This window comes from Rutidosis leptorrhynchoides, chromosome 10 (assembly GCF_046630445.1).
Source record: "Rutidosis leptorrhynchoides isolate AG116_Rl617_1_P2 chromosome 10, CSIRO_AGI_Rlap_v1, whole genome shotgun sequence".
Lineage (NCBI taxonomy): Eukaryota > Viridiplantae > Streptophyta > Magnoliopsida > Asterales > Asteraceae > Rutidosis > Rutidosis leptorrhynchoides.
The window spans coordinates 162,400,956-162,473,044 of NC_092342.1; the positions used below are offsets into that span (position 1 = coordinate 162,400,956).

General features: G+C 32.7%; 2 protein-coding genes across 2 annotated transcripts; one reads left to right on the top strand and one right to left on the bottom strand.

The window, feature by feature from the left end:
- The first annotated feature begins 37,278 nt into the window (after window positions 1–37,278).
- Window positions 37,279–38,290, top strand: LOC139870703 (uncharacterized). Its single transcript, XM_071858486.1, has 2 exons — window positions 37,279–37,856; window positions 38,035–38,290. The coding sequence occupies exons 1-2, from the start codon at window positions 37,279–37,281 to the stop codon at window positions 38,288–38,290; spliced, it is 834 nt and encodes a 277-aa protein (XP_071714587.1).
- Window positions 38,291–40,817: 2,527 nt separating this feature from the next.
- On the bottom strand, window positions 40,818–41,787 carry LOC139870705 (uncharacterized). Its single transcript, XM_071858488.1, has 3 exons — window positions 41,720–41,787; window positions 41,181–41,380; window positions 40,818–41,101 (listed from the first exon to the last, which is right to left on the bottom strand). Exons 1-3 carry the CDS (start codon window positions 41,785–41,787, stop codon window positions 40,818–40,820), a joined length of 552 nt encoding a protein of 183 aa, XP_071714589.1.
- Window positions 41,788–72,089: the final 30,302 nt, after the last annotated feature.

Consider the following 72,089-nt stretch of genomic DNA (forward strand, 5'->3'; position numbering starts at 1 on the left):
AGCAGCACATAAAGTTGTTCATCGTAATGTGACCGAAACTCAGAATATCAAATAATCGTAGATCTCAACCTAGAGAACATATGTTGGTCAATAAAGGTCTATCAAGCTAGGTCAGGTCATAGTGTATCATAATCCTAATGCTCGAGATCGACATACAAAAGTTTATCAAAAGTCATTTCAAAAAGTCATTTTTGACAATAGTTCAACAAAACGAGATGTACCTTGTATAAGGATTCATTTACTCGGTTGGTAATATTCAAAAATTCATTTTATCAATCTCGTAAACAAGTTGTTTAAATCTTAATTGCAGATTTAAAAGCAATTTCAATTAACGTCAGTCATAATTCAGTTGATCATATCTTTTAATCCGTTCATCGAAACTATTCGGTGTCTAAATGAAAAGTTACTGATTTTTTGCCAGCTTTCCAAAAACATGTATATCATATACCTTTTACCAGTAATATTTGTATTTAATTCGGGATTCATTATAAACTGTTTAACGACAAAATTTAGCATACAAACATGTATAAATATATATACTCGAGCACTAGACATGTATACACTATTAATATATATATAAGATAAAATATGAGTGCTTACGTATCAGTATTGAGATTCAATATTGTAGGAAAGTACATAGAGGTAACGGAGATGATAAACACTATATTTGATTCACAAATATACACCCGAACATTACCCATAACCTCCTTGGAAATAACCTATAATTTCCTTAGCTCTATCCCGCTCGAAAACATATTTTGAAAGTGACACGCTCATGACCTCGTCGTAGTATTTTATGTATAAATAATAATACTCATACTACTAATAATAATATTAGGATTAATAATAATAATAATAATAATAATAATAATAATAATAATAATAATAATAATAATTATTATTATTATTATTATTATTATTATTATTATTATTATTATTATTATAATATAAATATATATAGAGATCAGAGAGATAGTTTGATGAAAATATGAAATGAATTCGGCACCAGACTTCGCATTTTATAGTACTTGGCCTGCAATCTCAGCTCATGCGATCGCATAAGAAGAGTATGGGGAACTCATGCGATCGCATGAGGTCCCTGTCCAGCTCAAAATGTGGTTTGTCACTTTGTTTGTCGACATATTAATTTAATATATATATAATATATTTAATTTATATAATTAATTATATATTATATTAAATTCACATGCATAGTTGACTTGTGATTTTTGTTTCGATAAGTCGTACGTTGTCACTCGACTTATGTCCTAGTTCCGGTTTTTCGAACGCCCTTTCGTACGCTGAGAAAACTAGTACTTTTCGTTTCGTGACTCGTACCTTTGTTAAAATATAGTCTTAAATTATCAATAAACTATATCACTCAAAGTGTATCTTAAACTTTTGAGTGTTTTGGTCATTTACTTCTATAAATCATCGTCTCGTAGTATATACATATACATTTTCATTTTGAAATAGTGGTTACTGAAAAACACTGTAGCTTTTCGGGAACTGTAGCAATTCGAAAATACTGTAGCAAATTAGTGTTTTACTGGTTCATCTTAAACATTTTAGTTAACTTAAAATCTAAATATCAATCGAATCAATAATCGAATGTTACTATCGTTTACTAAATAACTTGAAATCATGTATATATATATGCACATTAAGTTATATATATATATATATATATATATATATATATATATATATATATATATATATATATATATATATATATATATATATATATATATATATTGTTCGTGAATCTTCGAGAACAGTCAAAGAATAATTGATTACATGAATATAGTTCCAAAACTTTGAGTCTCAGCATTACAGACTTTGCTTATCGTGTCGAAAACATTAAATTATTTAAAGATAAAGTTTAAATTTGGTCAGAAATTTCCGGGTCATCACAGTACCTACCCGTTAAAGAAATTTCATCCCAAAATTTAAGCGAGGTCGTCATGGCTAACAATAGAAATGTTTTCATGACGAATATGAGTTAATAATTAGAGTTTTATCACCGTTGAATAATATGGATAAAACAATCCAATTACTCGAAGAGTATGAGGGAAGTTATCGTAATAGAATTAAATGAGAAAATAGAGATTCGCTTTAACTCTTGACGTAGTAACGATTGATTTCCGGAATTTAAGGAATAGAAAATCTTCTTAAATTAAATAAGATTTGATTCTTCGAAATTTGCGGAAATTAGGATTTTCTTTGATTAAATGTGTAATCTGCCTCGATTGCTATGTCTGATATTTCGCTATAAATTGACCTCTTCCGTTTCATTTATTTTCACCACTCCTATAATCTTCTTCCTTATTTCATACTTCCAAAAGATTGTGAAAATGCTTCATCCAGTTCTGATTCTTGATATACTCCTAACTTTCATATCTGTCATTCTTCTTTTTCATCTACCACCAGAGGAAGTTATTTTCTTCTATCACTACCTTGGGATTATAGTGTTTTTCATTCTCCCGTGTCTTTATATTGCTATACGCATTGATATACACGGTTTGTAAATTTCGGGTTTGTTATCGGACTTAAATTCTCCTTTATATTTCAGAGCTCCATGTTTTCGATTTCTCTTCTCGACTTTAAGTCAAGCAAATAATGGTCCAGAATTCGTAGGTATGGATTTTGAAATGAACATGGTTAATGTTCTAAGAAAAGAATTGTAATGACACGATCTTGATTTGTCAAATTACCAGAATATCCGGAAAAGACCGAATCATCAAGAAATATATTTTCTTGATATATTTAGAGATTATATAGAATGAAAGAGTTATGTAACATGGTTCATGATGAGGGTGGAATTTGTGAACCTTTATCACGTTCCATTAGAAACTCAGCATGACTTACTGTAATATAATCACGTTGATCAAGTGTCATTATATTATACTAATTCATGCGTCAGTTCCCAACACTACTTCAAAACATTCATATTTTAAACTTGAAGGTTTCATAATTTAGAAACTAAAATAGTTTCTTTTATTATGTAATACAGATAGCGCGAGGAGATAAATAATTTCGAATAATAATAGTTACAAAAATATTTTCAGAAATATCGAGGATATTTATAATGAAAGATATGATAATATCTTAGAATTTCTAATATCAGAGGATGATGTGGAAAATCTGTCTGTGAAGGTTTAGAATAAGAAGTAAGGTTCTTACTAATGGTTTTAGCAGACACTGAATCATTTGGATTCTTTGAAGGTAGATTTCGTCCTTGTGATTTGTCTACAGCTTCCTTCATACTTTGCTCAACCCATTTTTCAGTACCAATTTTTCTCTTTTTCTCAGCTTTACCACCATACTATTCTTTATCATCAAACTTTTGACTGTTAAGGTCGTTTACAGTTTTTGCTGCTTCATCAGCATTGTTCCAAATTTCAGAGAACTAGTTCATAGTTTGGGATGTTTTTCGGAAACTTCACATTCGAAGTATGTATGTCTAGAAGATAGATGTTATCTATATATAACTGTTGTCGTAGAAAATGCTGCGAGATTCAAAATACTGATTGCTAATTCCCGGTAGTTGTTATGGCAATTACCGTTACAAGATGTGGATGAGTACATCATAGGGTTTCAATGAGCATAAGGATTTTTCGGAAGGTCAAGGATAAATGAAGTTGTTGGTAAATTTACTGCTAATGTGGTGGAACATAAAAGGTTCCCTAGTAACAAAAACGTATATGTCAAAGTTATAATAAGGTTAATCTGAAAAGTCGAAGTTGACTGGTTGGAAGTGTGATAAAACTGGATACTTTAAAAAAGGATTGCAATATTATTTTCAGTAATAACAATGCTAAAGGATCTTTCACATTTTTGAAGTCAAAGTATAGCTTTGAAAGATGTAGAGATCTAAGAATGATGTCACCCGTTAAATCTTGACTTGGATTCTGATCCGTCAATATCAGAATATGTAATTGAATTTGTATGAAAACGATTGTATATCGCTGTGAACATAGTTAATAAATTTTTTTTTTGAATCAAAGTTGAAGAATGTACAGTATAACATATTAATTGCGAACTTAAATATTTCCCGGATATTACCTACCCGTTAAAGATTTCACAATTAATATTTTGTACAAAAGAATTTTTATTACCTTCTTTATGAAAATATATGTATGTATATTTTCTTCAGATGTAATACAGATTTAATGAGTTAATATCATATTAAGCTCATTTGATTTTCGCCTTGACTTAGAAATGTTTAATCTTTAAATATTAAAGATTACATAATCTTTGCGGAGTATTTCGCTAATGAAATCAATACTTCATTATTTATTCTTATTGATATTCCTTGGTGAAGAATGTTGATGCTCGGGGAAATTTTGTGAACTTTACAAGGCACAGATGATGTTTTCTAGAAAGTTTCGAGTACATCAAAAATGAAAATGTAAAATCAATTATGTAATTGAATAATACACTTGATTTTTTTTTATGAAATGGAATTTATTGAGTTGAACTACAAATTGTAGTTAACGAAGGTTAAGTTGTTAACGAATGATGTACATCATAGCATATTAGTAATATGAATTAACCGAGTAGTATTTACCCTTTTTCAATTCATACATAATAGCTTAGTACGAAAAAATTTATTTTGATTTCAAAATTCATATATATTAAATATACATAAAATTTCTTCAGGGAAAATGAGTAAATACTTCATCGGTTATTGTTGCTGGTATTTCTTGGTAACTATGATGCGTATGACGTTGATGTTCAAGGTACATATTGTGATGTTGAGGCTTGCGGTGTGGATGTTGTTGGTGGTAGTAATGGTACTGTTGGTGTTGTTGTCGGTGGTACTGTTGATGCCGGTGATTCTACTGGTGCTTGTAACCTTTGCACCATATTCTCCAAAGCCACTACCCGAGCGCGAAGCTCGTTGACTTCTTCTACTACACCGGGATGATTAGCGGTTCGGACGAGCGGATGAATAAGATCCAGAATTTGAGAGTATATGATCATGACGAGATACTCTGGAAATGAGAGAGAAAATGGTGTCTCGAACAGGTTCGTCGGTAAGTGCTTCAGGTTCTTCGCCAAGAGGGCAATGTGGTGGATGGAAGGGATCGCCTTCTTCTTGTCTCCAATAATTAAGTAGGCTACGAACCCATCCCTAATTCATCCAGAATAGGTGATGGCTGATTGGTTGATCCATTCATGTTGCACTGTCTTCGGAATTCAGGTGAATATTCATATCGGAATAGCTGTCGGAGTTTAAGGAATTTGAACTAGATACGGGATCCATCTTGTATAATTATGGAGTTGATTTTTGATATGAATTAGATTATAGAATTTAGTTTGGTATTCTTCAATACATAATTTACATATGTATATATAATACCAAATTCCATAAATCACGGAGAAATTTTCGGAAGATGTCAGGAAAAGTTTACAGTAACAGATACGCTAAGATATAAATTTTTGTCTATACACTATTTATGCAATAAATGCAGGAAAATGTGTCTAGACTTAAGAATGATAAGCATGTAATTTTCGACAAGAAATGATAAGCAAAACTTTTAACATGCAGACACGGTCGAAATCCAGACTTACTAATGCATCTTAACAACTATCAGTTAGACACACTCATGCAAGACCTGGTTCACTAGGACCAACGCTCTGATACCAACTGTGACGATTGCTCCAAATCCATATGGACGAACACGTCATTCATCGATTTCATTGCGAGGTATTTGACCTCTATATGATAAGTTTTGTAAACATTGCATTCTTTTGAAAAGGCACACCATAAATGAATATTTAAATCAAAGGTTTTCGACATCTGATGATTTCTACATATAGACAATCACCGTAAATAATAGTTTACAATAGTACTTCCGTTGACAATGCAGTCAAAATAAGATACATGGTGATGATTTGGTGAATGCAACGTTTCCTTGAAAAATATGCCATGAAAGACTCCATGCACATAGCTTGTCTAACATATAAGCAAACAGCGGAAGACTTCTAGGGAACCTGAGAATAAACATGCTAACAAGTGTCAACACAAAGGTTGGTGAGTTCATAGTTTTAATGTTTCGTATAATCTGTATATAAAGGTGGATCACAAGATTTCAGTTGTTTCATCCAGAAACGTTTATCACAATATTCTACAAGATTGAGCACCCTGGTAACTAAACTTTAACGTCTATATAATAAGTACCCTTTGTATAATCATCTTAATAATACACGCAAACCAACGTGTACGCTTCTCAAATAGCATATGTCCGTTAAAAGGCTAGTGCTCTAGCTCGGACTGGGATATCAAGCCCTATGGATCCATATACTACTACTCGCGCCCACCAGTTCTTATAACCGGCAGTTACTAGTTACCAAAGCTAAGGGATTTTCGGTTCAAACTCAGTATAGAATTTAGTATGTACTTGTGTCCATTGTTTAAAATAAAGTGCATGTATTCTCAGCCCAAAAATATATATTGCAAAAGCATTTAAAAAGGAAGCAAATGAAACTCACCTTAGCAGCACATAAAGTTGTTCATCGTAATGTGACCGAAACTCAGAATATCAAATAATCGTAGATCTCAACCTAGAGAACATATGTTGGTCAATAAATGTCTATCAAGCTAGGTCAGGTCAAAGTGTATCATAATCCTAATGCTCGAGATCGACATACAAAAGTTTATCAAAAGTCATTTCAAAAAGTCATTTTTGACAATAGTTCAACAAAACGAGACGTACCTTGTATAAGGATTCATTTACTCGGTTGGTAATATTCAAAAATCCATTTTATCAATCTCGTAAACAAGTTGTTTAAATCTTAATTGCAGATTCAAAAGCAATTTCAATTAACGTCAGTCATAATTCAGTTGATCATATCTTTTAATCCTTTCATCGAAACTATTCGGTGTCTAAATGAAAAGTTACTAATTTTTCGCCAGCTTACCAAAAACATGTATATCATATACCTTTTACCAGTAATATTTATATTTAATTCGGGATTTATTATAAACTGTTTAACGACAAAATTTAGCATACAAACATGTATAAATATATATACTCGAGCACTAGACATGTATACACTATTAATATATATAAAAGATAAAATATGAGTGCTTACGTATCAGTATTGAGATTCAATATTGTAGGAAAGTACGTAGACGTAACGAATATGATAAACACTAGATTTGATTCACAAATATACCCCCAAACATTACCCATAACCTCCTTGGCAATAACCCATAATTTCCTTAGCTCTATCCCGCTCGAAAACATATTTTGAAAGTGACACGCTCATGACCTCGTCGTAGTATTTTATGTATAAATAATAATACTCATACTACTAATAATAATATTAGGATTAATAATAATAATAATAATAATAATAATAATAATAATAATAATAATAATAATAATTATTATTATTATTATTATTATTTTTATTATTATTATTATTATTATTATTATTATTATTATTATTATTATTATTATAATATAAATATATATAGAGATCAGAGAGATAGTTTGATGAAAATATGAAATGAATTCGGCACCAGACTTCGCATTTTATAGTACTTGGCCTGCGATCTCAGCTCATGCGATCGCATGAGAAGAGTATGGGGAACTCATGCGATCGCATGAGGTCCCTGTCCAGCTCAAAATGTGGTTTGTCACTTTGTTTGTCGACATATTAATTTAATATATATATATATATATATATATATATATATATATATATATATAATATTTAATTTATATAATTAATTATATATTATATTAAATTCACATGCATAGTTGACTTGTAATTTTTGTTTCGATAAGTCGTACGTTGTCACTCAACTTATGTCCCAGTTCCAGTTTTTCGAACGCCCTTTCGTACGCTGAGAAAACTAGTACTTTTCGTTTCGTGACTCGTACCTTTGTTAAAATATAGTCTTAAATTATCAATAAACTATATCACTCAAAGTGTATCTTAAACTTTCGAGTGTTTTGGTCATTTACTTCTATAAATCATCGTCTCGTAGTATATACATATACATTTTCATTTTGAAATAGTGGTACTGTAGCAAAGTTACTGTAGCAAAGTTTTTTTACTGTAGCAAATAGTGATTTTCGAAAACACTGTAGCTTTTCGGGTACTGTAGCAATTCGAAAATACTGTAGCAAATTAGTGTTTTATTGGTTCATCTTAAACGTTTTAGTTAAGTTATCTAAATATTAATCGAATCAATAATCGAATATTACTATCGTTTACTAAATAACTTGAAATCATGTATATATATATATATATATATATATATATATATATATATATATATATATATATATATATATATATATATATATATATTGTTCGTGAATCTTCGAGAACAGTCAAAGAATAATTCATTACATGAATATAGTTCCAAAACTTTGAGACTCAGCATTACAGACTTTGCTTATCGTGTCGAAAACATTAAATCATTTAAAGATAAAGTTTAAATTTGGTCAAAAATTTTCGGGTCATCACAACTTTGTTTATGAGTACTAAACACATCCTTTAAAGTCTTTCAATGTGATTTTAGTTTCATACACTCAAATCAAACAAATATGGTGACTGGTAGTCAATGCACATAGAAAGCAACAGGGGACGTTCAATATTAGAATAAAAGTGAAGGAATACGGCAAACAATACACTCTTCAAACACATAACTAAGCAGCATATATAACCCTATACAATTCCTGCTCCTATGCAACTATCATCAGGCCTAACGATAATGTAAATGTTAGAAAAGCACAACCTGAAGAGTTGAAAGCTGCAGATATAGTATATATTGGCCCAATTCGTTGTTCAATAGGTGGAACACAGGTTACATTTTGCTGATTAGTACATGGAAAACCTAAACAAACAAAAAGTGTAGAACCAATTTGAGGTGAAACAGTTAATTAATACAACCATTCAAGACATACCCAATGATAAAATATAAATACATACAACATACCATTAGCATCAGAGAGGACAGTATTCAACTGAGTAACCGAGGAGGATGAACTAACATTCGATTGGCGCATAAAGGTTCTCCTGTGAACCTGTCTCCGAGTAGTAACAGACGTTGGAGAATCATAACCTAAACAAACAACAACAACAAACCAACATCAGCTAAAACAATCAATAAATACAAACATGCTGCAGAGATATCTATTCATCAAATATAGATACATATAGTACACCTTCAGTATTACCAAGAACACAATGCAATTCAGTAGAGGAGGAGGGTGTGTTAACATTCGCACGACACATAGAGGTTCTCCTAGCAGCTTGTTTCTTAGTAGTAGAACATGGCTGAGGTTCACCACTACGATTATCCACACAATCATCCAAAACAACCTCACCATTATCAGCACCACAGCTAGGCAGAGAACCATCAACCACAGTACCACTCTCATTACCTATTTTCCTTTTTCTTCTTCCCATTATCACAGTAGCCAAAAAAAATTATGAAGACAAAAAAAATACAGCGCTATACACATGCAGCACCCAATTTTAAAAGTGCAGCACACACTATCAAAGGACCAACACAGCCAAGCACAACAAAGTTATAAATCGAAAAAATCATAAACAATAGAAAAACTAACATGGAAGAAGCCTGAATTGAAAATAAAGAGAGCAGCAATCACTACAACAATAACCAAGGGATAAAGCAATCGATTAGCCGCAAAACATCAACAGATTCACAATCGATAATACCTAAACAAATTAGAAACGAAGAAGAACTATTCAAACCTGAGATGAACCGATGATGAAGGTAGAAAATATCCAACCGATGGTATTTGGTGAATCAGAAGAATAAAAAACAAATGGGAAGGTAAGTAACCAAGTCCATAATCAAGAATAGGAGAAGAAAGACAGGCAAGACATGCTGAGGTGTTGCTGGTCATCCCTATGTGCTCAACTTTTCAACTTCCGGCGACAGAGGTATACGATTCCCATTCCGTTGCACTAAAAACACATGTGGGTTACCCCAAAAACCCGCCAATATTTTATCTCCCAAAATATCCGGTACTGTGAAGACTACACTATTTGACTAATTGACTAATTGACTTCTTGACTTTTGTTGACTCAAATGTGGATTGGTTATGAATAGTATGAACAATTTTTTTAGCCAATAGAAGTGGAGAGTTTGGTTGTGGTAATAGATGATAGGGTAATACGCATATCGAGATTTGATATAAACCTTTATTTCAAATGAAAAGTAATATTATCTTCATTCCACTTCAAATGTCCACATTACTATTTGAGACGTGTAATTTGAAGTTTTCAAATTTTATTTCAACCAATCGAAAAAGATAATATAGAGAAGATAATTTATTAGTAGTAAATTAAGTTAGTGAAAATTTCTAAATTGTGTAAAAAACATAAGTGAACACGTAATACTTATAATGGGACGTAGAAAGTGATAAACAAAAATAATATACTATAAGAACGAAAAAGAAATAAAATTAAGAAATAAATTCTTTAAGGCATAGAAAATTAAAAAAGGGAAGAAAGATAGCATTAGTGGAAAGTATCAAATCATACGTCCATAACGTTGATGCAAGTGATGTAGTTTTAACTAGTGTTTGGCGGGCGCGCGTTGACGCGCTGTTTTGTAGACATTTTTAGGCAATGTGATAAAGTCGTTGTTGGCGAAAGTGTAGACAAAATTGTAGGGAAAATGAAGGGGAAAAAAGTGTTTGTCGTTTTGTTTTTTTGAAGAAAATTAGTTAAAAAAAACGGGTCAACGCCCTTATGCAGTCCTTTAGTAAAATTTGTAGGGAAGAATGAGAGGGACAATTTAAAAAAACAAAAGAATTTTTATTTTTTTACTGTAGATGAATAGTTCAGTACTCCTTGTGGGTACAACTTTCATCTGCGAAACGTACAAGGCATTAAAGCTCAAAAAGTGTCACTATCGGTTAATAGTTAGTGAATAGTAGGCAAGTTTGTGGATTAGTATATTCAGTACTCCTTGTGGGTACAACTTTCATCTGCGAAACCTACAAGGCATTAAAGCTCAAAAAGTGTCACTATCGGTTAATAGTTAGTGAATAGTAGGCAAGTTTGTGGATTAGTATGTAGAGTAATTAAAACCTCAAATGATAAGATTGAGAACGATCAACATTTTCGTGACAATTAGTTTATGTAATTTTAAGTGTTCAAATTGTATTTTAACTAATAAAAAACGTAGTAGAGAGAAGATATTTTATGGGGATGATTCTCACATACACTTTTTTTGATCCTCACACACCAATTTAAAGAAATGGAGTATTATTAGAAGAGTAAAAGGTTAAAATAGGTGTGTGAGGATCAAAAAAGGGTGTATTAGAATCATCTCCATATTTTATTGTTAATAAGTTAAATTAATAAAAATTATTAAACAGTGTGAAAAACATAAGTGGACAATTATATTATAAATTTATAATGGGACTGAGAAAGTGATAAACAAAAATAATATACTATAAGAAGGAAAATGAAATAAAATTAAGAAATAAGTCATGCAAGGCATAGAAAATTAAAAATGGAAAGAAAGATAACATTAATGGAAAGTACCAAATCATAAGTCCATAACGTTGATGCAAACGTCAAATGACAGCATTGAGAACGACTAAAAACTTGGTGACCATTGTATACGCGAGATAATTGAGAGAATATCAACCAAACTAATCAATGAAATTATGTTTTACTTTACAATTCAAGAATTAAAATAAATATTGTACACTTCATATCTATCACGCCATGAATTGTACACATATATAAATAAATACAACCTAAAGTATCACGCCTTGAATTGTTCACATAATCACATTGATCATGTGGTTTCAGTTCTCCAAATACTCGACATGGAGTCATGGAGTAGCAACCGCTTTGAACTTGCGCCAAGTTGGAGACTTTTGATGGGAATCCACGATGCCACAAACGTCTAGGAGGTTTGATCGACATATTCGAAAACGGGAGATTCCGGTTTCATATATAAATTGAACGATATTTAATATATGTACTGTTGTATAACAATAACATATATACCACAGAAATCTACAGTTCCATTGACATTTTCATAAAACAATGTGATCGATCCGGTATTTAAATTTGCCTTCAGCACAAGTGAGAAAATTTTAGATACCACTTTTGCTTTAACCGTTTAATCAAAGCTAATTTTCTAAAGTAATACTTCTTCCGTCTTATTCTAATAGTCCAGTTTTGACTTTTAAGGTCTTTTTTGCTTAACTTTAACCTAAAATAATTTTATTTGTGTTATATTATTTGATGAAAGTTATACCAATGAAAATATATTTGAACACTAATTCATTCATATAAATTTCATCGAATAATATATAACACAAACAAAAATATTTTGAGTCAAAGTATACTATAAAAGACTTTGAAAAAAGAAAATGGATTATTAGAATGAAATAGAGGGAGTAGTTTAATTAGAAATAATATCATATATTACGGCAATATTTATATTTCAAATTAAATATATTAATAGTTTAAATGGACTATTAGAATGAAACAGAGGGAGTAGTTTAGTGGTGTATGAATAATTTTAAGTGGTGTACGAATCAGTCCCTTTTCGAATGCTTTATCTATAAAATCACATGGGAGAACTAAAGCGGATCATACAAAGGGATAAACTGGAGCCCACCACTATCTTTTTGGCATATTTATCCGATGGTTCTTTGTAGCTTAATTAATTCAAAATATTCTTAATTTCTTAATAATGATAATTTAATAATGATAATGATAGATAGATGAAGTTGTTTTAAGTATTCTTTTTAAGTATTATCATTTTTTATTTAATTTAATGATATCAGTATTTATCTATGAGTATTGTAAGTTATAAATAAAGAATTAACATATACGAGTATATGACAACTTTTTTTTTTAAACAAAAGTATTTGAAATCATTGACGAGGGAATGACCTACTCACCTGATCATCTTCTACGCACACAAGTTTTCGAGCGGAAACTCGAACCAAAGGGACCTGACCCTTAAACTATCTTGAGGGGCAGACGGAACAGGCCGAAACCCTGTAATACGAGACCGTAAAACTTCCTCGGTGACACTTCAAAAATAGGGTAAATACCCTAAAAGGTTTTAAAGGAGAGGAATCGAACTTAAAACCTCTCATCCCATCACGCTCTCCAAGAGACATAATTTACCAATAGCCAGTTAGCCACCCCCTTTTCAATCGACAAATGGTGTATTATTTACTAACAAGTTTATAATATATATACTTCTTTAAATAAAATAAAGTAACGAGCCTCATGTTTTTAATAACAAGTCTAAGTAATAGTGTCAAATTGAAATCGTTATATGCATTCTAACACTCAAGGTAAGGATAGTTATTTCTAGAATCTAGATTGAAAGGTGGACCATGCAAGTTGGTACGAATTGCAAAATAAAACATTATAGCAGAACCAATAAAACATGAGGCTCATTTTGTTTGATATATTTAAAGCGTGAAAGGTATGCTTTTCTCAATATCGTCCATGATCATTATGCATAAGAAAAGGTTTCCTAATTATTATTATTATTATTATTATTATTATTATTATTATTATTATTATATTATACATACTCCGTATATTTTAAGGTATGGAGATTGGTGTCGTCCCCATAAAAATAATTGCCGTTTTATTTTATTGCTTTCACACCAAAAAATTACACCTTACCCCCCTCAAGAATTAAGCACATGCCATTTCTCAAGGGTAGAATCTGTAAATTTTGAGGGTTTTAAAAGCAAATTAAATTTCTTATTTAATTAAATAAACAAAACCCACCATAAACTTCAACGGCCCTTATCTTCCTACTCGACGCGAGTTAATTTTCACCGATACCACCATTAAACTTGAAATAATTTTTGGAACAAAACGAGACTAACTACGTTCAAAACGGACAATTTTTCAAAAACGGTACACGCATCTACATCTAAAACGGGTCTTAACACATGGACTGTTTCTCCTTCTGTATATACACAACGCTACGTTAAATATGAATATGTAGACTGCAAGATCCCGCCGCATGACGCGGGCAGAACTGGCCTAGTTTCAATTAAAGGTAACAATTCACATCTATTACTATAGCCGTCATGTCTACCTTAATATTTTGATTTCTCTTCAGATAACAGAAGACAGTGACAAAACTTATTTATACGCCACCAAACTCTTTTAGATGATTGTACACTACAACATTATACACCCTCCGTTTCAATTATATTGTCTACTATTTTTTTCTGGTGTCCTATATTAATTGTCTACTTTTATAAATGAATAAGAATAATGTGATAAAATTTATTTATGCTCCGACTTTATACATGTAAAATAAAAAGATACGTATAAAGTAAGGGTTAAGATTGAAAAGTTAACGAAAAAAATATTTGTAACATGTGCTTTTTCATAAATTACGTATTTTTTGTTTATAGTCAATAGACAATAAATTTGAAATGAAGGGAGTAATGAATGTGTGATGGTGTACATATACTTTTAAGGTATGGAGATTGGTGTCGTCCCCATAAAAATAATTGGCGTTTCATTTGGTGCTTTCACATCACAAAATTACACCTAAACATCCTTAAGAATTCAGCACATGCCATTTCTTAGGGGTAGAATCTGTAAATTTTGAGGGTTTTAAATGCAAATTTAATTTCTTATTTAATTAAATAAACAAAACCCACCATAAACTTCAACGGCCCTTATCTTCCTACTCGACGCGAGTTAATTTTCACCGCTACCGCCATTAAACTTGAAATAATTTTTGGAACAAAACGAGACTAACTACGTACAAAACGGACAATTTTTCAAAAACGGTACACACATCTACATCTAAAACGTGTCTTAACACATGGACTGTTTCTCCTTCTGTACATACACAACGCTACGTTAAATATGAATATGTGTAGCGACCCGATCAAATCATGTTTGACGGCGCCGTCTACGTATGTGATGACCCGGGAATTTCCGACCAAATTTAAACTTAATCTTTATATGTTTCTGACACGATAAGCAAAGTCTGTAATGTTGAGTCTCGAAAACTTTGGAACAGGTTACATGAATGCATTTGCCCTTTTACCATTCCCGACGATTCACGAACCATTGTTTGTAAATACATATATAAGTATAAATATAAAAAAAAAATATAAAAAAAAATAAGTATTTATATATAATATTTCGAATTTATAAAATACACTTTAATCAATTGGAATTGAATATGTAAAATAATATACAGAATAATTGTTGCTATAAAAAAAACGAATATATATATATATATATATATATATATATATATATATATATATATATATATATATATATATATATGAAATTGAATACATGTAATTTCTTATATCTTTTATGTTACTTGTATTATTATTAGATACACTTGATTTGATATATGATTATTAATATTATTTTTTAAATATAATTATTATTATTAAGAACTATTATTATTTTTGTGAATTATTATTATTATCATTAATATTAATATTGTTATTATTAATAGAAAATAATACATTTTATTACTATTAACATTAATTATCATCTTATAATCATCTTTTTATTAGTAATCATTTTTTTACTAATTTAAAGATTATGATCCTTTGGGTAGTATTGTTACCATAATTATTATTATTATTACTTTATAAATATTATTATGATTATGATTATTATTATTAATATAATTAATATAACTAATATATCTATTAAATATTTGTATTTATTAAATAAACTATATATATAAGGATTGAAATCGTAGAAATTGTTACAAGTATCTATCAACCGAGTTTTTTATTCTGTTTTGGTCCCCAAAAATTTCGCTACCAGATTCCATCCAACCAGTTGCAGACAAATTCAGTTAACCATTATTTTCATCTTTTTTTTTTATTATAATTATTTTGACTCCTGTGATTATTCTCTCAACCTTAACAATACAACAAATCAGCTGGAGTGTCCTCCGAATTCCTTTACAATTATTTATAATCCAACATCAATCATCCAGCCTATTTCATTCATTACAAATTACAAAAAAAAAAAATAAAAAAATAAAAAAAAAAGAAAAGAAAATCGAAGGAACAGACCCACGGTCCTGTTCTTGGTGCCTTTTAATTCACAATTCAATTTGTTAGTAAATTTCAAAAATTATAAATGCAGTTCTGATAGGAATTCCACTTTAAAACTATTCTCAAAGTTTCAATCTCCAATTCTTCCTAACAATTACGAATTTTTCGAGTCAAAGTTTCATGTCAAAAGTCAAACGATATTTCAAAGATCAAATTGAGGAGTTTTAGGTTGTTTATATTGAAATTTTTGAATGATAAAGTTTCTATAGATGATTTAAAGCATCTTTCATTTTGTAAGAATTGTCCAAACATTCCTACGATCGAAAATCATATTTTTTTTTCATTACAGCGTCGAAGAGCAGCAGCAGATTCGGAATATATATATATATATATTTTTTTTCTTTTCTTTTCTCGTTGTTTAATTGAATCAATATTTATTACATGGTATTTGGAATTGAATTTCAAATCTTTTATCAAAAGTTAAGTAATTAAATTGTTTGGGAAAGGATTCTGGGTCGACTAGTTCAATATAGGAGAAGAAGGATTTAAACAGAAAAAGAAACAGGTTATATCATTAAAGGGAGATACAATTTCAGAGAATCAGGATTGGAGGAATGGTAGAGGGTGTTGGGATTAATCGAGAGGTCTCGGGTTCGATTCCCGGTTTGGGCAATTTCTTATCTTTTTGAGCTCTTAAGGTAGTAATCATTTTTATCATCATCACTATTATTATTATTATTATTATTATTATTATTATTATTATTATTATTATTATTATTATTATTATTATTATTAATGTTATTATCACACTTATCATTTTTGTATTAGAAATATTATTAGTATTAGTATTATTAATAAGTAGTAATTACCAATTATTATTATTGTTATCATGACCCTAGTTATAATTATAATTAATTTTATTATTATTATGGTTATTACAAATATCATTATCAAAATAAGTATTATCATTACGTAACATGATTATTAATATTATCATTATTGATATCAAAAACTACCTTTTAAACTTATAAATATTTTGTACATAAAATATACTTGTTACATATACTATGATTATATTAAAATTTTACATAACTATATATATCAAATCTATTAATATTATTTATATATATAATACATACAAATAACAAAATATCGATTTTTAGATATAACACTAAACAATTATGCATATAAATATGAATATATCAATATAACTAAATGTATAGATACTAAACATTTTAAATATATATATATAACATTAAATTATAATTTATACTAACATATTATAATAACACTAATAATTATATATAAATTTATTCGATTACAAATATATGTGTTAATATGTATATACATAATATAGGTTCGTGAATCTGAGGCCAACCCTATACTTGTTCAATGTCGTCATATGTATTTTTACTACAAAATACATTAGGTGAGTTTCATTTGATCCCTTTTACTCTTTATGTTTTTGGGCTGAGAATACATGCAAATGCTTTATTAACTGTTTTACAATATTTATATGCGTGTGTTTCATTTGCTCCCTTTTTAAATGATTTTGCAATATATATATTTTGGGACTGAGAATACATGCGCTGATTTTATAACTGTTTTACGAAATAGACATAAGTAATCGAAACTACATTATATGGTTGAATTATCAAAATCGAATATGCCCCTTTTTATTTAGTCTGGTAATCTAAGAATTAGGGAACAGACACCCGAATTGAGGCGAATCTTAAAGATAGATCTATCTGGCCTAACATGCCCCATCCAAAGTACCGGATGCTTTAGTACTTCGAAATTTATATCATGTCCGAAGGAGGATCCCGGAATGATGGGGATATTCTTATATACATATTGTGAATGTTGGTTACCAGGTGTTCAATCCATATGAATGATATTTTTGTCTCTATGCATGGGACGTATGTTTATGAGAAATGAAACTATGAAAATCTTGTGGTCTATTAAAATGATGGAAATGATTAGTTATGTTAAACTAATGAACTCACCAACCTTTTGGTTGACACTTTAAAGCATGTTTATTCTCAGGTATGAAAGAAATCTTCCGCTGTGCATTTGCTCATATTACATGGAGTCGTTCATGGCATATAGAGGTCATAACCTCGCAATGGGACCAACTGTTGAATACTTCGTCCAGATGGATTAGGACGGGGCATTTCAGTTGGTATCAGAGCGGTGGTCTTAGTGAACCGGGTCTGCATTAGTGTGTCTAACTGATAAGTCGTTAGGATGCATTAGTGAGTCTGGACTTCGACCGTGTCTGCATGTCATAAGTTTTGCTTATCATTTCTAGTCGGAAATCATTTGCTTATCATCCTTAGTAAATTACCTGTTCATTATTCTTAGTCTAGACACATCTTATTGCATTGACTGCATAAAAAGTGTATAGAAAAAATTCATATTTTAGCGCATCTGCTAATTCATATCTTAGCGTATCTGCTAATTCATATCTTAGCGTATCTGTTATTGTTATCTTTGCCTGACAGCTTCTGTAGATTCCTCCGTAACTTATGAGATTTTAGTATTATATATGTATATGTAAATTATGTATTGCAGGATACTAATCTACATCCTATAATCTATTTCTTATCGAAAATCCTTCATCTGATCGTACGAGATGAATCCCTCAACTAGTTCGAGTCCCTCAGATTCCGATAGCTATTCCGATAGTTATTCCGACAGCTATTCCGACATAGATGTTCACCTAAGCTCTGAAAACAGCGTCATCGGCATGAATCAACCAATCAGCCATTATCAATTCATCTGATGGGTTCGTAGTTGACTTAATTAATGGAAACACACAGAAGGCGATCCCTTCCACCAACCGAAATCACCTCTTGACAATGAACCTGAAGCGTTTACCGGCGAACCTGTTCGAGACACCATTTTCAGTCTCATTTTTAGGGTAACTCGACAAGATTATATTCTATCCACAATTCTGAATATTATTCATCCACTCGTTCCGACCGACAATCATCCTGGAGTAATAAGTCAACGAACTTCGCGCTCGAATAATCAATTGGGAGAATATGGTGCAAAATGTACCAGCTTCAGCAACATCACCGGCACCAACAGTATCATCAATAACAGCACCAGTACCATCAATAATCCATGCTTCAATATCATCATATGTACTTTGAGTATGATCTTCATTCTACGTATCGTTCTACCTCATTTATCTTCGTTCGACATGGCGAATATGTAATCTCTAAAGTTTTAGAGATTATTTATTCTAGTTCCAACCGAGAAGCAAATGAGTTTAATATAATATTAACTCATTAAATCCATGAATACATCTGAAGAAAATATATATGTATATATGTTTTCATAAAGATTGTAATTAAAAATTCTCTTGTACAAACCGTTAATGGTGAAAATATTTTAACGGGTAGGTAATACCCGAGAAATATTTAAATTTCACATTAATAAGTTACATTGTACGTTCTTTGAATCTGTTTCAACAATCATATACTATCCTACTTACATCCACCGATATACGTATCCGTTTACCAAAGAATAACTATTTTCATTCAAATTCAATTTCATATTAGGATTTTGACCTATCAGAATCCAACAAGTGGTATAATGAAGAAATAATGGACACAATAAAAATTGATTAGAAACAGACTAATTAACAATATGAAATTTTGTTAAGAATCCACACTAACAAAATCCTAGCTAACTGTTCCTAGCTAACTGTTAATTCCGTATTACATTCTAATTATCGCAATTTAATTATCGCAATTTATTTTATCGCAATTTACATTCTTGCAATTTTATTTATCGTCATTAAATTTCTGTTATTTACTTTACGCACTTTATTTATCGTTATTTAATTTTCTGTTATTTATTTTACGCACTTTAAATATCGGGACACGTATACAAGGTTTTGACATATCATATCGACGCATCTATATATATTATTTAGAATCATCATAGACGCTCTATATGCAGTAATGATCGAGTTCTCTATACAGGGTTGAGGTTGATTCTACAATAATATATATAGTTTGAGTTGTGATTGAGTCTGAGATGTATACGAGTCACGATACGTATTAATTAATTCGAATATTATATATTAAATTATATATGAATTGTTGAATCACTAACTGTGGACTATCAATCGAGGACTACCAACATTGAATAATTAAAATGAATTAAAATATTGATTATAACATATGAAACTAAACAATTCTTCAAGTTGCCACTTGATTTCATCTTAAACCTCATTTGTATCTTGACAATTCCATTCTGCGTTCAAACCTTTATAATTCTTGAAAACACCTCAATCGATAGGATGAATCAACCGCACTTCATCTACGGAAGGAAAGATTTATGCATATAGTATTGCATCTGAGAAACTCTCGACAACTGAGTAAAAGTTTAACACGTAGCCGCGTCAGATCCTTTGGCATTTATTAGCAAAAAATAAAAAATAAATAACTTTGCGATCTCTTTTTAAAGTAGAAAATTTTGTCACAGCTTCAGCAAATTAACTACGACTTTTCGTTCAAAACAACCTTATTATCACCTTGATTTATATGTATGTTCTTTTATTGTTACCGGGGAACCTTTTATATTCCACCATATTACCGTCAGCGTTTAATCATCTAAAAACACAATTCTCTTAAAAATCACCTCGGATCGATAACCAATGATTCAGATATAGTAGCAGTAAATGTAGAGGAATCAGCAATCAATATTTCAAATCTCGTAGCGATTCTACATCAATAGTTATATGTATACATATAACAATTATCTCCTAGAATTACGATCTTCAATTCTGAAATTTTGAAAAGGCACCCAGTTTACGAATCGATACTCTGAATGTTGAAAAAGGTGAATGAAGCAACAGAAACTGTAGGCAACCGTAAACGATCTTAGTCATCGGAAGTTTGATGATAAAGAATAATATGTTGGAAAAGCTCAGAAATGTTGAAACTGGAAAACGGATAGAGTTAACCATGAAGGAGACCAAGGACAAATACAAGGACCATACCCTATATTCAAAGAATCCAGATAATTCTAGATTCGTTGAAATCTTTAGAGAATATCTTGCTCCGAAGTCATGTTAAAATCTTGCGGAAAATCTTTCTCCATCAACCATCGAACTTAGAAATTCCAAAATATCATCATCAATATCTTTGATATTTCTGAGGATATTTTCATAAATATTCTCGTCCGAAATTATATACCTCTTTGTGCTTCCTGTGTATCATTATATTGGAAACATTCAATAAAAAAATTTAGTACCGAAAAGCAGATTATGCGAAACTATGAAGAAAGTCGTGGACAAATCACAAAGAATAAGTTTGACTTCAAAGAATCCAAATGATTCAATGTCTGCTAAGGTCTTTAGTGAATATCTTGCTCCTTACTCTAAACCCTTGCAGACAATAGTTCTATCATCCTCTAATCTTAGATATTCCGAGATATTATCGTATCTTTCATTATAAATATCCTTCATATTTCTGGAGATATTTTATAACTATTCTTATCTGAAATCATTAATCTCTTCGTACTATCAGTGTTACATAATATAGAAACTGTTAGTTTCTATATTCTGTAAACTTTCAAGCTTAAAATATGAAAGTTATTGAAGTAATGTTGGGAACTGATGCATGAGTTATTATAATATAATGACACTTGATCAACGTGATTATATTACAGTAAGTCATGCTGAGTTTCTAAATGGGACATGATGATTCACAGGTTATAACGTCATCATGTGTCATGTGACACAACTCTTACATTTTATCTGATATATAAACATATCAAGAACATATTTTCTTGATAGTTCTATCTTTCCCGGATTCTGGTAATTTGACAAATCAAATCGTGCCATTTCGATTTCCTTCTTAGAACATTAACAATATTCATTCCGAAGTTTATATCTGCGAATTCTGAACCATTACAAGCGGTGTTTAATCGCAAGAAGAAGAAACGAAGGGACAAAGCTCCAAAATGTAAGAGAAAATATAAAGCCCAATAACAACACGGAGGTTACAAACCGTGAATATTAATACAAATAGCAATATAAAGACATGGTAGAATTAAGAATAGAATCACCTTAAGGTAATAGTAAAAGTAAACAGATTCTTCTGGTGGGAGACTGAACAGAAGAATGACAAAAATAATAATTAGGAAAATATCAAGGATTAGAACTGAATTAAGCATTTTCACAATCTTTTGGATGTACGAACTAAGAAAGAAAGTATAGAAATGGTGAGAATAATGGAACGGAAGAGTTTAATTTATAATGCAAATATCAGACAGAGTAATCGAGGCAGATCATCGTATTTAATTATAGAGATCTTAATTTCCTTACTCGCCTAAGAATCAAATCTCTCAGATTTTGAAGATTTTCTTTAAATTCCTTGAATTCCGGAATTCAACCATGACTAGTCAAAAGTTATGATGAAACGTGTCTTTCTCATTTCACTATTTGGTGATAGCTTCACTCGTGCTCTTCGAATAATCGAATTAATTTATCTGTATTACTCAATAATGATAAAACTCTATTTATCAGCTCATATTCGTCAGGAAAACATATTTATTGTTAGCCATGACAACCTCACTCAAATTTTGGGACGAAATTTCTTTAACGGGTAGGTACTGTGATGACCCGGGAATTTCCGACCAAATTTAAACTTAATCTTTATATGTTTCCGACACGATAAGCAAAGTCTATAATGTTGAGTCTCGAAAACTTTGGAACAGGTTACATGAATGCATTTGCCCTTTTACCATTCCCGACGATTCACGAACCATTGTTTGTAAATACATATATAAGTATAAATATAAAAAAAAATATAAAAAAAATAAGTATTTATATATAATATTTCGAATTTATAAAATACACTTTAATCAATTGGAATTGAATATGTAAAATAATATACAGAATAATTGTTGCTATAAAAAAAACGAATATATTTATATATATATATATGAAATTGAATACATGTAATTTGTTATATCTTTTATGTTACTTGTATTATTATTAGATACACTTGATTTGATATATCATTATTAATATTATTTTTTAAATATAATTATTATTATTAAGAACTATTATTATTTTTGTGAATTATTATTATTATCATTAATATTAATATTGTTATTATTAATAGAAAATAATACATTTTATTACTATTAACATTAATTATCATCTTATAATCATCTTATTATTAGTTATCATTTTTTTACTAATTTAAAGATTATGATCCTTTGGGTAGTATTGTTACCATAATTATTATTATTATTACTTTATAAATATTATTATGATTATGATTATTATTATTAATATAATTAATATAACTAATATATCTATTAAATATTTGTATTTATTAAATAAACTATATATATAAGGATTGAAATCGTAGAAATTGTTACAAGTATCTATCAACCGAGTTTTTTATTCTGTTTTGGTCCCCAAAAATTTCGCTACCAGATTCCATCCAACCAGTTGCAGACAAATTCAGTTAACCATTATTTTCATCTTTTTTTTATTATAATTATTTTGACTCCTGTGATTATTCTCTCAACCTTAACAATACAACAAATCAGCTGGAGTGTCCTCCGAATTCCTTTACAATTATTTATAATCCAACATCAATCATCCAGCCTATTTCATTCATTACAAATTACAAACTGAAAATAAAAAAAAATAAAAAAAAGAAAAGAAAATCGAAGGAACAGACCCACGGTCCTGTTCTTGGTGCCTTTTAATTCACAATTCAATTTGTTAGTAAATTTCAAAAATTATAAATGCAGTTCTGATAGGAATTCCACTTTAAAACTATCCTCAAAGTTTCAATCTCCAATTCTTCCTAACAATTACGAATTTTTCGAGTCAAAGTTTCATGTCAAAAGTCAAACGATATTTCAAAGATCAAATTGAGGAGTTTTAGGTTGTTTATATTGAAATTTTTGAATGATAAAGTTTCTATAGATGATTTAAAGCATCTTTCATTTTGTAAGAATTGTCCAAACATTCCTACGATCGAAAATCATATTTTTTTTTTCATTACAACGTCGAAGAGCAGCAACAGATTCGGTATATATATATATATATATATATATATATATATTTTTTTTCTTTTCTTTTCTCGTTGTTTAATTGAATCAATATTTATTACATGGTATTTGGAATTGAATTTCAAATCCTTTATCAAAAGTTAAGTAATTAAATTGTTTGGGAAAGGATTCTGGGTCGACTAGTTCAATATAGGAGAAGAAGGATTTAAACAGAAAAAGAAACAGGTTATATCATTAAAGGGTGATACAATTTCAGAGAATCAGGATTGGAGGAATGGTAGAGGGTGTTGGGATTAATCGAGAGGTCTCGGGTTCGATTCCCGGTTTGGGCAATTTCTTATCTTTTTGAGCTCTTAAGGTAGTAATCATTTTTATCATCATCACTATTATTATTATTATTATTATTATTATTATTATTATTATTATTATTATTATTATTATTATTATTATTATTATTATTATTATTATTATTATTGTTATTATCACACTTATCATTTTTGTATTAGAAATATTATTAGTATTAGTATTATTAATAAGTAGTAATTACCAATTATTATTATTGTTATCATGACCCTAGTTATAATTATAATTAATATTATTATTATTATGGTTATTACAAATATCATTATCAAAATAAGTATTATCATTACGTAACATGATTATTAATATTATCATTATTGATATCAAAAACTACCTTTTAAACTTATAAATATTTTGTACATAAAATATACTTGTTACATATACTATGATTATATTAAAATTTTACATAACTATATATATCAAATCTATTAATATTATTTATATATATAATACATACAAATAACAAAATATCGAATTTTAGATATAACACTAAACAATTATGCATATAAATATGAATATATCAATATAACTAAATGTATAGATACTAAACATTTTAAATATATATATATAACATTAAATTATAATTTATACTAACATATTATAATAACACTAATAATTATATATAAATTTATTCGATTACAAATATATGTGTTAATATGTATATACATAATATAGGTTCGTGAATCTGAGGCCAACCCTATACTTGTTCAATGTCGTCATATGTATTTTTACTACAAAATACATTAGGTGAGTTTCATTTGATCCCTTTTACTCTTTACATTTTTGGGCTGAAAATACATGCAAATGCTTTATTAACTGTTTTACAATATTTATATGCGTGAGTTTCATTTGCTCCCTTTTTAAATGATTTTGCAATATATATTTTGGGACTGAGAATACATGCGCTGCTTTTATAACTGTTTTACGAAATAGACACAAGTAATCGAAACTACATTCTATGGTTGAATTATCGAAATCGAATATGCCCCTTTTTATTTAGTCTGGTAATCTAAGAATTAGGGAACAGACACCCGAATTGACGCGAATCCTAAAGATAGATCTATCGGGCCTAACAAGCCCCATCCAAAGTACCGGATGCTTTAGTACTTCTAAATTTATATCATGTCCGAAGGAGGATCCCGGAATGATGGGGGTATTCTTATATACATATTGTGAATGTTGGTTACCAGGTGTTCAATCCATATGAATGATATTTTTGTCTCTATGCATGGGACGTATGTTTATGAGAAATGAAAATATGAAAATCTTGTGGTCTATTAAAATGATGAAAATGATTATTTATGTTAAACTAATGAACTCACCAACCTTTTGTTTGACACTTTAAAGCATGTTTATTCTCAGGTATGAAAGAAATCTTCCGCTGTGCATTTGCTCATATTACATGGAGTCGTTCATGGCATATAGAGGTCATAACCTCGCAATGGGACCAACTGTTGAAGACTTCATCCAGATGGATTAGGATGAGGCATTTCAACGTAGGTCCCATTACATGGTCATAAGTCTTTAAGACAAAGTTTGACCGAAAATATGTCGCATTCATTTCATAAGTGTGGATGTTTCAAAGTTTACAAAAGTAGTTTCCATAACTAGTACATAACGATGTTTAAAGTACAAATGAAACACGTGCGACACAGTTTAAAGTAGTCAAAAGACGCTCCACATATGCAAGTATACTCGACATCCAAAGCAAGTATCAAAAAGAATGTGCGGAAGCATGTATCACCTAATGATCAAGGACCTGAGAAAAACATAGGGAATCTGTCAACGAAAACGTTGGTGAAATCATAGGTTTAAATAAGTAAGTGAGTAAATGTAAGTCGAACCACAAGATTTGCACATTGATAAAATAGTAATACATTCTAAAAGTTAATATTCACGAGCACCCAATTATCAAAGCTTAACGTTTCCTTCCATAGTACCCCATCACAATAGTGCTAGAACATACACTCTTTCTCGAAAATATATTTCATCCGAATAACGGTAGCGAACCGTCCGAATGAGGGTTTGTCAAACTCATATGGTCATATAACATAAGTTCTCGCTTACACCGTCAAGTGTAACTAATGATAATTGAAATTGAGGATTTTCGTTCTAAACTCGTATGTAGAATGTTTGTTTTCATGTACTTGCGTTCACTTAGTTAAAAGAAGCGTTTATGTTTTCTCATCCCAAAAGTAAGTTCAAAATAGTACAAAGTGGGACTATGATCTCACCTTGAGCGCAAGAGCAAATAAGTACTTCGACAAGTAACGTGTGCAAAGAACAATGCTAGTCTTGACCTAAACAAATAGGTCGTATCAATAACGGTAAACACGATAGGTCAAAGATGTCCAATTAGTCCTATGGCTCAATACGACTCGATTATGTAGCATGTGAATCAAATTGTCAAGTTTCATGCAAGATACAAGTATAGGATCATGTTAGAAAGATTTCATAATCATTTGGTTAAGTTTGACAAAAAATCAAACTTTGGTCGGTCAAAGTCAACGAAAAAGTCAACGCGTTCGGGTCGGGTCCCGAACTATTTCTCTGTGCTAATTATTCATATATAAGTATGTTAGAACAAGTCTCATGTGAATCGGAGGTCCATAGCGTGCCAAACATTTTCCGTATAATTGACAAGTAGGTCAGAAGCTGGACACGGCTTAGGTCGCGCGGCGACCCAGGATTGCCGCGCCTCGGCATTGGTCGTGTGCTGGTACCTGGTCAGTCTCAATTGTTCAAGTCCCAAATCAAAACTCTTTCAAGCATAAATTACAAATCGCTATCACTTAGAACTCGCACCTTATATCGTTAGAAAGCTAATTTGACAAGGAACCCAACTAAACACATTTCACCAACCAAAAACCTTATTTGCAATAACCGACTTTTCAAATCAAATGATCAATCAATGCACACATTTAATGCTTCAAATTTTACAAGTGCACATTTATGATTCGGGCATTTAATGCATACATAAAACACGCCGTTTTGTAGATAATCAAGCATACAATACAACTAACTACTTACTAACAATAATTCATGTCATTCAATGCATCAAATATTCATTTCAAGCTTATCAAACCCTAACTCAAATTCACCAAATTCACTAATCAAGTTTATGGAGCTTTCTCAAGCAACCTACACATCAAATTGAAGCTAGTGATACTAGGAACACATTTAATACATGCATTTATAACATTTAACAACATTTAAGCAACCAAATCATCAATCCAACACACCAAACTTTCAAATTCATGCTAGTTATCAAAAATAACAAGATCGAACATATAAATCATATATTCATGTTAGACTTGAGCCATAGACACTAATTAACAACTTTATAAGTTAAAAACATCAAGAACAAAAAATCTAGTGATTTTAGAAAGTTACCCAAATGAGATGTAATCGGTATGGAATCGAAGAGGAAGTTGCAAGGAGTTCAAATATGTAATTTGTTTTGATTGAAGCTTTCTTGAACGAATTTAGATGATGATTCCTTTGTTTGGAGAATTGAAAGAAAAATGGAAAGTATGAAGAGAAAAGGAAAAATGAAAATGAAAAAGATGAATGGATGGGAGTGGTTTGACCACTTTGACCTAGTCAAAAGTTTGGTCACATGGCAAGATTGGTCCCTCAAGTTTTAATCGGGTGCGTGAATTACCTAAACGAGATAATTTAAAACGCGTATTAACGGGAGGTGTTATAAACATATAACAGACTTTAAATAATTAAACGGAAAAGTAAACGGAAAAAGGCGGGATGTTACATTACCTACTCCTTAAAAGAAATTTCGTCCCGAAATTTAAGTAGGCGTAGTAGTCGTTGTTTCTTCCTCGGAATCTTGCTTTTCCGGAACCGGGAATAGATGAGGGTATTTCCTTTGCATTTGATCTTGCCTTTCCCAAGTAAACCCGGGTCCTCTTTTGGCGTTCCAACGGACTTTAACAATCGGAATTCGGCTTTGTTTCAATGTCTTGACGGAGGTGTCCACAATTTCAACCGGTTCCTCCACAAAATGAAGTTTGTCATCAATAGTAAGTTCCTCGAGAGGGATGACGATATCGGGTTCGGCAAGACACTTTTTCAAGTTAGATACATGGAAGGTAGGATGAACAGAGCTCAATTGAGGTGGAAGATCTAAACGATAAGCAACGGTTCTAATACGTTCCAAGTTTTCGAAAGGACCAATATACCTTGGATTTAGCTTCCCGCATTTCCCAAAACGGATTACACATTTCCAAGCCACGACTTTTAACATTACTCGGTCACCGACTTGAAATTCGAGGTCGTTGCGTCGTTTGTCGGTATAGCTCTTTTGACGACTTCGGGCCGTCCTAAGCCTATCTCGGATTTGAACGATTTTCTCGGTGGTTTCGTGAACGAGTTCGGGTCCGGTGATTTGCACGTCGCCTACGTTGGCCCAACAAAGAGGAGAGCGACACTTTCTTCCATATAACGCTTCAAAAGGTGCGGCTTTTATACTCACGTGATAACTATTGTTGTAGGAGAATTCGGCGAGAGGTAAGTGCTTGTCCCAACCTTTTCCAAAATCGACAACACAAGCTCGTAACATATCCTCTAAGGTTTGTATTGTACGTTCACTTTACCCATAGGTTTGTGGATGATAGGCGGTGCTCATGTCTAAACGCGTTCCCAACACTTCTTGCAAGGTACGCCAAAATCTAGAAACAAAACGGCCATCTCCGTCGGAGATAATCGATAAAGGTATACCGTGTCGGGCTACGATCTCCTTAATGTTAAGTTGTGCAAGTTTCCATGTCAAACACTTGGAAACATAAGTAGCTACGTCCCTTTTGATGTTCGGCCACCAATATTGTTGTTTAAGGTCGTGGTACATCTTATTGGCACCGGGGTGAATCGAGTATCGTGACTTATGGGCTTCATCTAAAATAAGACTTCGTAGGTGCCCATATCTAGGCACCCAAATCCTTCCGGCGAAATATCGAAGTCCGGTCTCCCTAACTTCGAATCGAGAGATGAGAATATTCAAGAGCTCGTGTGAAACGTTTTCATCCTTGAGAGCCTCATCTTGGGCTACCCGAATTTGGCTATTAAGCTCGGACACGAAGAGGCACCGCTCTTTCTTTTCGACTTAAGGCATCGGCTACTACGTTTGCCTTCTCGGGATGGTAACGAAGCTCGCAATCGTAATCGTTTAAGGTTTCAATCCACCTTCGTTGTCTCATGTTTAGTTGTTTTTGATCAAAGATGTGTTGAAGGCTTTTGTGATCGGTGAAGATAGTATTCTTGGTTCCATAAAGATAGTATCTCCACATTTTAAGTGCGAAGACAACGGCTCCGAGTTCGAGATCATGTGTCGTGTAGTTTCGTTCATGAATTTTGAGTTGTCGAGAAGCATAAGAAATGACTTTCGTTCGTTGCATCAACACACACCCAAAACCATGTTTCGAGGCATCGCAATATACAACAAAATCATTGTTGCCTTCGGGAAGTGACAAGATAGGAGCGGTGGTTAGCTTTGTTTTCAAGATTTGAAATGCGGATTCTTGTTCGGTCGCCCAAACGAATTTATTTCCCTTATGAGTTAACGCGGTTAGAGGACGAGCAACCAAAGAGAAATCCTTGATGAATCTACGATAGTATCCGGCGAGACCCAAGAATTGACGTATGTGAGTAGGAGTAGTAGGAGTCTCCCATTTACTAATGGCTTCGATTTTTGATGGATCGACTTTAATACCTTGATCACTTACAACATGACCAAGAAATTGAACTTCCTTCAACCAAAATTCACACTTGGAGAATTTGGCATAGAGTCGTTCTTGTCTTAAAAGTTCAAGCACAAGTCGAAGGTGTTCCTCGTGTTCTCCTTCGCTTTTAGAATAAACCAAAATATCATCGATGAACACGATAACGAATTTGTCAAGATACGGTTTGCACACGCGGTTTATAAGATCCATGAACACCGCCGGTGCGTTAGTGAGACCAAATGGCATGACAAGGAACTCATAACTACCATAACAAGTTCGGAAAGCAGTTTTGGAGACATCTTCCCCCTTAACCCTTAATTGATGATAACCCGAGCGGAGATCGATTTTCGAATATACACAAGACCCTTGTAGTTGATCAAAGAGGTCATCGATGCGAGGAAGAGGATATCGGTTTTTAACCGTCAATTTGTTTAGTTCACAATAATCAATGCACATTCGTAGGGATCCATCTTTCTTTTTAACAAACAAAATCGGAGCGCCCCAAGGTGAATGGCTAGGTTGGATAAAACCACGATAAAGTAGTTCTTGGATTTGACTTTGCAATTCTTGCATTTCGGATGGAGCGAGTCTATATGGTGCACGTACTACGGGTGCAGCTCCCGGAATAAGATTGATTTGGAATTCAACCGGTCAATGAGGTGGAAGACCCGGCAATTCGTCAGGAAATACATCGGAAAAGTCACTAACAATTGCCACATCATCGATATGCTTCTCATTGGACTCGACTTTCTTAACGTGAGCAAGGATCGCAAAACAACCCTTACGGAGTAGTTTTCTAACTTTAATGCACGAAACGAGGTTGAGTCCAGTACAACTCTTATTGCCATAAACAATTAAAGGTTCACCATTCTCGATAGGAATTCGGATTGCGTTAAGATCACAAAGAATGTGAGATTTCATTTTGGCTAGCCAATTCATACCGATTATTACATCGAAGCTTCCTAGTTTCATGGGTATCAAGTCAATTTCAAACTCATTACCCAAAATGTTTAACGTACACCCCCGGTAATATGTGTCGGCACTCAATAGTTTCCCGTTGTCCACTTCAATGGTATAAGTGGTATCTAGTGGAAGTTGTGGAGTGCTAAAATAATGAGTCAAAGTCTTGGATACAAAAATCTTATCGGCACCCGAATCGAATAAACAAGTAACATAAGTGTTATTGAGAAGAAACGTACCCGTGACTAGTTCATTGTCATCCCGGGCTTCCTCGGTGTTAATGTTGAAGGCTCGGCCGCGTGTGTTGGGGTTGGCCTTCTTCTTCGGGCATTCGTTCCTATAATGGCCCGTTTGGCCACATTCATAACAAGTGACCGTTTTTGGAGGATTGGGCCCCTTTCGAGTGACGGGGGCAACACTTGTGTAATTGTTGGCCTTATGACCAACTCCTTGGCACCGGTGACAAATTAGCTTGCTGCATTCACCCGAGTGGTGCTTGTGACATTTGTTGCAAAAAGGTTGAGTTCCGTCATAACCTTTCTTACCGTCGTTGGTGAAAGGCTTTTTGGTGAAGGTGTTGTTGTTGTAGTTGCTTGATGGAGTGGCTTCCCATTTCCTTTTGTTGCCACCCGATTTGTCCTCGGCCTTAGGAGCCTGCACTACAATTTCATCAACAGTTTCAATCAATTGGCAGGCCATGTTCAAAGCGGCTTAGTGATTAGCGGGTTTGGAGGACATCACACCTTGTTTGATGCTCTTTGGAAGACCATCCATATAGAGTTCAACCCTTTGAGATTCGGGGTTCACGAGATTGGGACACATCAAGGATAGCTCGGCGAATCATTGATTGTAGGCCTTGAGATCGTTTCTGACCTCCGTCAAAGTTCTTAGCTCTTGTTCGAGCTTTCGGGTTTTTTCGCGAGGGAAATATTCAACAATCATCTTTTCCCTTAAATCGGCCCAAGAGAGGGCATGAGCTTCATCGCTACCCACCGATTTTACATACTTGTTCCACCATGTAAGAGCGACGCCGGCGAGAGTGTGGGTGGAGTACTTGACCTTATCTTGGTCCCGACAACCGCTTATGCTAAAGACGGCCTCCGTTTGTTCGAACCATCGAGTGAGTGTAACCGGTCCCCCGGTTCCATCATAAGTGTGAGGTTTGCACCCCATAATAGCTTTGTAGGAGCACCCTTCGCTTGAGTTACCGGCCCCTTGATTGTTGTTGTTGTTGTTGTTGTTATTGTTGTTGTTGGAGGAGTGACCGGCCATGGCCGTCTCTACGGCGGTGGCCACCATTCATTGTAGTGCTTGTTCGGGAGTTTCACGGTGTGGCACACGGCGAGGAGGCATTGTTCCTTTAAAACAAAAGAATACCGTTGGTTAGTATTCTAAATAATACTAACCGTGATATGGAATAAAGATAGAGAAAAATTTTTCCTTGACTCGCCTTAAATTCTTTATGTCATAATGTCGGAACGTTCATATGAGTCACCGTAATATAATCTCGGAAATTATATTACCCTAATTCATATGTGAATTCGACATTACTTCATATAGTCAAGGTGGCGTGTCAATCAAATTAGTCAACGTGAGATTAAGGTAGAATAAGAATAGATATGAGTAGGAGAGTTCGAGTATAAATGCACAAGTAGTCAAGTAATTCCTACGTCAAGTCTATATGCCGATTGTAGTCTAGACTCACCAATGTACCCTATGACTCGGGGTCGACACCAATGAACTCTAAATCCCTACAACCAATGCTCTGATACTATCTGTAGCGACCCGACCAAATCATGTTTGACGGCGCCGTCTACGTAGGTCCCATTACATGGTCATAAGTCTTTAAGACAAAGGTTGACCGAAAATATGTCGCATTCATTTCATAAGTGTGGATGTTTCAAAGTTTACAAAAGTAGTTTCCATAACTAGTACATAACGATGTTTAAAGTACAAATGAAACACGTGCGACACAGTTTAAAGTAGTCAAAAGACGCTCCACATATGCAAGTATACTCGACATCCAAAGAAAGTATCAAAAAGAATGTGCGGAAGCATGTATCACCTAATGATCAAGGACCTGAGAAAAACATAGGGAATCTGTCAACGAAAACGTTGGTGAAATCATAGGTTTAAATAAGTAAGTGAGTAAATGTAAGTCGAACCACAAGATTTGCACATTGATAAAATAGTAATACATTCTAAAAGTTAATATTCACGAGCACCCAATTATCAAAGCTTAACATTTCCTTCCATAGTACCCCATCACAATAGTGCTAGAACATACACTGTTTCTCAAAAATATATTTCATCCGAATAACGGTAGCGAACCGTCCGAATGAGGGTTTGTTGAACCCATATGGCCATATAACATAAGTTCTCGCTTACACCGTCAAGTGTAACTAATGATAATCGAATTGAGGATTTTCGTTCTAAACTCATATGCAGAATGTTTGTTTTTATGTACTTGTGTTCACTTAGTTAAAAGAAGCGTTTATGTTTTCTCATCCCAAAAGTAAGTTCAAAAGAGTACAAAGTGGGACTATGATCTCACCTTGAGTGCAAGAGCAAATAAGTACTTCGACAAGTAACGTGTGCAAAGAACAATGCTAGTCTTGACCTAAACAAATAGGTCGTATCAATAACGGTAAACACGATAGGTCAAAGATGTCCAATTAGTCCTATAGCTCAATACGACTCGATTATGTAGCATGTGAATCAAATTGTCAAGTTTCATGCAAGATACAAGTATAGGATTATGTTAGAAAGATTGCATAATTATTTGGTTAAGTTTGACAAAAAGTCAAACTTTGGTCGGTCAAAGTCAACGAAAAAGTCAACGCGTTCGGGTTGGGTCCCGAACTATTTTTCTGTGCTAATTATTCATATATAAGTATGTTAGAACAAGTCTCATGTGAATCGGAGGTCAATAGCGAGCCAAACATTTTCCGTATAATTGACAAGTAGGTCAGAAGCTGGACACGGCTTAGGTCGCGCCGCGACCCAGGATTGCCGCGCCGCGGCATTGGTCGTGTGCTGGTACCTGGTCAGTCTCAATTGTTCATGTCCCAAATCAAAACTCTTTCAAGCATAAATTACAAAGCGCTAACACTTAGAACTCGCACCTTATATCGTTAGAAAGCTAATTTGACAAGGAACCCAACTAAACACATTTCACCAACCGAAAACCTTATTTGCAATAACCGACTTTTCAAATCAAATGATCAATCAATGCACACATTTAATGCTTCAAATTTTAAAAGTGCACATTTATGATTCGGGCATTTAATGCATACATAAAACACGCCGTTTTGTAGATAATCATGCATACAATACAACTAACTACTTACTAACAATAATTCATGTTATTCAATGCATCAAATATTCCTTTCAAGCTTATCAAACCCTAACTCAAATTCACCAAATTCACTAATCAAGTTTATGGAGCTTTCTCAAGCAACCTACACATCAAATTGAAGCTAGTGATACTAGGAACACATTTAATACATGCATTTATAACATTTAACAACATTTAAGCAACCAAATCATCAATCAAACACACCAAACTTTCAAGTTCATGCTAGTTATCAAAAATAACAAGATCAGACATATAAATCATATATTCATGTTAGACTTGAGCCATAGACACTAATTAACAACTTTATAAGTTAAAAACATCAAGAACACAAAAGCTAGTGATTTTAGAAAGTTACCCAAATGAGATGTAATCGGTATGGAATCGAAGAGGAAGTTGCAAGGAGTTCAAATATGTAATTTGTTTTGATTGAAGCTTTCTTGAATGAATTTAGATGATGATTCCTTTGTTTGGAGAATTGAAAGAAAAATGGAAAGTATGAAGAGAAAAGGAAAAATGAAAATGAAAAAGATGAATGGATGGGAGTGGTTTGACCACTTTGACCTAGTCAAAAGTTTGATCACATGGCAAGATTGGTCCCTCAAGTTTTAATCGGGTGCGTGAATTACCTAAACGAGATAATTTAAAACGCGTATTAACGGGAGGTGTTATAAACATATTACGTACTTTAAATAATTAAACCGAAAAGTAAATGGAAAAAGGCGGGATGTTACAATATGCAGACTGCAAGATCCCGCCGCATGACTCGGGCCGAACCGGCCTAGTTTCAATTAAAGGTAACAATCCACATCTATTACTATAGCCGTCATGTTTACCTTAATATTTTGATTTCTCTTCAGAAGACAGTGACAAAACTTATTTATACGCCACCAAACTCTTTTAGATGATTGTACACTACAACATTATACATCCTCCGTTTCAATTATATTGTCTACTATTTTTTTCTGGTGTCCTATATTAATTGTCTACTTTTATAAATGAATAAGAATAATGTGATTAAATTTATTTATGCTCCGACTTTATACATGTAAAATAAAAAGATACGTATAAAGTAAGGGTTAAGATTTAAAAGTTAACGAAAAAAAATATTTGTAACATGTGTTTTTTCATAAATTACGTATTTTTTGTTTATAGTCAATAGACGATAAATTTGAAATGAAGGGAGTAATGATTGTGTGATGGTGTACATATACTTTTAAGGTATGGAGATTGGTGTCTTCCCCATAAAAATAATTGCCGTTTCATTTTCACACCACAAAATTACACCTAACCCCCCTTAAGAATTCAGCACATGCCATTTCTCAGGGGTAGAATCTGTAAATTTTGAGGGTTTTAAATGCAAATTTAATTTCTTATTTAATTAAATAAACAAAACCCACCATAAACTTCAACGACCCTTATCTTCCTACTCGAGGCAAGTTAATTATCACCGCTACCACCATTAAACTTGAAATAATTTTTGGAACAAAACGAGACTAACTACGTTCAAAACGGACAATTTTTCAAAAACGGTACACGCATCTACATCTAAAACAGGTCTTAACACATGGACTGTTTCTCCTTCTGTACATACACAACGCTACGTTAAATATGAATATGCAGACTACAAGATCCCGCTGCATGGCGCGGGCCGAACTGGCCTAGTTTCAATTAAAGGTAACAATCCACATCTATTACTATAGCCGTCATGTTTACCTTAATATTTTGATTTCTCTTCAGAGAACAGAAGACAGTGACAAAACTTATTTATACACCACCAAACTCTTTTAGATGGTTGTACACTACAACATTATACACCCTCCGTTTCAATTTTATTGTCTACTATTTTTTTCTGGTGTCCTATATTAATTGTCTACTTTTATAAATGAATAAGAATAATGTAATACAATTTATTTATGCTTCGACTTTATACATGTAAAATAAAAAGATACGTATAAAGTAAGGGTTAAGATTGAAAAGTTAACGAAAAAAATATTTGTTACATGTGCTTTTTCATAAATTACGTATTTTTTGTTTATAGTCAATAGACAATAAATTTGAAATTAAGGGAGTAATGAATGTGTGATGGTGTACATATACTTTTAGAGTGTTTCCAACGCGGCGTCAGATGGGCCCGCGTCAGACTCACTGGCAGTAGGTGATGCCCCTGACGCCATTAACGGGGCGTCAGATTTTGACGCTTGAGGGCGTCAGTCTAAGTTTGACTGAAAAAAGGGGCTTCAAATGGTGTGATGGCTTCATCTGATTGGATGGGGTAATATATCCGTTACCCAACGGATATATACCCGTTTTTTTGTTTTGTTTTTTTTTTTAAAAAAAAATTCAATTTTTACTCCATTTTACTTCTATTTAAACCCCAACAATCATATCAATTTTCACACAATTCATTTTTACTTACTCTATTTTTTTCTACTTTTTATTTTTTTCACAAAAGTCTCTTAGTTTACAAATGGGTTCGAGGTTACGGGGGTCTAATTCTGACTCCGAAGATTTGTGGATTGTTCAATTAATTTAAGAAATAGAAGATGATGATTCCGAAGTCGAATCGGCACCATCTATTCTGAGAGTTAGAGGTTACATCCCTAGGGAACGGGAGGTTGCTGTACAACGTTTGTGGAATGATTACTTTTGTGAGACGCCAAAATATCCACAAAGAAAATTTAAACGTCGTTTTCGCATGCGCATACAATTATTTCTCCAAATAGTGCAAGGTATTACTACTTTCCAAAGTGATAATATGCAAGAATATTTTAGTTACTTTTCTCAAGGATTTGATGCTATCGGAAGGCCTACATTTACTACTTTACAAAAATGTATGTCGGCTATACGTCAATTGGCGTATGCCACCACTCCCGATATGTGGGATAACTATTTGCAAATGAGTGAGCAAACATCAATACTATGTCTAGATTACTTTTGTATGTGTATTATTACATTGTACAAAAAAGAATACATGCGATCTCCGAATGCACACGATGTTGCTAGATTGTATAGTGCTCACGAGGAGAGACATGGGTTTAAGGGTATGCTCGGTAGTATAGATTGTATGCACTGGGAGTGGAGGAATTGTCCTGTTGCTTTAAAAGGACAATACACTAGGGGTGATCACAAGAAACTGACCCTTATGCTTGAAGTTTTTGCTTCTTATGACTTGTGGATTTGGCATGCTTTTTTTGGGATGGCGGGTTCCAACAATGATATCAACGTTTTGAACCAATCACCTATATTTGATAAACTTAAGAACGGAACATTTCCATCTGCACCATTTGAGGTAAATGGGCATGAATATAGCAAAAGGATATTACCTTGCGGATGGTATATATCCCGATTGGGCAACTTTAGTTAAAGGATATTCATGTCCTACTGAAGAACCAACGATTAAGTTTACAAGATTTCAAGCTTGTGCCCGAAAGGATGTAGAGAGGGCATTTGGGGTTCTTCAAGGTCGTTCTCATATTATACGCCTAGCTTCACGAAGTATGAGCGTTAACAGGATGCGAAGAGCGATGGAATGTTGTCTCATATTACATAACGTGATACTTGAAGATAACGGCTTCGCACTTTCTAAATGGGAAGAAAGATTTACTACCGAAGTAATGGAAAATGGTATGGAACGTATACGAAACAGAGGACGGGATCAAGATATCATCGCAAGAGAAATAAGGGATCGAGATCTGCACAACCAACTCACCGAGGATTTAGTCGAGCATATTTGGAACCTTCCACCGACTTTTCGCAATGCGAATTAGTTTTTTTTTAATCTATGTAATCGTCAATCTATGTACTTTTAAATTCTTATCAAAAATTAATTATGTATTTTTTTAATGTTATTTATTTTATTTTGTTGTATTTATTTACCATTTTAATGTAATTTCTTTTATTTTGTTGTATTTATTTACCATTTTAAATCATTTGAAAAAAAACAAAAAACCTGGTGGACCCTACTGAATTTGACACTGGCATTTGACATTTGGGGTTATTGGGGGGTCAAAATTTGACACTGCCATGTCACAGGCAGATGCACTTTTTGAGCCAATAAGTACAAATCTGCCTGTAATGTCACAGGCAGGGTTAGAAACAGTCTTAGTAGTACACAAATCATCATTCATCATCCATTTTTAAAACATTGTTCATTTCATATTGATTTCTAACGATCATATTAAAAATCATATGTGATTGAGAAATATCTTTAAAATAGATATGTGATAAATTCACTGTTACTTAATTTATCATAATCATAATAGGATCAATCATGTAATCACAAATTAATAACAAAGTCATTAAAGTAAAACTTATTTGATGATGGAAGAATCGATTTAGAGTTTAATGATGAGGCCATTAGGATTAATCAATTTTATTATTGATGCCAATAATCCGATGGATGGATTCTTCTCTTGAATTATGGTGTTCTTGATAATCAGAGAAAAGAGAAATACGTGATTTGGAAACATACGTGAAAAAGACCACAACCATAATATTTATATAATAGTTATTACGGTTATTTCCATCAAATAACTGTATATTTATTTAGGGTATAAATTATCAAGTTAGGCAAACTTAAAGGTTGTAATATGACAAATGGTCAAAGGCCATTTACTAATAGGATACGTTTAACATTCTCCCACTTGGTCGAGTTACCATTTATAGATAAACTAAATTAGGTTGACCAAGTTTATCTTACTTATCATAATTTCATATAGCACCAAAGCAAAAGGATAGAGCCTTACGTGTCGCGTTTGACACGGGACCCCCATCAATCATACTAATGGTACTAATATAAAATGTATGACTTCTTTAAGCGAAAATGACAAGAGCATAATGTGGTACACAACATTAGTTTGTTTATAATGAAAGTTAAGTGTACACATTTGAAGTAAATATAGACAAACAAGACATTATAGTGAAGGACATTGTCTTAAATCGCTTTCATTAAGAGTTAAATGTTATCATGAAACAGTACACTAAGTACAACATCATGTAAGGTCTCAACGAAATCCCATTTTAGTCACGTGACTCGTAAAAACATTGGGTGGTAGACCTTTAGTTAGAGGATCCGCAAGCATTTTATTAGTTCTAATGTGCTCCATACATATACGTTGTTCATCCACTCTTTCACGTATGAATAAGTACTTTGTATCGAGGTATAAACCAGCTTTAGTCGAAGTGCTACTATTCGAGAAGCTCACAGCTGTGCTATTATCACAGTAATCTTCAATGGCTTTGAGATGGAATTAACAATTTTGAGTCCAGTGATCAAGTTTTTCAACAACATTGCTTGACATGTCGCATTATAAACCGCAACATACTCAGCCATCATCGTTGAGGTCGTCGTTAGCACTTGCTTCTGACTCTTCCAAGAAATATGCCTACCTGACAACATGAAAATATATCCCATAGTCGACCTACTAGTATCTTTGCATTTCGCAAAGTCAGAATCCGAGTATCCAATGACTTCAAGGTTTTCGGTTCTAGTCTAGGTTAATTTGTACCCTTTCGTTTCTTTAAGATATCGCAATACTTTCTTAGCAGGTTTCCAATGATGTAGGCTAGGATTAGATTGAAATCTGCCTAACATGCCACATATATATGCGATATCTGATCGAGTACAAACTTGAGCATACGTTAAGCTTCCTACTACAGAAGCATAAGGAATTCGCTTCATTTCCTCATGTTCTACCTCAGTTTTTGGACATTGATGAGATCCAAAAGCATCACCCTTAACTACGGGGATCGACTGTGGGGGAGGAATGTTGCATACTGAAGCTATTGAGTACGCGTTCGATATATGCCATCTGAGACAATCGTAAAGTCCCATTAGCTAGACCTTGGTGAATTTCAATTCCCTATAACATAAGAGGCTTCGCGAAGATCTTTCGTGTCAAAGTTTCTTGAAAGGAAATGCTTTGACTCGTGAAACAAATCAACATTATTACTTTCTAAAAGGATATCTTCAATGTAAAGCACAAGTATAATAAAGTTGCTCCCACTCATTTTGAGGTACATGCATTGATCTACCTGATTTTTGATAAAGTTGTGTTTCTTCATTACTTCATCAAATTTTAAGTACCACTGACAAGAAGCTTACTTAATCCCATAAATAGATTTCTTGAGTTTACAAACTAAGTGTTCCTCGCCTTCGGATATAAAACCTTGAGTTTAAGCCATGAACACATCTTCATGTAAATCTGCATTAAGAAATGTCGTTTTGACATCCATTTGATATAACTCCAAGTCAAAATGAGCTACTAAGGCTATTACGATCCTTGGAGAGTCTTTTCATGATACATGAGAAAAGGTTTCCTTATAATCAATGCTCTCTTTTTGAGTATACCCTTTTGCAACTAAACGAGCTTTATAACGCTCAACATTTCCATTTGGGTCAAGTTTAGTCTTAAAGACCCACTTGCATCCAACGGGTTTTGCACCCTTTGGTAGTTCAGCAAGTTCCCAAATGTCATTTTTGCTCATTGAGTTCAACTCATCATTCATTACTTCTCTCCAATGAGCTGATTGGTCACAAGTAATGGCTTCTTCATATGAATCAGGGTTATTACATTTCCCTAAGTCAAAATCAGCATCATTCAAATATGTATAATAATCCTCAAAAATTCGTGGGCTGCCTTTGTCGTTGTAACCCACGCAACGGCTGTTGAGTTTCTTGTGGTTCAACATTAATCACGGTGTCAGGTTCAGTTTCCTCGACGTTATTTGGATGATCATTAAAAGTTAAATGATCATTCGAGCTGTCAAGTGACGTACTAATCGAGATGGGCACATGAATTATTGGTGTCTCATATCGAGCCTCTTGAAGCTCAATTTTTCTATGTGAACCACTTCCACTGTTGTTAGACTTCTTAATAAACTCAGCATTGCATGTCTCGATAATTCTGGTACTATGAGACGGGCAATAAAATCGGTAATCCTTTGATCATTCTGGGTACCCAATAAAGAAGCAACTAATGGTTTTCAAGTCCAGTTTTCATGATTTAGGATTGTATATCTTTGCTTCGGCTGGACATCCCCAAACCGTAAATATCGTAAGCTAGGTTTCCTTCCTGTCCAAATTTCATATGGTGTTTTTGGGATAGAATTTGAAGGAACTCTATTAACGATGTGAATAGCAGTTTTCAATGTCTCGGTCCAAAAAAATTTTGGAAGGTTTGAATTTGCTAACATACTTCAAACCATGTCCAAGGGTGCGATTTCTCCTCTCAGCAACACCATTTCGCTGAGGGGTACCTGGCATGGTATATTGGTTAATAATTACATGATCTTTGCAAAAGTCAAAGAAAGATCCAGGAGGTTGACCAAGACGTGTCTAGACTAATAATGATAAGCAGGTAATTTCCTAAGGATGATAAGCAGATGATTTTTGACTAGAAATGATAAGCAAAACTTTTGACATGCAGACACGGTCGAAGTCCAGACTCACTAATGCATCCTAACGACTTATCAGTTAGACACACTAATGCAGACCTGGTTCGCTAAGACCACCGCTCTGATACCACATGTCAATACAGTAGGGACAACCACCGTCCCACCCAGTGCCTTCCCAGCTAACTGCCTGGTGACACTGAGTGTACCTCAGATACTAATTTTAGGGCCTGCCTCTCGGCTACTGCCAACCCTCGTAAGGGATCGCAAGGAGTAAGAGCCAATGCTTTGCCACAGGTCATACTGTGAGAACCTCCTTTACGACTAACCCGCCACACATGGACGCGGTTATACCAGCTCTGATACCACATGTCAGGACCCATCCTAATCTATAAGAACGAATACAATAACATATGATTACATCACGAGTTATTTGACCTTTATATGATACATTTTACAAACATTGCAATCGTTTTAAAAGACAATCTTTCATTACATCGAAAGTTGACAGGCATGCATACCATTTCGTAATATCCACCTATAAATGATCTAATCTGTCAGTTACTTAATCATAATCTTTATTGAACTCAACGACTTGAATGCAACGTCTTTTGAAATATGCCATGAATGATTCCACGTAATATCTTTAAAATGAGCTAATGCACATCAGAAGATTTCTTTAATACCTGAGAATAAACATGCTTTAAAATGTCAACCAAAGGTTGGTGAGTTCATTAGTTTATCATAATCATTCATTTCCATCATTTTAATAGACCACAAGAATTTCATTTCCAGTTCTCATAAATATACGTCCCATGCATAGAGACAAAAATCATTCATATGGATTGAACACCTGGTAACCGGCATTAACAAGATGCATATAAGAATATCCCCTATAATTCCTGGAAATCCTTTGAACATGATAAAAACGAATTAGAAGTACTAAAGCATCCGGTACTTTGGATGGGGTTCGTTAGGCCCAATAGATCTATCTTTAGGATCCGCGTCAATTAGGCGTGCACTAATTCTCAAAATTAGTGATGTTCCCTAATTCTTAGGCTACCAAGCAAAAAGGGGCATATTCGGCTTCGATCATTCAACCATATAATGTAGTTTCGATTACTTGTGTCTATTTCGTAAAACATTTATAAAAATTTCGCATGTATTCTCAGCCCAAAAATATAAAGGGTAAAAAGGCAAATGAAACTCACCTAATATATTTTGTAGTAAAAATACATATGACTATATTGAACAATGCAGGGTTGGTCTCGGATTCACAAACCTATATCATTTGTATATTTATATTAAAACATATAATCATAATTGAACAAATTTACTTATTATACCTTTAATTTATATATTATGTATGTTTAATTTATATATATATATATATATATATATATATATATATATATATATATATATATATATATATTCATAATAGTTAATATTTATATAGTTATATTAATATATCTATATTTACATACTTACTTGTTTAATATTATATTTAAAAATTGATAATTTGTTATTTGTAAGTATTTATATAAATAATATTAGTAGATTATATATATATATATATATATATATATATATATATATATATATATATATATATATATATATATATATATATATAGTTATGTGGAATTTTAATATAATCATAGTATATGTAATAAGTATATTTTATGTACAAAATATTTATCTGTTTAAAAAAGTAGCTTTTGATATTAATGTTTTACTAGTGATAATAATAATAACTTTTATTAATAATGATAATATTAATAATAATAATAATGATATTGTTATTAATGATACTTATGTTAATAATAATTATAATAATCTTAATAATTATAACAATGATGTTAATACCAGTATTAATGAAAATAATAAGGTTAATTCCAATACTAATGTTAGTAATAATAATAACAATACTTTTATCAGTCATTTTATTACTAATGATAATAATTTTAATAGTAATAACAATAATAATTATATTTTTAATATTAACTTTAATAATCATGTTAATAATAATATTAATAAGGGTGTTTAGACGATAATTCTAATACTAATATTAATAATAGTAATATTTAATAATAACAATAGTATTAATAACATTAATTATATTAGCGATGATAATAGTCGTATAATTATTATTAATAATAATAATAATTTACATCATAATAATAATTATTAACAAGGATAATAATAATCAATGACAATAATAATAATAATAATAATAATAATAATAATAATAATAATAATAATAATAATAATAAGAATAATAATAATAGTAAAAATAATAAAAATGAAGCTACCTTCAATGAAATTCGGCCTAAAAAGAAAACTGCCACCCCCGGGACTCGAACTCACGACCACTCGAATACCCGCTAATACCCTTAACCACTCGTCTATGTTTATTTTTCTGAATTAAACCCACTTTAATTTTATATAACCCGTATGCACTGTTCTTCTTCTTCCTTGTACCAATTCGACATTGAACCCAAACCAACTCATAATCTAATAACTGATGTAGCATTAACACAAAAACATCTAACAGTCACGATAACAATTAACAGAAAAATAAATTACACGGATTAAAGAGTATTTAAAAAAACAGTCGTTGTTTCATAGTTATGAACTCCAAAATCACTTTTCAACTTTGGAAACGTTTTAGACTACACTTACAACATGAAAAAGGTCCCAAATCATTCCTATAAACTTTCTGGACCATAAATTTAGTATGAAACACAAAGACGAATCCTATTTTTGATGATGAACATTCGGTTGACTTTTACAAAATTAACTTTGACTCAGCAAATTATAATTCGTTATGTAAAATTAAAGATTCAGGCTTTGCAGAAAGATTAAAGGAGAGATTCCTAACACAATGGCATTATTACATTTTGAAATTTGTTTCGAATTTGAGCTTTGAGTGAAATGGGTTCAAACAGGGTTGATAGGACCCTTGACACATGAATATCAATGAATGTGAAGATTAACCATTAAGATTGAGAGAGAAAGTCAATCAGTCAAGATTGACTTTCCACGGCTCTCTTGAAATCTCTACATAACAGTGGCTAAGCTTAGCTAATCTAGGGAGCCTTGGATCCTTTATATAGCCTCGTATAAAGGATCCTCCATAAGGCTAGAGAAACTCGTATTACTCCTTTCCCGGGTACCTAACAATCTACCCCAAGGAGTGAGACGGGTTTCCAAAAACTAACTCCCTAGTAAAACATACAACATTACAAGGAAAGAATCAACTATTGCTAACTAACTCCCCCCGAATGATGTACGGCCGTTGATGAAGATCTTGAATCTTCAAAACTTGATGTCATTGTTCTTTCAACGGTCTTTGAGTTTGCACAGCGGAATGCGCAAGGTAGACATTCATCATTGCATCATTTCATGTTGATGAAGAATACCTCGAAGTCTTAGAATTTCCCCCTTCAAAGTACTTGGGCTTTCCTACGTGAACTAAGAACGATCTTGAAACAAGCATCTTCTAACCTAGCACGATTATCGGAAAATTGCTAAAGTCCCGGCTTTTGACTAAACCCCAATGGAGAAAGATCTTCTTTGAAATCACTTAGCTCCCCCCCAACACTTGCCTTGATTAGTAAGCTCGAAAAACTTGAGAAACTCCCCCCAGAATGTATGGGGCATACGGCCAATCAAGTGTGTACTCATCACATCTTTGATAGCCTCAATTATTCATATATTGCCGGTATCAATATAGTTGGCTTTGATCGTTGGCTCCTTCGAAGTTCCTAACGTCTCCAATACTCCCCCAAGGATGTGGATGTCCTTTTCGTTTTCCTTTGCTCACTCGTCAAACAAGTAATGCTTTGATTTTGTCACTTTGAAGTCAGAGTCCAATACCGTACGTGCATTGAAGTCACACGCAGATCAACCATATTGATAATGCTAAAAACGAACATATATTTCATAGCATTATTCCTCAAGAAAGACAAGCTTTTAGTTGCAATTGTTCTATTTACAAGTGATATTCGTTTAAATAATAAAAGGTGAAGACAAAAGACATATTCGACGAATTGAAGACGCAAACGACCAAAAAGCTCAAAAGTACAAAAGACAATCAAAAAGGTTCCAATTATTGATAAGAAACGTCTCGAAATTACAAGAGTACAAGATTCAAAACGCAAAGTACAAAATATAAAATTGTACGCAAGGACGTTCGAAAATCCGGAACCGGGACCAGAGTCAACTCTTAACGCTCGACGCAACGGACTAAAAATTACAAGTTAACTATGTATATAAATATAATATAATATATAATTAATTATATTAATTATATATATATTATATTTATATATATAAAACCGTCGGCAGAGAAACTCCAAGGGTGTGAGCTGTAAATACATCCTCCGCGACTCGCGGAGTTTGGAGAGGCTTTTGCCGCGAGTCGCGGAGCCCCAAAAATCAACTCTGGCTATAAAGCCAACCGAATTCTGATAAAAAATTATCATCTTTTTCTTCCTCTTCATACGTAAAATTTATATTTATATTTATAATTTATATTTTAATTTTAATTATAATTTTAATAATAAGGGTATGTTAGCGAATGTTGTAAGGGTGTAAGTCGAATTTCTGTCCGTGTAACGCTACGCTATTTTTAATCATTGTAAGTTATGTTCAACCTTTTTATATTAATGTCTCGTAGCTAAGTTATTATTATGCTTATTTAAAACGAAGTAATCATGATGTTGGGCTAATTACTAAAATTGGGTAATTGGGCTTTGTACCATAATTGGGGTTTGGACAAAAGAACGACACTTGTGGAAATTAGACTATGGGATATTAATGGGCTTTATATTTGTTTAACTAAATGAAAGTTTGTTAATGTTAATATAAAGATTTACAATTGGGCGTCCCTATAAATTACCATATACACTCGATCGGACACGATGGGCGGGGTATTTATATGTACGAATAATCGTTCATTTAACCGGACACGGGAATGGATTAATAGCCACTAGAATAATTAAAACAGGGGTGAAATTACATTCAAGGGTAATTGGTGTAATTGTTAACAAAGTAGTAAAACCTTGGTTTACACGCAGTCGATAACCTGGTGTATTCATTAAACAAAGTATTAAAACCTTGTTACAATTCGAATCCCCAATTAGTTGGAATATTTAACTTCGGGTATAATAATAATTTGATGAGGACACTCGCACTTTATATTTATGACTGATGGACTGTTATGGACAAAAACCAGACGGACATATTAAATAATCCAGGACAAAGGACAATTAACCCATGGGCATAAAACTAAAATCAACACGTCAAACATCATGATTACGGAAGTTTAAATAAGCATAATTCTTTTATTTCATATTTAATTTCCTTTATTTTATATTTAATTGCACTTCTAATTATCGCACTTTTATTTATTGTTATTTATTCGCACTTTTAATTATCGTACTTTTTAATTATCGCAATTTTATTTTATCGCACTTTTATTATTCGCAATTTCATTATCGTTATTTACTTTAAGTTTTAATTTAAGTCTTGTATTTATTTTATATTTTACATTAGGTTTTAACTGCGACTAAAGTCTTAAAATCGACAAACCGGTCATTAAACGGTAAAAACCCCCCTTTATAATAATAATATTACTTATATATATATTTGTATTTTTATAAAAGTAAACTAATATAGCGTTGAGCTTTGTTTAAAGATTTCCCTGTGGAACGAACCGGACTTACTAAAAACTACACTACTGTACGATTAGGTACACTGCCTATAAGTGTTGTAGCAAGGTTTAAGTATATCCATTCTATAAATAAATAAATATCTTGTGTAAAATTGTATCGTATTTAATAGTATTTTTGCACTAAAAATAATACTATTTTATATACACCTCGCATAACATCAAGTATTTTTGGCGCCGCTGCCGGGGACTTATCTTAAAAGCCGGAAGCGCAACGCTAATATAAAAAAAAAAAAAAATTTTAGTTAACTTTTATTAAAATTCGTTTTTGTAAAAATACGTGTTAAAAAATATAAAAAGAAAAACAAAAATATAAGTATTTTTAAGATTTTGTTAAATATTTAAGTTTTATAAGTTTCTTTATTTCTATTTTAGTTTATAAAAATATAAGTTTTATTTTAAATTCTTTTATTTATTTAAAAAACAGAAAACATAAAATAAAAAAATAAATAAAGAAAAACGCGTAAAAATTTCATACCTGTCAGCTGAAATTCTGAACCCCGCGACTCGCGGGGTTTTCTTTATAAATTGCCGCAACTCGCGGAGATTGTCTGACACGCGAACAGAAACCCTAATCCAGCTTTAATTATAGATTTTTAATTATTATTATTATTATTAACCCTAATTAATATTATAATTAAGTTTTATTTTAATTTAAGTTTTATTTAATTTATATTTTAGTTTAAATAAGTTTAATTAAATTATAAAATTAATAGTTTTATTAAATAAATAATATAAAAATAATATTTTTATAAAAATTGTACTTTTTACAACTTTTTGTATATTTTTATATTTTATCCCTTTTTAATCGTTGTAGCGTAATATTTATATTTTTAGCTCATATTTAATTTTAAACTTAGGTTTTGCTATAGTTATTTTTACTCCTAGATTTTTAGGCTTTGCCGTAGAATTTCTTAAGTGCTTTTTCTTTAGACTAAGATTTAGGTGCTTTAGAATTTTGCGACGCCTTTTTAAGTTTTAGTTTCTTTTTAAGTTATTTCCATTTGGGATTTAGTTTCTCCTGTAAGCTTTAATATTTTTAGACCTTTTACTATGTATCAATTATCATTCCAATTAGTAATATCAATTTGCGATTATAATTTTAAGTTAGTTGTAGTAATAAGGTTAGGTTAGTTAAGTATTTTTAAGTTTTTATAAGTTTCTTTTATTTTTCCGTCACCTTTTATTTTTCAACCATTTTTCTTTTTCGACGAACTCTTTTTCTCTCTTATTTCTCGCCATTCTAGTTTTTAGGACTTAGAATTTTTTCTACTTCTTATCTAAATTTCTTAAAATTACGAAAATTTATTTTAAGTGGTTAAATTAATAGACATCAAAATTTTCTGGTTCGTAGTAATAGTTGGATTTGTACGTGGACCGGGTTATTGGAGCCAAACAGTCCTCAATTATATTGAGACCAAACGAATCCTGCCCCTCTGCTGCATCTTTTGGCTATTCGAAACGTGGGTAAAATCAGAAAAGTCTATTAATTGGATAACTTATTATAATTTTTCTTTCCTTTTAAAAACTAATAGGATATTCAGTGAATGCACCGAGCAAGACGTTCACCACCTTTTGTACGTTCACCACCTGTAACTCGATCAAGACATCGTTTAACAAATATTACCGCCGTTGATTTTTCTTTAGAATCGTCATCCAGTCAACCAAGTACTTCAGTTCAAATTTCCGATAATCCATTTTTTGAACCCAACATCACAATTGAGAATCCAGAGAATATTCAGGAACGGTTCATAGATCCTGAACCATTAAACTTTCCTCCGGAGCCACCAATCATTCAAACAGAGATTGTTGAGGAACGAACCATTAAATCGGAATCATCTAGTGATACCGATTCAACAAATTCAATTATGGAGAATCTGGAACCTTTAAGTATGGAAGACCGAATGAGAGCTAAACGCACTGGCCAAGGTCACGCAATTACTCATCCAGACATTAATGCGCCAGATTATGAAATCAAAGGACAAATTCTACACATGGTGACTAATCAATGCCAATTTAGTGGTGCGCCGAAGGAAGATCCAAATGAACATCTACGTACCTTTAATAGGATCTGCACACTATTTAAAATCCGAGAAGTGGAGGATGAACAGATATATCTCATGTTATTTCCCTGGACTTTAAAGGGAGAAGCCAAAGATTGGTTGGAATCGTTACCTGAAGGGGCGATCGATACATGGGATGTTTTAATTGACAAATTTCTTAAACAATTCTTTCCTGCATCTAAAGCCGTAAGACTTCAAGCAGAAATTGTTACGTTCACACAGAAGCCAAATGAAACTCTATATGAGGCGTGGACAAGATATGGAAAGCTGTTAAGAGGATGTCCGCAACATGGTTTAGACACCTGTCAAATAGTACAAATATTCTACCAAGGATGCGACATCACTACAAGAAAAGACATAGATATAGCAGCTGGTGGTTCTATTATGAAGAAAACCGAAACTGATGCTTACAAAATTATTGATAATACTGCTTCCCACTCACATGAGTGGCACCAAGAAAAAGATATCATTAGATCATCTAAAGCAGCTAGAGCCGATTCTAGCCATGACTTAGATTCCATTTCCACAAAGATAGATGCTGTGGAGAGACGAATGGAAAAGATGACTAAGGATATTCACTCAATACGAATTAGTTGTGAGCAGTGTGGAGGACCACATTTGACAAAAGATTGTCTCAGTATTGAATTAACAATGGAACAAAGAGAGAATATTTCATACATAAACCAAAGGCCTGGAAATAATTATCAGAATAATTATCAACCGCCAAGACCGATTTACAATCAAAACCAGAATTATAACCGAAATATTCCATACAACAACCAACAAGTTCCTAGCAATCAACAAGTATCCAATAATACTTACAACCAGCAAAGACCGAATTTTCAAAACAAACCACCACAACAAACCGATGATAAAAAGCCGAATTTAGAAGATATGATGACGAAGCTAGTTGAAACTCAAACGCAGTTTTTCACATCTCAGAAACAAACCAATGAACAAAATGCTCAAGCATTTAGAAATCAACAAGCTTCTATTCAAAATCTGGAACAAGAAGTAAGTAACCTAGCAAGGTTAATAGGTGAAAGAAAACCGGGAAGTCTACCTAGTGATACAAGTGCTAACCCCCGGATTGAAACAGCTAAAGCTATTACCACAAGAAGTGGTACAACACTTAAACCACCTGAAATACCTGTAACTTCTGATGAAACTATTCCTACTCCACAAGAACCACAACCTGATCAAGATAAGGAAAAAGAACCGGTAGTTGAAAAGATTAATGAAAATAACACAGTTAAGGATAAACCTTATGTTAAACCATACCAACCACCACTTCCTTATCCGAGTAAAATGAAGAAAGAGAAACTTGAAGCCGAGCAATCCAAATTTTTGGATATGTTTAAACAGATAAATGTAAATCTTCCTTTCATTGATGTGATTTCAGGAATGCCTAGATATGCTAAATTCTTGAAAGATCTAATCACAAATAGAAAAAAAATGGAAGAACTCTCGGCTGTTACTATGAATGCTAATTGTTCAGCAGTGCTGTTGAATAAGATACCAGAAAAACTATCTGATCCAGGAAGTTTCACAATTCCATGTTTTCTGGGTAGTCTTAGTTCAATAGAAGCATTGGCAGACTTAGGTGCTAGTATAAATCTAATGCCGTATTCACTATACGCTAAACTAGACCTTGGAGAATTGAAACCAACAAGAATAAGTATACAACTAGCCGACCGATCAGTAAAATATCCTGGAGGGATAATGGAGAACATGCTAGTTAAAGTTGGTACTTTAGTATTTCCAGTAGATTTTGTTGTTTTGGACATGGAAGAAGATTCTCAAGTTCCTCTCATATTAGGAAGACCATTCTTAAACACGGCTAAAGCAATGATAGGCGTGTTCGGTAAGAAACTGACCCTAAGTATAGAGGATGAGAGTGTTACCTTTTCAGTTGATAGAGCAATGCAACAACCACAATCTGCAGATGATACATGTTATTATATTCAAACTATAGATGCACATGCAGAATTATTAGAAGAATTTCCAGAATTACAAGGAACAGGAGAATGTTCTTTAGGAGAAGGTAATGAACCAATTGATGAAGCTGAAATGTTAGCTACACTTATAGCTAATGGATATGAACCAACAACAGAAGAAATTCAAATGCTAAAAGAAGAAGACAGATATCGATATAAATCATCGATAGAAGAACCTCCGAAATTAGAGTTAAAGCCACTTCCAAACCATTTGGAATACGCTTATTTACATGGTGAATCTGAATTACCTATAATAATATCGTCTTCTCTTACTGAAAATGAGAAATCACAACTCATTTCTGTGTTGAAAGCTCATAAACTAGCCATTGCATGGAAGATTCATGATATTAAAGGAATAAGTCCTTCGTATTGCACACATAAAATCCTTATGGAAGAAGGTCATAAAACGTATGTGCAACGCCAACGAAGACTAAATCCTAATATGCAAGATGTAGTTAAGAAAGAGATTATTAAACTGCTAGATGCAGGTTTAATTTATCCAATTTCTGATAGTCCATGGGTAAGCCCAGTTCAATGCGTGCCTAAGAAGGGTGGCATGACTGTCATTACAAATGAGAAAAATGAGCTTATTCCTACTAGGACTGTAATAGGATGGCGTGTATGTATTGATTATAGAAAATTAAATGACGCCACCAGAAAAGATCATTTTCCCTTACCTTTCATAGATCAAATGTTGGAAAGATTAGCCGGAAATAGTTACTATTGTTTTCTAGATGGATTTTCCGGATATTTTCAAATTCCAATAGCACCCGAAGATCAAGAGAAAACCACTTTCACGTGCCCTTATGGTACTTTTGCTTACAAACGCATGCCATTTGGACTTTGTAACGCCCCTGCAACCTTTCAAAGGTGTATGATGGCGATTTTTCACGACATGATAGAAGAATGCATGGAAGTATTCATGGATGACTTTTCAGTCTTCGGTGATACATTTAAATCATGTCTAGTTAATCTGGAACGAATGCTAATTAGATGCGAAAAATCAAATCTAGTACTTAATTGGGAGAAATGCCATTTCATGGTTAAAGAAGGCATCGTTCTTGGACATAAAATTTCAAAAGAAGGAATTGAAGTGGATAGAGCTAAAGTAGATGTAATTGCTAAACTTCCACATCCCACCAATGTTAGAGGAGTTAGGAGTTTTCTAGGGCATGCCGGTTTTTACCGACGTTTCATAAAAGATTTTTCTAAAATTGCCACTCCTATGAATAAACTCCTAGAAAAGGATGCGCCATTCATCTTTTCAGATGAATGTATCAAATCTTTTAATATTATTAAAGAAAAACTCACTAATGCGCCGATCATGATAACACCAAATTGAAATCTACCATTTGAACTAATGTGCGATGCAAGTGATTTTGCAATGGGAGCCGTTTTAGGACAAAGGATTGAAAAACGATTTCAACCTATATATTATGCTAGTAAGACATTACAAGGAGCACAAACGAACTATACAACTACTGAAAAAGAACTCCTTGCTATTGTCTTTGCTTTTGACAAATTTCGATCATATCTCGTTCTAGCAAAAACGGTGGTCTATACCGACCATTCTGCTCTTAGATACCTATTTTCAAAACAAGATGCTAAACCAAGATTAATCCGTTGGATCTTACTCTTACAAGAGTTTGATATTGAAATCCGAGATAAAAGAGGAGCAGAAAATCTCGCCGCTGATCATCTTTCTCGTCTTGAAAATCCCGAATTAGAAGTTCTAAATGAATCGGCCATACAAGACAACTTTCCTGATGAATATCTATTGAAGATAGATTATAAAGAAATCCCATGGTTTGCAGACTATGCAAACTACTTAGTTTGTGGATTCCTTGAAAAAGGATTATCGTACCAAAGACGAAAGAAATTCTTCAGTGATATAAAACACTATTTCTGGGAAGATCCACATTTGTTTAAAAGTTGTCCCGATGGAATAATACGCCGATGTGTATTTGGAGATGAAGCTAGTAAAATTTTAAACCATTGTCACACAGAACCAACAGGAGGGCATTATGGGCCTCAACTAACAGCAAGAAAAGTTTATGAAGCTGGATTCTATTGGCCTACAATTTACAAAGACGCACACCTTCTTTGCAAATCCTGTGATGCATGTCAAAGGGCCGGAAAAATAAGTCAACGTGATGAAATGCCACAAAATGTCATCCAAGTATGTGAAGTATTTGACATTTGGGGTATTGACTTTATGGGTCCATTTCCAAAATCTCATAATAATCTATATATACTCGTAGCCATTGATTATGTATCTAAATGGGCGGAAGCACAAGCTCTCCCAACTAACGATGCACGAGTTGTAGTCAACTTTTTAAAACATCTTTTTGCAAGGTTTGGAACACCGAAAGCTTTAATAAGTGATCGGGGAACTCATTTCTGTAATAATCAACTTGAGAAAGTTCTTAAAAGATATGGAGTAACTCATAAAATCTCCACCGCATATCATCCACAAACAAGTGGACAAGTTGAAAATACCAACCGAGCTTTAAAACGTATTCTAGAGAAAACTGTAGGATCAAATCCGAAGGAATGGTCCATTAAATTGGAGGATGCACTCTGGGCTTTTAGAACAGCCTACAAAACTCCAATTGGAACCACACCTTTTAGACTTGTTTATGGAAAAGCATGTCATCTTCCAGTAGAAATTGAACACAAAGCATTTTGGGCTTTGAAGACATGTAATCTTGATTTACATGAAGCCGGACGTCTACGATTAAGTCAACTAAACGAATTAGAAGAATTAAGACATGAAGCATACGAAAATTCGTTAATCTATAAAGAAAGAACGAAGAAATGGCATGATAAAAGAATCAAAAGTTCAAAAGAATTTAAAGAAGGAGACAGAGTTCTTCTTTTCAATTCACGATTCAAGCTATTTCCTGGAAAATTGAAATCAAGATGGTCTGGACCATTCATAGTCAAAAGAGTTTTCCCATACGGAACGATAGAATTGATAAATTCAAATGGGATTGAATTTAAAGTTAATGGTCACAGAGTTAAACATTACATACATGGTCCGATGGAAGTCGACAACGAAGTTAATCACAATTTCGACGCCACAGCTAACTAAGTGTGGGGAGAATCAAGTCTTTAAAGGATAATATGTATTTCTGTTAGAGTTAGATTGTCTGTTTTCGTGTAGTTCTCGAAAATGGAACACGTATGGTCTTTCCCTAGCAGACCCTAAAGAACTAGTCTTCTCCCCCCATTCTGAATTTTTATTTTTTTTTAGGTTTTTACAAAATGAAGACTGCCTGTGAACTAAACCATGGTCTAATGCTACACGCTTTGATCACTAAACGTAATAATGACATACTACCGAGCGAATTAGTATCAGTAATCAGAGAAAGAATGGACGGAGTTAGAAAAGAATCCAGATGCGAAGATAATAAGTTACAATTTGGTAAAGGAAAATCAAAATCCGCAGCGAAAAGAAGAGCACGACACCTAGAAAGATGTCACAAATGCGGAAAATGGTCACATGGAGGTAAATGTTCAAATAATCATACCTATTCAAATACCGAATTTGTTACTTTATGCAGAGACGGACCGTTCATATGTTTAGAAGAAAAGACACTGAATGCTCGAGGTTACGCCTATGTAGCCATGGAAAACCAATTAAACCGACTATCTTATGAATGGAATAGATCATATAACTAAGAAATCTATTTCACAGGTATGTCTGTACAGTTTTTATTTTTATTTTTATTTTTAACCTTTTGATAATAAACGCTAATTTGTTCGCTAAAAAGTATTAAATTGGTATTGAATAAAATTAGGTTTGGCGACCGAAATTATTGATATCATTCAAAAATTTATTACATCACTGCGAAATTTAACGTTTATTCTTAAGGTATAAATATCTTTAATCAATCAACCCAAAATATTTCAAAAATTCGTCATGAGTTAAATTAGGTCTTGGAACCGAAATTACTTTACCGAAAAGAGGGGCGCATATTTTTGATAATATTTGATTGATTAAAGTGGGATAAAAAGCCAAAAAGATTTTTTTTTATTTTTACCATGTTTTTAAAATTAATATTTAAATCTTAAATTAATATTGTAAACTCTGTAAAAACAATATATTTAAAATTGTAAATATTTGAAAAATTAATATAAGTTTTATATGAATTTATAAATTTTTAAATTAAGTTTGGTGTGAATTTTTAATTTTTAAAATATAAAATTTTAATTTTATGCATTTCAAATTTTAAGTTTGGTGTGAATTTTTAATTTTTAATTTTTAATTTTATATTTAAGTTGTGTGAATTTAAAAACAAAAATTTACTTTATCTCATTAAGTTAAAAATATGATTTTTAAAATTCGTCGTAAGTTGAAGACTAGGTCTTTGAATCGAAATTGCTTTACCCGAGGGAGGGACGAGAACTTTTATTATCATTATTTTTAATCTTATTGATTTAAAGTATGCCAAAAACATTAAAAAACCCGAAAATCTTAGCTTTTAAAACAATCGCGTAAAAAAAGACAAATTTTAAAATTTTGTCGGAGGACGGACTAGGACATCGATCCGAAACGACCTCGTCCTAAATAACAAGGGAAACAAAATTTTAAAATTAAATACTTAATTGTTTTATAAGTTATTGATTATAAAAAAAAAAAAAAAAAAAAAAAAAAAAATATCAAACTCCGCGACTCGCGGAGTTTGAAGTACAAAATCTCCGCGACTCGCGGAGGGACCAAAAATCAGAAAAAAAAATAAAACGAGCTGCACGATCAGTTCACTTCCCCCACACAAAAACACCCAAAAACACTGCGAAAATAGCTGCGAAAAAACCCGAAAAACACCCCCAAAAATCCCAATTTTTAACCGTTAATCACCAAATTTTTTGCTAAAATCATGTTGAGAAGGATGCTATCTAAGAATTACTCAAGAAAAACGGTAAATTTCTACACCTAAACACCATTTAATTCGAAATTTGGTGTTCTTGAGCTATTTTTTCCCCAATTTGATTTTGATGCTTTTTAGTGTAATTAGACTTAAATTGTTTATGTATTATGCTTGTATAACCTAGATTGATGCTGTTTAACATGATTAGAAGCCTTAAACTTCAAAATTTGAATAATCTAGGGTTTGTGTTCTTGAGCAAATTTGGGGCTTTTTGATATAAACAGGTTATGGCCGATTTTTGTCATGAATTGTTGCTAAATTGAGTAGTGTAACATGTCTAGGTAGTTAAATGATCCAAACTTTGAGCCTAAACATGATTTTGAGAATTAAAGTGGACTTTTTCAAGTCTAAAATTCATGAACTTGATTTTTGAAAGATAATGCCATTTGAGACTTGTTTAATTGCTAGTAATGATTATTTTGACATGTTATTTGAGTTGAATGCTTATGAACTTGGCGAAAATTTGCGTATATGCTTATTTGAAAAAGTGTAGATTTGATAAAAATGTGAAAATAAGCTTAAGTTTGATATAAATTGATAATGTCATTGTAATTATTTTGATTGATGATTTTGCTGACACTAATGCATATTTGGATGCACAAAATTTGTGTTTGATGTGTTTTGCAGAATGAAAGGGGTGAATCTTCATCCCAAGCCCGCAATGCTCCTGCTGAGAATTTGGAACAACAGGAGGTAGATAACTACTACAAGCAGGATGTACCTCATCCAGTCATGACCTTTTCCGATATGCATTTGGAAGAGTTGCACCCGAACCTGAGATTTGACAGACTTTGGATAGATTATCCAAAATATCAACGGGGTTTGCATACTCTTCACTCTAAGGTTGTTGAGGTACCGAGGGTCATAGAATGGGGACCCTTAGAAGCTGTAGAATTGGCCGGGCCAATTAGGGAATTACTTGTACAGAGGTATGGTAATTCTTCTTTTAATGACTGGATATGTTTATTCACCATACGCAGACCTGTATATAAAGTATGGTGTGAAGAGTTGTTATGTAGTATAGAGTTGAATGATCGGGTAGCTAGTTTAACCGATCGTTCTTTTATTAGATTTTTGTTAGGCGGTTCGATGCGCCACATGTCTTTACTGGACATGGCTCAGGCTTTACGTATATATACGCCTGAGGAGTTAGCGTCTGCCGATTGTAGAGGATTGATACTAAACGGTAGAAAGATAGATGAGAATTTTGATACACACGGTGTGTGGAGTCAAATGACAAGCCATCACCGTTTCAAAGGGGGAAACTACTCTTATTTGGATATAGATAGAGCCGAATTAAGAGTGATACATAGGTTTTTAGCTAATTCGATTACACAAAGGGGTAAGAACAAAGAAAAAGTAAATGAACAAGATTTGTTTTACCATATGTGTATTCGAGACCCACAGAGCGCTGTAAGTATACCATATTGTGTGGGTTATTATTTATCAGCTATGGTTCGGGGGATGCGACCACATAGCATAATAGGAGGTGGTATTTTTATTACTTTGATTGGTGAATATCTCGGTGTGGATATAAGTCGGGGGGGTTTATTACTAGAAGAGCCGGAACCCCGCGATACTATAGGTTTAAATGTATACCATGGTGCGAAAGTTTTGAAGAGGCGAAATAACGCCGCAGTACGATACCATGATAGACATCCACAGGTGGAGAGAAACCAGGAGCAAGGTAATGTAGGAGGGGGGAATGAGATGCAAGAAATGCATAGGTTTATAGCTTCTCAGGAATACGAAAATGCTAGACAGAGAGCATTTGAAGATTGGCAAGTTCATCAGAACCAGATCATAGCTCATTGCCAACATATAGGTAGAAACTATATTCCTACACCGAAACCCGTCTTCCCTCCTTGGTCGATAGAGATGCAGCCACCATATCCTACGTATGATCCTGCAGAAGCATTCTATAGCACTTATGGTTATGCCTGGAACCCCTATTGGTACCAATATCATCCTTAGTATACTTATTTTTTTTTTTTTTTTTTGTAATTTGTAATTATTGATACATTTAATATTTTTGTTAATATTGTAATCATTTTTATAATTATCTAACTTTTATTCTTAGATTTTAATAATTTTTGAACGTGGGGTAATATACCAAACTTCAAAAATATGTATATATGTTTGCAGTTTATCTTATGTACACAACAGGGTAAAACAACGCATTTTCAAAGACTGGCATTAAGTTCAGCAAAAGCAAGTAATTTTGACGACAAGATGCAAAATATATGTGAAATAACAACAAGACGGAATGAACAAATGATGTGCACCATTTATCATTCAGCAAACAAACGCCAATATATTTGGAAACTTTGGTAAAATTTAATCATTTTCACACGAATCACCCTCAATAATTTAAATTGTTACTGATTTCTTGCAAATGAGGGCATTGCAAGATCTTAAGTGTGGGAAGGGGTTAAATTCTTTCGGATTTTAAAAATTTTTTACTTTATACACTTGGTTACCATTAAAAATACTAGTAAAGCAGTAGTTGTATTAGAATCTAGTGCTCTCTGATAAAAAAGAACAGCCCTAGTCTTATATACTGACTACCCAATTCTAGTAAAATTTTTCAATTAAATGAATTCAAATCATGTTTATACATATTTATGAACGATAAAACTAGGTTTTAACACCGAAATTATTGTTACCTCGGAAAGGACATAAATTGAGAAACAAACTAAAATGTCAAAATTCATTTAAAATGGAATAGAGGACGATAAAAAGGAAAATAAAAGCCAAGTGTGGGAAAATTTACCAAGTTATCTTAAACATATGTCACATATATCTGTAACAAATAACTGAAAATACTTTTGCTTTGGACTAAACTAAACTGTTTTACCCAATGAAAGAAAAGAAAAGATGGATCTACACGATGAATCAATTCCATCATTAAAAGGAAGTAAAGTCTTCCGAAAAAGACACGCGCTTCTTGATTTAGGTCATGAAGTTGTCGTCCAGACCAGCTGTAGGTTGACGAAAAACCTAGAAAAGTCATCACTAAAATCAGCAGGAAATCCACGGACCTCAGCATTAAACAGGGTCGCCAAGTGGTCAGATTTATCCTAACCATGAGAAGGATTTATCTCGTACAATGGGGGGGCACCATGCAAATTAGCTGGATAAGACTAATGAATCAGATCCCCAGAAAGGATATTCTCCTTAAAGATTAAAAATCAGCTTTTAAGACTGATATTACTCAATCCTAGAGATTGACCTTAAAGATTGAGAATTCAAACTCATGGAATTCAATGATATCTAAACTCGAGCTTGAACGAGAAAATATTTTGATCAAAATTATAAACCGATTTGTTTTCTGAAAACCCTATTTTCAATGCGTTCATTACCATTGAACGTAAAATCCTAGGAATTCACCTGGAATTCATTAGGTCACCTGAACTAAATCGGGTGTCAACCGTAAGAACGGTGGTTGCATAATGGTCAAAGACAGGACCTTGTGCCAGACCGAAAAATTATAAGGGTGAGCTTTACTATTGCTCCTACCAAGGATAGTAATTGCGTCCGACACGTTATAGACCATAATCAAAAGCATGTCACGGGACATTGCCTTAACAGTTGCTTGTTCAACGCTTTCCTTTATAACCGGACGGTAGTTTGCCGAAAGGTAATATACGGGACAAGTAAACTGGACGTGTTGCTTTCCAAATACAAGGTTAGCAAGTGGGTGACACAAAACCGCAAGTTTTGAGCTAAAATTTTCAAATCTGAAACCCACCAAACCCACAAAAATATTTTGCAAACACCGGTAAAGGGTTATTCCGGAAAACTTATCTAGGGTAAAAACTAGATTTAATTTTCAAAAGATCAAATGTTTTCATAAAGATCCAATTTCCTTAATGGATCTAAATTTTTATAGTCATGTGGGACTGTAAACCATATCATTACTACCATTGTTTATACCGCCGTATAGAAATCACTGATGTACAAAGTGTGAAGAATAAAGAAGTGATTCTAGTATTTCAAGACAATATTGCTTGAGGACAAGCAACGCTCAAGTGTGGGAATATTTGATAATGCTAAAAACGAACATATATTTCATAGCATTATTCCTCAAGAAAGACAAGCTTTTAGTTGCAATTGTTCTATTTACAAGTGATATTCGTTTAAATAATAAAAGGTGAAGACAAAAGACAGATTCGACGAATTGAAGACGCAAACGACCAAAAAGCTCAAAAGTACAAAAGACAATCAAAAAGGTTCCAATTATTGATAAGAAACGTCTCGAAATTACAAGAGTACAAGATTCAAAACGCAAAGTACAAAATATAAAATTGTACGCAAGGACGTTCGAAAATCCGGAACCGGGACCAGAGTCAACTCTTAACGCTCGACGCAACAGACTAAAAATTACAAGTTAACTATGTATATAAATATAATATAATATATAATTAATTATATTAATTATATATATATTATATTTATATATATAAAACCGTCGGCAGAGAAACTCCAAGGGTGTGAGCTGTAAATACATCCTCCGCGACTCGCGGAGTTTGGAGAGGCTTTTGCCGCGAGTCGCGGAGCCCCAAAAATCAACTCTGGCTATAAAGCCAACCGAATTCTGATCAAAAATTATCATCTTTTTCTTCCTCTTCATACGTAAAATTTATATTTATATTTATAATTTATATTTTAATTTTAATTATAATTTTAATAATAAGGGTATGTTAGCGAATGTTGTAAGGGTGTAAGTCGAATTTCTGTCCGTGTAACGCTACGCTATTTTTAATCATTGTAAGTTATGTTCAACCTTTTTATATTAATGTCTCGTAGCTAAGTTATTATTATGCTTATTTAAAACGAAGTAATCATGATGTTGGGCTAATTACTAAAGTTGGGTAATTGGGCTTTGTACCATAATTGGGGTTTGGACAAAAGAACGACACTTGTGGAAATTAGACTATGGGATATTAATGGGCTTTATATTTGTTTAACTAAATGAAAGTTTGTTAATGTTAATATAAAGATTTACAATTGGGCGTCCCTATAAATTACCATATACACTCGATCGGACACGATGGGCGGGGTATTTATATGTACGAATAATCATTCATTTAACCGGACACGGGAATGGATTAATAGCCACTAGAATAATTAAAACAGGGGTGAAATTACATTCAAGGGTAATTGGTGTAATTGTTAACAAAGTAGTAAAACCTTGGTTTACACGCAGTCGATAACCTGGTGTATTCATTAAACAAAGTATTAAAACCTTGTTACAATTCGAATCCCCAATTAGTTGGAATATTTAACTTCGGGTATAATAATAATTTGATGACGACACTCGCACTTTATATTTATGACTGATGGACTGTTATGGACAAAAACCAGACGGACATATTAAATAATCCAGGACAAAGGACAATTAACCCATGGGCATAAAACTAAAATCAACACGTCAAACATCATGATTACGGAAGTTTAAATAAGCATAATTCTTTTATTTCATATTTAATTTCCTTTATTTTATATTTAATTGCACTTCTAATTATCGCACTTTTATTTATTGTTATTTATTCGCACTTTTAATTATCGTACTTTTTAATTATCGCAATTTTATTTTATCGCACTTTTATTATTCGCAATTTCATTATCGTTATTTACTTTAAGTTTTAATTTAAGTCTTGTATTTATTTTATATTTTACATTAGGTTTTAACTGCGACTAAAGTCTTAAAATCGACAAACCGGTCATTAAACGGTAAAAACCCCCCTTTATAATAATAATATTACTTATATATATATTTGTATTTTTATAAAAGTAAACTAATATAGCGTTGAGCTTTGTTTAAAGATTTCCCTGTGGAACGAACCGGACTTACTAAAAACTACACTACTGTACGATTAGGTACACTGCCTATAAGTGTTGTAGCAAGGTTTAAGTATATCCATTCTATAAATAAATAAATATCTTGTGTAAAATTGTATCGTATTTAATAGTATTTTTGCACTAAAAATAATACTATTTTATATACACCTCGCATAACATCACATATCTATATCTCCCCCACAATGATGCTCGCATGAAATAAGAGCTTCATTGTTTAAAATGGTTGACGTGCTCGGCAAATCTCCAAAATATCATATAGAATGCGTATGAGAAAAATCGTGTGAGTCCGAGCCTCAAAAGTAGTGGAAAAATAAGCTTCGGAAGGCTAGATTCGGTAAAGGACCATTCGTGAAAATTCTGATAAGCTTCAGGGGCCAAAACTGTCAATTTTGTATCCAGATTCGGTAATGGACAGTCCATGCAAAAGTCTGAAAGTTGTCAGGGACTAAAACTGATAAAATCTATCAAAGTTTGATATGTGGACTGGAATGCTTGTTGGGCTCATTCAGCTTCGGTAGGCCCACTTAAAGGTAATAAGTTTCAAGCTATTGTGCTTTCCTAGATTCGGTAGGCTTAATACTTGAACAAACTTGGACCTTGTGCACTTGTCCATTCGGTAAGTGAGATTCACACTTGGTTAGCCCAATTGAGCAAGAGGCCCAAAATCACTTTCACTTGCAATCCAGTAACCAAATGAGGTATGTACTGAATCAATATTCAATAACCATCAACTTCATACCAAATAGAATACCGAGTATTATATACCGAATTCTATACCGAACGAGAATAATAACCTCCATATACCGAATCATCTAACCGAAGGTCATACCGAATCAGTAACTCTACAGAATCAGTACTAGCTTTGGCAACATACCGAATCATAATCAAAATTAATTTTTCAATTTTCTTTGTTTCAGGCTTCGAAATCTTCATGAAAAGTTCTTCAAATTCATCATTGAACACTCGAAAAGCAACAGATCCTCCTGAATGAGATCATAAATCACGAATTTGAATGAAGAAGATTCGGTTGACTTTTACGACGAAACTTTGACCATAAAATTTGAACTCAAATCTTTGAGTTAGGATCTCAGATTTGGTGTACACGTTCACGACATGAACACAAAGAGATCTGCATTTTTACTTTGCTTCAACTCATCACAGATCGGTCCGGAGGCCAAATCGATGACGTTTTCGGTTTATGAAGAACACGAGATGATAATCATTAAATCCGAGCTAGTTGTTAGGAACAAAAGATTATCGAGTGTTAGATTGATCTTTAGAAGCATGATTCAGTGCTCAATTTGTTCTAAAATCATCATTTATAAATTTTGAAATTGTGTAGCATATACACTCATGAACAGTAGCAGATGAAGAAGCACATGAATCTGAATTTGTTTATTTGTTTCTGACTTTTAATTTCCGAATCTGTAAATGAATATGAATGATATGAAATGAATCAGAATAATGTTTATGAATTTGTTTTGTGATTTAGTGTTTGTGATTCGGTAAAATGAGATTCGGTATTTAATGAATCTCATTTAGTTGTGTATGTGTGTTGTTGAGATTCGGTATCGAAAAATTTTCGAAAATTTTTCGAAAAAAATTCGAAGATCTTCATATCTTCATGATGAAGATGATGAAGGTTTGAAGGTTTTGTGATGAAGGTATGAAGATGCATGTGTTTTGGTATTTGAAGGTTTGAAGGTGGAGGGAAAATATTCATGATATTCAATAGGATCTCCTTCGTTTCATTGAAGGTTAGGCTCTGATACCAATTGATAGGACCCTTGACACATGAATATCAATGAATGTGAAGATTAACCATTAAGATTGAGAGAGAAAGTCAATCAGTCAAGATTGACTTTCCACGGCTCTCTTGAAATCTCTACATAACAGTGGCTAAGCTTAGCTAATCTAGGGAGCCTTGGATCCTTTATATAGCCTCGTATAAAGGATCCTCCATAAGGCTAGGGAAACTCGTATTACTCCTTTCCCGGGTACCTAACAAGGGTAGTAGACAGTTTATGAAAAATTGATTTTTAATTTCTGTGTTTTTCCTTTGAATTATGTTATCAAAAGGTTATATTGAGTTTGTTAGATACAATCACAGCTATTATGATTTAATTAACAGTTGTTTTACTAGTTTGATTGGTACGATTCGAATAAAGCAACCAGAAGAATATAAAACATAAAAACAAATGGCTCTAACAGAATTCATCTGCTTATATGACTAATTGCAAGGATTCGTACATTATTGTAGTTAAAAAAATAATTTACATAATAGTTTGATAGTGATGAAAACCAGTATACATATTATTTGTATTTAAAATTATATAAATCAGTATTTATATATCTATATACTTATACAAGTATTTATATATATGTGTATAACTTGAAATTTATTTATATATATATATGTGTTTATATAAATCTGAATTTATATTTATCTGTTTAAATGTACAAAATTCATAAATCATGATAATTGCAAGTATAGATATATTAATACTAGTAATAATGCAATAATATTAATAATATTAATGATATTGTTGATAAATAGGCTAGTAATAATAAATGATAAATAATGATAATATTAATATTAATACTAATCAAAAATGCTAATTTTAATAAATTTACTTAATAATAATAATATTAATAATAATAATAACAATAATATCATAACCAATTATATATATCAACTTTCCTATTTATATATTGTCCATTGAAAATAATAGTATGACTGATACTGATTTTAATTTTCATATTATTATTAGTAGTAATGGAAGTAATAATAGTATTAGTATGACAATCATATGTTTAACTTGTAATTACATTTATATTACTTTTTATTAATTATGTAATATTATCATATATTATTTGACAACATTTATTGATCATTTAAATATGTGTATATTACAATGTAATAATAATTATGAATGGATTTCAAATATATATATATATATATATATATATATATATATATATATATATATATATACCATTATATATACAATTCATGTTTTAAATATTAATTAGATAACTAATTATATATATTAAACACTTAAACTCAAAATATAACATTACACCTTTAATATCTTGATATCGATGACAAATTATGTTTGAAACCATTTATATCCACCATGCTCTATCTTTCTAAAGTAACAAGGTTTTAGTTATTAAAAATTAGCTTTTATAATAACTAATTTACATAATAGTTCATTGATGTATTAATATAATTATTTACATGTGTAATTATTCATATTTGCATTTCTGTTTACAATTAAAGGTTCGTGAATCGTCGAGAATAGTCAAGGTCAAATGTATACATGAATACAGTTTAAAAATTTTGAGACTCAACATTACAGACTTTGCTTATCGTGTAGAAATCAAAATAAAAATTAAGTTTAAATTTGGTCAGAAATTTCCGGGTTGTCACATGTACCTGATGTGCAAAAGTGTGCAGTGCTTAAATTTCCTTTTCAAACTTTTAAATTTTTCTAACCTTTATTTAATACACTTTTAACAACCTAACGAGCAACAAGACCCGATCAAATGTAGTATTTTAGGTTATCGTCGCAAGTGAGCGTAGATGAGTTTTCAAGTTGGTTTATTATATAGCTTAGTTCTTATTAAAGAACTAAAGATAGATTTTTATGTGTTTTTACGATTGTTGGTTTTTACCTATTAGGAAAGAGATGATTGAAAATAAAAAATGCTTAATAAATAGAATATAGAGAAACAACTAAATGATAAAAGTAGTTACATGAACGAATAACTTCTAAGGAAATCATATTAGGCAAGTTTTATGACTTATGTTAACACAAATCAAGGTAATAATCATAGACCAACTATTATCCCTAAACAGGTTAAGACAAGTGTTGCATATCATTCAATAGGCAGGACTTAAAGCATATGCTAGACACGTGATGTTCATTGCTAACATCTCAATTCTTAGTATTTAATTCAATTACATGATACATATCAATTTAATCTTATGATGATGATTAATTAACATGCAAATAGATTGACAAATTATATAAACTATTAAACATCAAGTTGATCAACTTAAGTTACTAGCTGAAAGTTAATTTGTACCCGGTTATCTTGCAATCATTAATCAAACACATCCAAACAGAGCATCTTCGACTAAGCCTAACGAATTAAGCACGAAGCTGGCGGCTTTGTATTTGTCAAGCCGGCGGCTTGGACTGGTGAAGCCGGCGGCTTCATCTGATTCCCAGACAAAGTTAGTTTTCGTCCACGCAACCATTATGAACGTTTAGTTCATAGTGGTAGACGAACAAATAACAGAAACAGTAAATAAAAAGCGATAATAAGAGTAAATTGATAAAGACATGTACCTTTAAAAGGTAAATAGATGAAACAACTCAACCCGTCTTTACACCCGAATTTTTATTTTTTATAAACCAATAACATGGAACTTTAATTGGTTACATGATGTCGACCGGTTCATACCAAACGCTTAACATTCCACAAGTTTAAAGTTTACATAATAGGCACGAAGGCCCTTAATCAATTGTATTACAAGTTCGACCTTAAAATGGTAGTTTTAAACCAAATGACACATTAGCATGATTTGGGGCTAACCTACCAAAAACAATAGGCCGTCTTCCAAAAGCTTCGCCTAAGCAACCAACATGGGAACATCTAATTCCCGGCAACCCCTTTCCCTTTCTCCATATTTGTACCTAAAAAGTAAACAACAAGAGGGGTAAGCAAAACGCTTAGTGAGTGCAATAGTTATACGCATACATATATAACCTACTTACTTGCAATCACAATACAAACACCTCATACACGCTAGCAAACTAAATTGCATACCATTGCAAAGTAAAATGCTAAATCTTCAAGACCACAAGCTAGCACAAACAATAGCATATATAACTCGAACAATATAATATGCTACACTATAACACATAACCATGGTTAACCAATAGTACAAAGGAATAGTACTCGAATTTCCCATCGGTGTTCATAACAACCATTAGAGTACTTAACACGTCGTACACTAACCCCACGGGTGGCATCTTAACACGTCGATACTTCACCCTGGGTGGCGTCTTAACACGTTGACACTTCACCCGTGATAGTTCTTGGAGTGGCATCTTAACACGTCGATACTTCACTCCAGGTGGCGTCTTAATACGTCGACACTTCACCCTTCATAATTTTCGGAGTGGTGTCTTAGCACGTCGACACTTCACTCTTCACGTGAAACGTGGTGTCTTAATACGTCGACACTTCACATCTCGCGCTACACAAATAAATACATTATATACCTACGCATATAATTATTCCACTAACCTTATCAACTATGTGATGAATTAAACAACTCCGCAAGCTTCAAATTAAAGTACCTAATACATTAAGTACACAATCAACATACAAACTAGTTGGACTAACCACCAACACTTAACACTTGTGCATTTAATGACTTAATTGCATTAAATGACCCATTTACACCAAAACCGCCCATTCAAGGTCAAGACCATCATAAATCACTAAAAGCTAGTGATTAAGGCCCAACAACACCAACTAACACAAAATTGGGGCATTTCATACCCATCTTGCCCAACTAGGTCGATCATTACTCATTTGACCTATTTTAAAGTCAAGACCCGCCATTTGGTCAAACTTGAACTCATTAACAATTCTTTCACTAACACATAAGTATGTTAGTGATTTAACAACACCATTAACTCTATAATCACCAAATCACATGACTAAACCCTAGATTACAAACTTTAGGGTTTCCATACATCAATTTACCCAAATTTACCCATTTGACCCTAAATGGGTCTAAGCTTTAAATGAACAAACCCTAGCTATAATTCAAATTGAACTCAAAATTCAGAGTTAAAACTTACCAATACTATCAAAACATAGCTAGAGATATAGAGAACAACTTTAAAACTTAGACTCGGGCAAGATTTGGTCTTCTTCTTCCCCAAAGTAAGCTCTCTCACTCTAAAACTCTACTCTCTCTCTCTTTAGAATTTAATTTGGTGTAGGTGAAAGAGTGTTTAATGAGTTGAGGATAAGCTTGGATCAGTTTTGTGTTCCCCAAACCGTCCATCAAGTGAAAAGACCAAAACACCCCAAAAGATATCCCTAAAAATGAGTCAATTTAGTCAGTTTAGCGACTTCGTCGCGTTTCGCGACTACCTGTTGCGTTTCGCTACGACCAGGACGCGACAAACATCATTAAACCGCGATAAAGTGGTCAGGTCGAGGGGTTTCATGTTGTCGCATTTCAGACATACCTGTCGCGTTTCGCGACGACCCCAGACGCGAAAGACATGCTCAAAACGCGATATCTTGCCAGTTAAGTCCCAATTCCAACTTTTAATTAATTTGAATCGACCAAGGTTAAAGTAAAATGTTCTAAAAGTTAAAATACGCACCTTTGGACCATGTACAATGGAAAACGAGATGTTACATGATAGTTTTCGTTTTTGGTGAAAACCCTAAAAAAAACGAAAGTACATCTTAAAAATGATACAAGAGGCCTCTATTTATAGTTTTCAAAAATGGTGGCCCAAGCCTGCGGCTTCAGTGGTCGGTTACTCCTTCTACAAGGTTAATGTAATCAACAAGTTGAAAAACGTGTATCTGCCTTAGCCGAAGCCGGCAGCTTCATAGCTAAGCTGGCTGCTTCGCTGATCTGCAATCTTTTTTATTTCGTTTCCTTTTTAGCTTATTCTTGGGCTTTAAGCACACGAAACTGACTTAAGCCGGAGGCTTCAGTTGTAAGCCGGCCGCTTTACTGCTATCTCATGAATTTTGACACTTTCTACAATGTTCTGGAATTTTCTGGACTTTTGTTACCAAGCCGGCGGCTTCAAGTCTTCACCGGCGGTTTCATCTCAACTTCTGCTGTTTTTAACTGTTTTTGATCCTGTTTAATACATAACTTAAACAAAAATATTAGAAATACCTTTTTCCCCATTTTACCCATTTAGGTGTGTTTTAGGTATTAAAATGACTTTAAAATAATAAGATAACTCCTTAAAATGTTATCTAAATTATGTATAATTTAGGAGTTATCAAATTCTCCACACTTATGCTTTTACTTGTTCTCAAGTAAACTTTTAAATCATATCAATATTTATCATCTTTGATAAAAGTGGAAGTAAATTGCAAACTCAAAAAGATGTCTAAAAAGTTAGCTTTTATTATTATAAGAACTAGTCTGAACCAAACCAAAGAGTACCAATAGACCTAATGTTTATTAATCCAGATTTATAAAAGTTGGTCATCATTGGACTCTTTTATTTTCTAACTAGAGTTTTTTAAAAGTGTGTGGTTCTCATTGGAAGTCTTTTCTTTCGCTTTCATCACTCTTATTGGCCTTCATTGGGCTCTTTTACTTTTCATTTCTTTTGCTTTCATGCTGAGCATTTGGCAATTTTTTTTCTAATTTGGCCCTTATTGGGACTCTATTGCTACCTCGGTGGTCCATGCTTATTATGCCATATGATAGTGGCTATAAGTTTGCAATCGTTTTACTATTTTTGGCGTTTTACTTCCTACCTTAAACAAGTAGTCCGATCTCAAAGTTGAGAGTAGTTATATTATTATTTAAGATTAAGTTAATGAAAAGACATAAGTTTGACTAAGAATTTAAACATCCTAAAAAATTTTTAATTTGTACCCATTTCTGCATTTGTTTAAAATGTTGGAAAATTTTTAAGTGATTAATCACTTCCCTCCCGACATTTAGATTATGCAATGTCCTCATTTGCATTTATAATTTGAAATAGTAATAAATGAAACACATAATTGTAAATAAGGGAAAGAGTGATGTTACTTGATTGTAGGATCGTAGAATAATTGCAGAATTGATATCTTTGGATTCGAGATAGACAACTAGTTGAAACAGAGATCCCAAGACTAAAGGAGTGATAGGATCTTCTTCCATGTCCATGACCACGAAATTAACTTTATAAAAAGCATAACCAACTATGACTTCAACTTCTTTAATGATTCCCAACAATTTTTGCAAATGATTATCGACAAAACAAACAATTCCTTGGATAGGCTCCAAAGACGGAAATCCTAAGCGATTGTAGACAAACAATGGCATAACATTAATGCTAGAACCAGCATCGGCTAATCTCATGATAGGAATGAGACCACGAATTAAGCAAGGAACGTGAAACTCCCCTGGATCGGAACAAAAAACAGGAAACTCAGTTTTTTCGGACGGAACTACTGGATCAATTTCAAATGAATAAAGAGGGCGAAAACCTTCCTTATCTCATTCTTTTAATTTCTCCATAAGTTCAGGTAATCAATCTTCATCGAAAATACACTCGGATTTTTCACTAGAAACATCATCATTCTCACGAGCTTTTTCATTAACTTCTTCCTCCTCATCAAACAACTCATGCATAAAAATGACATCATCACGTACAAGACCTTGAACCTTAGCATCTTTTGACTTATCTTCTTCATCCGCAGTTAACTTCTTAATTTCTTGATCATACTCCTCTTCTACCATTTAAATTCCCATAAATACCTCAAACCAGGTTCATAAATGTCAACCCTATTCACTTCCCTCACTACATTTACCTTCTTAAAACGAACCTCCTTTGATTTTTCAGATTCAGCTAGAACTTTTCATTCGACAAGTTGAAACAACTTAGTAACATTACGTTCTAAGTTTTGAATGGACGCTTGATGATTTTTTTTCACTTGAGAAAGTTAAGCCTTTATGTTATCATTAGCTTCATTTTGATTTTAAATGAAGGTTAGGATGCTTTCTTCAAGATTGGATTTCTTTTCGGTTTGAACATTAGAAGAAGAATTTGGAGTGAAGGGCACTCTAACGAGATAGAAACCAGGAGGATTGTTATTAATATTAGGATAGGGTGCAGTATAACTATTACGATAATTTGAATTTCCTCCTTGATATTGATTCACATAAGAGACGTTCTCGACCTGCTCCATAGTAAGACTAGCAAAACAATCTTTCGCAGTATGAGGACCTTGGAATTTTTTCACAACCTACCTTAATTACATGCATATCTTTGGTAAGTTTTTTAATTTGTCTTCTCAGATTACCCAACTGCGCATTCATAGCCTTAATTACACCCTCAGAGTCATAACTCACAGATTTGATAGAACGGGAAATGTCTAAGTCTTGATGCCATTCATGGGAATGGGCAGCTAACTTATTAATCAACGATTCAGCTTCTTCGGCAGTTTTACTCATGATATTACCTCCAGCAGACGTATCAATCTCTCTTCTTGTAGCTATGTCACAACCTTTTTAGAAATTAGTTAGCTTTTTAAATGTACTCAAACCATGTTGTGGACATCCCTTAAGCAATTGACCAAATCTAACCAACGTAGAGTAAAGTGTCTCATTAGATTTTTGATGAAAATTAGCAATTTCTGTTTGAAGGGTAACAGTTTTGGATGCCGGAAAGAAACGAGTTAAAAAAATTTCAACCATATTATCCCAACTAGTGATATCTCCTTCGGGCAACGAATTTAACCACTCTTTAGCTTCATCTTTTAATGACCACGGAAAAAAATGAAGACATATTTTATTA

Excerpts from the sequence above, each read along its gene's own strand:
- LOC139870703 (XM_071858486.1), top strand. The coding sequence starts at position 37,279 with ATGCAAGAATATTTTAGTTACTTTTCTCAAGGATTTGATGCTATCGGA. Across the intron at positions 37,857-38,034 it reads AGGATATTACCTTGCGGATG|GATGCGAAGAGCGATGGAAT; the intron begins GTATATATCCCG and ends GAGCGTTAACAG.
- LOC139870705 (XM_071858488.1), bottom strand. The coding sequence starts at position 41,787 with ATGCCAGGTACCCCTCAGCGAAATGGTGTTGCTGAGAGGAGAAATCGC. Across the intron at positions 41,381-41,719 it reads ACCCTTGGACATGGTTTGAA|TGGAAGTGGTTCACATAGAA; the intron begins GTATGTTAGCAA and ends GTCTAACAACAG. Across the intron at positions 41,102-41,180 it reads AGAAACTCAACAGCCGTTGC|GGAAATGTAATAACCCTGAT; the intron begins GTGGGTTACAAC and ends ATTTTGACTTAG.